Source organism: Lycium barbarum, chromosome 3, assembly GCF_019175385.1.
Source record: "Lycium barbarum isolate Lr01 chromosome 3, ASM1917538v2, whole genome shotgun sequence".
NCBI lineage: Eukaryota > Viridiplantae > Streptophyta > Magnoliopsida > Solanales > Solanaceae > Lycium > Lycium barbarum.
The window spans coordinates 46,053,298-46,125,386 of NC_083339.1; positions in this window are offsets into that span (position 1 = coordinate 46,053,298).

Sequence of the window (72,089 nt, forward strand, 5' to 3'; positions counted from 1 at the left end):
GGAGTCACCTAAAAAGGTTCTACGGACATTCGGCGACGTTTCGAGTAGTTTGAAGCAAAGGTGCCTTATTTCAAGCAAAAGGGCACCAAAGATGTTCAATTCCATTGAAGGAAAAACGGAAAATTTCCTTTGCGGATTCCGAGGGCCACGAGGTCCTTCGAGGCCCGGATCCGACCCTAACTCACTAAAGGCATGCCAAGGGAAGTAATAGGGTTGCTTTACATACCTTTCACGCTCCTAACGCCTTCCAAAAGTCACTTCCCGTTTCGTCGAAAAACTGCAAATGGTCAAGTTTACCATTTGTAAGCCATAATTACCAAAGTCTCAATTTAATGCAAATTTGGCTACCGAAATTTCGGCAGCACTTCCCCTATACATATAGCACCCCGAGAATTCAACCCGGCTATAATTCATCAACAACAACCCAAACAACCACAACAATAGCATTAATGAACATTAAAAGTACAAATATCCTTCAAGTAGCAATTTTCCTCACAAGTTGACATAATTATCAATTCAATCCAAATTTTTGAATTAACATTATAATGTCACACCCATTATCATCTAAGATCATCACCACATAACTTTAGAGGCATATCATACCATTCCTCTTAGGATATACACTTGATATACAAGATATACACTTTTCCGCCAAAAGTATAACTTATGCAAAACATCAAATCTTTGGCATATGATTTCATAACAAGTTTCCAACTTCCAAATACCTCAATGAACATCATAATTCACAACCAAACACTTCATTTCCTTAACGTCGGAAAATCATACAAAAACGACATAAGTTCCTACCTTCCAATTCAATACAAACTTATATCATAATAACTTCATTCACATTACAAACATCACAATACCAACGCTCTAACACATTAAACAAACTTAATCCATTTTATTCTCAAGCCACATACACCACACGGCCAAGTGCTATTGTTAACCATTCAATCAAATTTATTCTACTTTCATTCTCAACATGAATCCCATCACATTCACAACTAGAATACCACATAATTTCAACACATTGGTGGCTATACATCATATGTATACACACGGCTACACACTCACACACACACCCACTTTGCAAACTTCTATTCCTTCATACAATCAACACATTTCCATAAACTACAACACAATCAAAACTTCATAACACAACAACAAGGTAGAAATTCTTACCTTTTCTTCAAGTCTCCTTCACTTGAATATATGATCACCTTGGAGATTCTAGTGCTCCCCACTCCAATCCAACTATACCAAGATGCAAAGGAACCTTGAATTAGTAGGAATTTAACAAGAAATGAATTTTCGAAGCAAGATTTTGGATGGCTAAATTTGGAGGGCAAACCCGAAACCCTCCTCTCTCTCTCTTTTTTTTTTTTTTTTTTTGCTCTTACTTGTTCTTGCTTCTAATGGATTAATATGAAGACTTGGTCTTCTCTTATAATTAGTGGTCACATGTCTTGCACATGACCACATTAATTGGGCTTGGGCCAAGGCCTACTATGGCCGGCCACTTCAATGGATTGGGCTCCAATTCACTTAAATTTTTTTTGAGCCCAATAACTTATGGATCACATTTTGTAATTCCCGAAACTAATTTCCAAAATTCCAAAATTACCCTTAGCCTTGTCCCACACTTTCATGATTCTATTCTTTCATGCATAACTCCTATGTTCAACACAATATCAAATTTGACCTCATATCTCAAAAATCCAATGTTTATCGAATTCTTCCAAACGTGTGAAAACACGGGATATAACATCCTCCCCCCCTTTAGAACATTCGTCCTCGAATGTTAAAATAAATCTTATGGGGTTTGAAAAACACTTTGGGGGAGTTCATGTTCATAAACAATATGTATGATATATGATTGATATTGAAATGAAATTAAGCAGGGGTTCGAGGTTACCTGTGGCCATAGGGAACAGATGAGGGTATTTCTTCTTCATTTCTTCCTCCGACTCCCAGGTCATCTCCTCCCGGTTATCATTCCTCCACAGTACCTTAACGGAAGCCACATCTTTATTTCGGAGCCTCCTTACCTGGCGATCCAAAATAGATACGGGCTGCTCCTCGTACGATAACTGCTCCGTCACCTGGATATCCTCGGCAGGGAATACTCTAGAAGGATCTCCGATGCATTTACGAAGCATAGAGACGTGAAACACCGGATGCACCGCTTCCAAATCAGATGGCAGATCTAACTCATAGGCGACATCCCCAGCTTTCCGAACAATCTGATAAGGCCCAATATAACGCGGACTGAGCTTACCCTTTCTACCGAACCGCATTACGCCTTTCATAGGCGATACCTTCAGAAATACCCAATCGCCTACCTGAAACTCTAACGGTCGACGCCTTCTATCCGCGTATGACTTCTGTCGACTCTGGGCTGCCAACAGTCGCTCTCGAATAAGTTTCACCTTATCCACAGCCTGCTGGACCATATCCGGGCCAATCAACTCTGTCTCGCCAATATCAAACCAGCCAACCGGCGATCTGCACTTCCTGCCATATAAAGCCTCGTACGGAGCCATCTGGATGCTGGAATGGTAACTATTATTATATGCAAACTCGATCAACGGCAAGTGATCATCCCAGCTGCCTCTGAAATCAATAACGCAGGCCCGCAACATATCCTCCAGCGTCTGTATAGTGCGCTCGGCCTGACCGTCGCTCTGAGGATGAAACGCTGTGCTCAAGCTCACTTGAGTCCCTAGACCCTCCTGAAAAGATCTCCAGAAGTGCGCCGTAAACTGGGCGCCTCTGTCAGAGATAATAGATAGAGGAACTCCGTGAAGCTTCACAATCTCCTTAATATAGAGCCTGGCATAATCCTCGGCGGAATAAGTAGTCCTGAGGGGAAGAAAATGGGCTGATTTCGTCAGCCAATCCACGACGACCCAAATGGAGTCATACTTCCGTGGAGTGCGAGGCAAACCCGTAATGAAGTCCATATTAATAGCCTCCCACTTCCATGTCGGAATCTCCATCTCCTGTAGGAGTCCTCCCGGCTTCTGGTGCTCAATCTTGACCTGCTGACAATTAGGACACTGAGCGACGAACTCTGCAATGTCCCGCTTCATACCGTCCCACCAGTAAAAACATCGAAGGTCGTGATACATCTTCGTAGACCCAGGATGGACTGAATAGCGAGCATAATGTGCCTCGCTCATAACCTGCTGTCGAAGGCCTGCAATGTCAGGTACACACAACCTGCCCCTGTATAATAAAGTGCCGTCCGGCGAAAACTCGAACGGGGTCCTCTCCTTATCATAAGCTGTGTCCCTGTACCGAGCTAAGACAGGATCCTCGAACTGATGCCGCCTAATATCGTCTCTGATGGAGGACTCAGAAACCCCTCGAACAGAAATCCGGATGTCTCCAGAATCGGCCAGACGAACCCCAAGACTGGCCAACTGCTGAATATCACGGGCTATCTCTCTCCTGCCCGGCCGTAAGTCTGCCAAACTGCCCATGGACTTCCGACTGAGCGCATCCGCAACAACATTAGCCTTACCCGGATGATACAAAATATCCACGTCATAATCCTTCAGAAGTTCCAACCACCTCCGCTGCCGCAAATTAAGCTCTCTCTGTCTGAAAATATACTAGAGGCTCTTATGATCAGTATAAATATCCACATGAACGCCATATAAATAGTGTCTCCATATCTTCAGAGCATGAATCACCGCTGCGAGCTCCAGGTCGTGAGTCGGATAATTCTTCTCATGCTTCTTGAGCTGCCGGGAAGCATACGCTATAACTCTGCCGTGCTGCATCAATACACAGCCTAACCCAATGCCAGAAGCGTCACAATAGATGACATACCCATCCGGTCCCTCGTGAAGAGTCAGAACTGGGGCTGTAGTCAGCTTCTCCTTCAGCGACTGGAAGCTTCGTTCACAAGCATCAGACCACTGGAACTTAGCTCCCTTCTGAGTCAGCCTTGTCAAAGGCGCTGAAATCGAAGCAAACTTCTCCACGAATCTCCTGTAATAACCTGCTAACCCCAGGAAACTGCGTACCTCTGTAGGCGTCGTGGGTCTGGGCCAATTCTTCACGGCCTCGATCTTCTGTGTGTCTACCCGGACACCATCAGCTGCAATAACATGGCCTAAGAAAGCCACTGAAGATAGCCAGAATTCACACTTAGAAAATTTCGCGTACAGCTTCTGATGTCGGAGTACCCCTAATACCGATCTGAGATGATCCGCGTGCTCCGCCTCAGACCAAGAATAAACCAGGATATCGTCACTAAATACAATCACAAACATGTCCAAAAACGGCCTGAATACCCGGTTCATTAAATCCATAAATACCGCGGGGGCATTAGTAAGCCCAAAAGACATGACCCTGAACTCATATTGCCCGTATCGGGTCCGGAAAGCTGTCTTAGGAATATCAGCCTCGCGAACTCGTACCTGGTGATAACCGGACCGACGATCTACCTTCGAGAAGCACTTAGCACCCTGTAGCTGATCAAACAAATCATCAATCCTGGGGAGGGGGTATTTATTCTTTATAGTTACCTTATTCAGCTGCCGATAGTCAATACACATACGCAGCGACCCGTCTTTCTTACGCACAAATAATACCGGAGCTCCCCAAGGCGAAGTACTGGGCCTGATGAAGCCCTTATCTAGCAAATCCTTCAACTGCTCTTTCAACTCCTTCAGTTCTGCCGGCGCCATTCTATATGGAGGAATAGAGATAAGCTGAGTACCTGGGAGTAAATCAATAGAGAAATCTATCTCCCGCTCTGGCGGAAGACCTGGAAGCTCGTCGGGAAAAACATCTGGAAACTCATTAACCACGGGGACTGACTGAAGTGTCGGCGTCCTTGCTGTCAAGTCTTGTACCCGTACCAGATGATAAATATAGCCTTTTCTGATCATTTTCTTTGCCTTAAGGTATGAAATAAACTTACCTTTCGGCGATGCTGTATTACCAGCCCACACTACAACTGGCTCCCCGGGAAACTGGAAACGGACTACCTTATTCTGGCAGTCCACATGAGCATAACAGGAAGCTAGCCAATCCATACCCATAATAACGTCGAATTCAATCATATCTAGCTCCACCAAATCTGCCTTAGTGTCACGGTCACATACAACTACAGAACAATTTTTATACACCTGATTCGCTACAATATAGTCTCCGATCGGTGTGGCCACCTCGAATGGCTCTATAGGCTCAGACATAATACCAATTTTACCAGCAACAAGGGGCGAAATATATGATAAAGTCGAACCTGGATCAATTAATGCATACACATATCGAGAGAAGACCGATAAAGTACCTGTAACGACATTAGGAGATGCCTCCTGATCCTGACGACTGGCCAAAGCATAGATGCGGTTCGAAGGACCGCCAATACCAGAAGCTGCACCACGGCCTCTGCCGCGACCTGCTGGTGCCGGAGTACCCTGCCCCGTAGGGCGCATAGCCACTGATGAAGATGAAGACCCAGCGGCTGATCCGGTAGGCTGCGCTGCACCACCCGCACTGCCCTTATACGGGCAATCTCTCACCGAATGACCCTGACGGCCACAAGAAAAGCATGCCCCGGTGGCTCTGTAGCACTCGCCCGGGTGATATCTACCACAGAAAGAACACTGAACTCTGGGTGGCCTCATCTGACCAGAACCCCTATCTGTCCGCGAGCCTGATGCCCTGGAGCTCTGGCCTGCTCCTGAATACCCTGGGCCATCAAATCTGCGACCTGTAGGCTGGGGAGGTGCGCTCTGTGCCGGCTGAGATGAAAATCTGCTAGGCTGCTGCGGCTGCTGGGGCTGCCTGCCCCGAAAATCTCCAGAATACCCCGATGATCTGGCCCTCTTGGGCGGTCTCCGGTCCTGGCCCCTATCGGCCTGCTGTCCCCCTCGGCCCCTATCCTCCATGCCCTGGGCGTGCGCCTGAATACGGGCAATATCCATATCGGGCTGAGCCGCCAATACCAAACAACTATCAATAAAATAGCGATCGAGCCCCATAATATATCTGTGTATCCTGTCCGCCATCGTAGCCACCACAGTAGGCGCATATCGGGCCAAGGAATCAAACTCCAAACTGTAGTCCCAGATACTGCGGCCCTTCTGTCTCAATAACAAAAATCTGTCAGCCCTGGCTCGTCGTAACTCTGGGGGCAGAAAATGTCCAAGAAAGGCCTGAGAAAAGTCACTCCAAACTGCTGGGGAAGCGTCGTCCCCTCGGGATAGCTTCCACGACTCATACCAGTTCGCTGCCACGTCATATAACCGGTACGAAGCCAATGCGACTGACTCTGTCTCGGAAGCATTAATCAGCTCTAGAGTGCGCCGCATCTTCCTGATAAACTCCTCGGGATCCTCGTCGGGCTTTGTCCCGTAGAACTCTGGAGGACCACAAGTCAAGAACTCCCGGGCCCTCGAACTGTCACGCCTATACATCCGGTCGCCTCCCAGTCCGTGGCCCTGGGCCTGTCCTGCCACCAATCTGGTCAATAACTGAATCGCCTCCCTCATGGACTGATCCTCAGTGCCTGGCCGTGGAGCTGGAGGCTCAGGTACTGGAACTGCAGGAGCTGGCGGAGGAGCCGTCCCCCGATCTGCAGCTACGGCTGCCCCAATCTCTTCTACTAGCGGCGGTGTAGACGAACCCTCTGTCTGGGGTAAAGTCTCCGGAGCAATATATGTCTGGGCCCTGGTAGTCCTCTGGACCCGGCTCGTCTCTCCTACGGCCACTGACTTGCCCTTTTGGGCCGCTGTTGCCTTTTTCGGAGGCATATCTGCAAATGTAACCATTCGTTAGGGAGGAGTCATCTTTATAACACAGCTCTAACGCACGATCTAAGACAGAAAGAAGGGTAGTATCCTAATGCCCTGTAGCTTCCCGTTTATAGGCGTGGTGCACAACACACCGATAAACAAGACTCTACTAGACACGGTCTGTGGACATTCCGAGGACGAACCGCTCTGATACCACTTTTGTCACGACCCAACCCCGTGGGCCGTGACCGGTGCCCTAGGTGGGCACCTATACGGACCCGATACCCAGATTAGCAATTTAACAGAATAATAATATAATAACATTAGTGAACACTGCAGAATTTAACAGAAAGGTAGGCTTGGCACACATAGGCCGAGAAGGCCGTCATAGAACAAAATACCCCAAACGTATGTACAGAACCCACACAGATATATCCACAGACCTCTACAGAACATAACACAGTCATAAGACGGGACAGGGCCCCATCATACCCAGAATACTGTACACATCCAGATAGTAGTGTCAGATTGTACCAAAATATGGGCTCTGAAGAAGAGAGCGCCCCAAAATAGCAGTAGTAGGATCCTAAACGTGTGGATCGGCAAACCTGTCGTCTGTACCTGCGCGGCATAAAAACGCAGCCCCCGAAGAAAGGGGGTCAGTACGAAATATGTACTGAATATGTAAAGCAGAATTACAGAAGCATAAACCATAACAGATTCAGAAAACTTAGTAGAAAATCCTGAGTGTCATATGCATATTTTCAAAACAAACAGAGTATGTACAAAATCATATGTCATATCATATCCGGCCCCAGCCATGGGGCTCGGCAGACAGAACGTGGTCACCCTCCCGACATCGGTGCCACAACAGATGGGAATCAGAAAAAGGGGGCGTGGCCCCGTATCATAAAATGTCATATTAGAATGGCCATAACAGATCAGATCAGAACGGCGGACATGGCACATCATACTCCACAGACCCATGTACGCGTATACCTGCCCCCTCACCTCGGGGCGCGGCGAACAATGCAGAAGATTACGCTTGACAACATATCCTGGCCCGGGCTCAGTGTGGGAAACGTTGGGACATCCACGAATAGAGTAGTGAGAAACTAATGCAATTTTAAAACGTCATAATTATCTTCAAAGACTCGACGAAGCGTATCGAAGACGAATAAATCAAATGGAATAAAACGGGATCAGAATAACACATTTCGTATGTCAAAATAAATTACGGAAGTATAGCTTTCCCGAAGTCATACCGGGTATCAAAATAATTCATTAGGCTTGATAGAATATTTAAACCACATTCTTTAGATAATTTAAAGGTAGTCAACACATTTTCTTTCAAAAATTTGCTTAAAAAGGAAGCCTTGACTCATAAGGGTAAAATCGTAATTAGCGGGCCCGCCTCGGGACAAACAAGGCGGCGGGCTCAAATAGTGTTCTTTAACCAAATGGAGTCACCTAAAAAGGTTCTACGGACATTCGGCGACGTTTCGAGAAGTTTGAAGCAAAGGTGCCTTATTTCAAGCAAAAGGGCACCAAAGATGTTCAATTCCATTGAAGGAAAAACGGAAAATTTCCTTTGCGGATTCCGAGGGCCACGAGGTCCTTCGAGGCCCGGATCCGACCCTAACTCACTAAAGGCATGCCAAGGGAAGTAATAGGGTTGCTTTACATACCTTTCACGCTCCTAACGCCTTCCAAAAGTCACTTCCCGTTTCGTCGAAAAACTGCAAATGGTCAAGTTTACCATTTGTAAGCCATAATTACCAAAGTCTCAATTTAATGCAAATTTGGCTACCGAAATTTCGGCAGCACTTCCCCTATACATATAGCACCCCGAGAATTCAACCCGGCTATAATTCATCAACAACAACCCAAACAACCACAACAATAGCATTAATGAACATTAAAAGTACAAATATCCTTCAAGTAGCAATTTTCCTCACAAGTTTACATAATTATCAATTCAATCCAAATTTTTGAATTAACATTATAATGTCACACCCATTATCATCTAAGATCATCACCACATAACTTTAGAGGCATATCATACCATTCCTCTTAGGATATACACTTGATATACAAGATATACACTTTTCCGCCAAAAGTATAACTTATGCAAAACATCAAATCTTTGGCATATGATTTCATAACAAGTTTCCAACTTCCAAATACCTCAATGAACATCATAATTCACAACCAAACACTTCATTTCCTTAACGTCGGAAAATCATACAAAAACGACATAAGTTCCTACCTTCCAATTCAATACAAACTTATATCATAATAACTTCATTCACATTACAAACATCACAATACCAACGCTCTAACACATTAAACAAACTTAATCCATTTTATTCTCAAGCCACATACACCACACGGCCAAGTGCTATTGTTAACCATTCAATCAAATTTATTCTACTTTCATTCTCAACATGAATCCCATCACATTCACAACTAGAATACCACATAATTTCAACACATTGGTGGCTATACATCATATGTATACACACGGCTACACACTCACACACACACCCACTTTGCAAACTTCTATTCCTTCATACAATCAACACATTTCCATAAACTACAACACAATCAAAACTTCATAACACAACAACAAGGTAGAAATTCTTACCTTTTCTTCAAGTCTCCTTCACTTGAATATATGATCACCTTGGAGATTCTAGTGCTCCCCACTCCAATCCAACTATACCAAGATGCAAAGGAACCTTGAATTAGTAGGAATTTAACAAGAAATGAATTTTCGAAGCAAGATTTTGGATGGCTAAATTTGGAGGGCAAACCCGAAACCCTCCTCTCTCTCTCTCTTATTTTTTTTTTTTTTTTGCTCTTACTTGTTCTTGCTTCTAATGGATTAATATGAAGACTTGGTCTTCTCTTATAATTAGTGGTCACATGTCTTGCACATGACCACATTAATTGGGCTTGGGCCAAGGCCTACTATGGCCGGCCACTTCAATGGATTGGGCTCCAATTCACTTAAATTTTTTTTGAGCCCAATAACTTATGGATCACATTTTGTAATTCCCGAAACTAATTTCCAAAATTCCAAAATTACCCTTAGCCTTGTCCCACACTTTCATGATTCTATTCTTTCATGCATAACTCCTATGTTCAACACAATATCAAATTTGACCTCATATCTCAAAAATCCAATGTTTATCGAATTCTTCCAAACGTGTGAAAACACGGGATATAACATTTCAATCTCCATGTACCACACGGCCAACACCTATACTTCCAACTTCAACCAAATTCATTCAACTTTCATTTCCAATATAAATTCCACCACAACCACAACTAGAATACAACATAAAATTCAACTCACCATATGTATACAACATATATACACACACGGCTAGCTCCATACATACACCCCCACTTTGCAAACTTTCTTATTTCCATAATTTCTACTCATTTCCATATACTACAACATAAACCAACCTTCATAACATAGTAAGGAGGGATAAATTCTTACCTTTTCTCTTCAACTTCTTCACTTAACCCAAGTGTGAGATTGATGGAACAAGTGCTCTATTCTCCCAAACAATTGCACCAAGTTGTAGAGGACACTTAATTTAGTAGGAATTCAACAAGAAAATAATTTTAGAGTCAAGATTTTTTAGGGTGATTTTTCTATGGCCAACCCGAAATGGCTCTTATGTTTGCTCTTGGTTTTTCTCCTTTCTCTTCTTTCTTTGCTTCTTGAAAATTCTATTAGATAATGACCATTTATAATTAATTAGCACATGGAAATATTTATTAAAGCCACGGGTTGGGCCTCACTTGGCCGGCCACCCCTTAAACATTGGGCCTAAATTTTCATTTTACTTTTTTTTGGGCCAACCCGGTTGGTCCCGAGTTGGGCATAGCCCACTGGCCTTTCGACCTTAAAACGTCCATATCTCCTTGTACCGACGTCACCTAGGAACCCACGACCTATGGTTGGAAAGCTAATTCAATTATCTATAACTTCTATCTCTTGGTATTTTTCCAAATTACAAACTTATAATACCGTTTTTGCCCCTCCAAGTCAGGTCACCCGGAAACGTTTTCTTAAAAATATTCGTTTGGAGGGCTTCCACTTTGATTTGGCCCAAGGGTCCTTCATGAGTTGTGTTTAACTTTACATATGTGATTCATATAGCTTGTCACATGTTCCAAAAAAAAATCTTGATGTGTGGGCCCCACCTCAGCTTACAAATAATCCGACGTTCAAAAATACGGGATATAACATTCTCCCCCCCTTTAGAACATTCATCCTCGAATGTTAGATTAGTCTTATAGGGTTTGTAAGTACTTCGGGGGAGTTTCGTTTTATGGTCGGCTCATATGATACACATTCATTATTGAATATAACCAAGTAAGGATATTTCTTCTTCATTTCCTCTTCAGTTTCCCAGGTCATCTCTTCCCTGTTATCGTTCTGCCACAGCACCTTAACGGAAGCTACATCTTTATTCTGCAATCTCCTTACCTGGCAATCCAGAATGGCTACAGGCTGCTCTTCGTACGATAGTTCCTCTGTCATCCGAGTATTATTTGCTGGAAATATTCTAGGAGGACCACTGACACATTCGCGGAGCATAGATACATGAAATGCCGGACGTACCGCTTCCAAATCAGATGGTAAATCTAACTCGTAGGCGACATTCCCAATCTTTCAAATAATCTGATAGGGTCTGATATATCGCGGACTGAGCTTACTCTTTTTGCCGAATCGCATTACGCCTCTCATAGGCGATACTTTCAAAAATACCCAATCGCCGACCTGGAACTCTAAGGGTCGATGCCGTTTGTCAGCATACGATCTCTGTCGACTCTGGGCTGCTAATTGTCTTTCTCGGATGAGTTTCACCTTATCAACGGCCTGCTGGATCATATCGGGACCAATTAACTCTGTTTCGCCAATATCGAACCAGCCGATCGGTGACCTGCATTTTCTGCCATACAAAGCCTCGTATTAAGCTAGAATCGTAGCTGTCATTATAAGCAGACTCGATCAACGGCAGATGATCGTCCCGGCTACCTCTGAATTCAATAATACAGGCCCGCAACATATCTTCTAGCGTCTGTATAGTGTGCTCGGCCTGTCCGTCGCTCTGAAGATGGAATACTGTGCTCAGACTTACCTGAGCACGTAATCCTTCCTGAAAAACAAATCTCCAGAAATTAGTCGTAAATTGAGCACCTCTGTCAGTGATGATAGATATAGGAACTCTGTGATATCTCATTTCATGCCATCCGACCAATATAGACATCTGAGGTCATGGTACATTTTAGTGGATTCAGGATAAACAGAATACCGAACATTATGCGCTTCGCCCATAATTGGTCGTCGCAGCCCTGCAACGTTAGGCACACATAATCTGCCTCTGTATACAAATACCCTACCAGGTGAGACCTCAAAATGGGTCCTTTCCTTATCAAAGGTTGTATCTCTGTACCATACCGGAATAGAATCCTCGAACTGGCGCTGTTTTACCTCTTCCATAATCGATGATTCAGCAACTTCTCGGACAAAAATTTCAATATCTTCTAAATCGACCAAACGGACTCCAAGGCTAGCTGACTGATGAGTTTTACAAACCAATTCTTTGTTTTTGAGTGTACGCCGGTCAAGCCGTCCATAGATTGATGACTAAGTGCGTCTGCCACAACGTTAGCTTTTCTAGGGTGGTACAAAATAAGAACATCATAATCTTTCAATAATTCGAACCATCTTCTCTGCCGCGAATTCAGCTCCTTTTTCTTAAAATATATATACTGGAGGCTCTTAGGGTCCATATAAATATCAACGCGGACCCCATGTAAGTAATGCCGCCATATCTTTTCTTTCTAACCTACAACTTGATTTTCTCCGTACGAGACCTTAACAAAATCATAATTATATAGTACACAACCTTATTCGATAGCTGGCACTCAAGTAATATAATTAATGTAGTTGTTTATCTCTTAGTAATCACCTTCTTCCTTCATACCCATTCTTTATCTGTCGTTCTATTTTCTCGATAATCGAATTATTCGATATTCACATGATTTATCATTTCATTTTGCCCTGCGCTATTTCATTTTATTTCTCTTTCGCAATTAACTTCGTGCTTTGCCCGTCGACTCTTTTAGAGGCTCCGCTTAGTTACGTTTCTTACGGTTCACTTTTTTTTTTTTGACATTTTGATCTCCTTACCTCCCTCTCAATTATTCTCTTTTCTTTCCAAACATCGTTGTATTAGAATCTTCCAACCTCAACCAGTAGCAAAATGAATATCAGTCTACTTCGTAACATCTGTACCATACCTTTCCCCTTTTCTCGTAAATTCTGTCCAGTTACTGCTTTCCATATATTACAACACCGGCTATTAGGGTTCACCAATCGATCGACATAGTCATAAATGGGGGGCCCTACCTATATATATATATATATATATATATATATATATATATATATATATATATATATATATATCACTGCCATTTCTTTTACAATACATCTTCAATCACTTGTTCAAATTTACTCTAATTTCAGAGCTGTGCTGCTTTTTCTTCCTTTTTAGCAATCTAATCCGTCTCAGCTCGTGTGACCCCTATAAAGTTTCTTACCTTTCCACATACCCTAATTCCCTTTTAGGTTACCCCGAATTTCCTATTCGTCTCTTATATCTATGTTTGCGAAAATTTTTGTACATTCCCCAGGGGGTCACCCATCCCAGAATTGCTCTGGCCCTGGCACGCTTAACCTTACAACTTTAATGCATTTAAGCACGTTAAGGCCGGTATAATTACACCAATTGCCCCGCACGTCCTTTGTCACGTAATTTAAGACAAGTCGGGGTTTTGACAGCTTTTCAGAACGTTCTCGTAGCGGGTCCCACCCCGACCTAGCGAGAATTCTTTTATTTTTCTGACTATATAGTTACCGTGTTGCCCCCCTGTACGTCTTCAATATTTACCTCCATGTATATATATTATATATATATATGAGTCGTGAGCGAACCACTCAATTCCGGACTGCTTGTCATACACTTTGTATTCTTTCAATTAGAGAACTCTAAACTTGATCGTTGGACATTTTTGTCCTTCCACATATTTTGCCCTTCACATGGGCTGTGCTAAAGCAAAATGGGGTTGGAACATATTTCTAGTCCATTTAAATAAATTGCGAATTTGCTACTCATATATGGTTTTTCGAGATAAAAATTTTCCAAACAAGGATAATGCTTCTTACGAATGACATGGAGGGTATCTCTTAAACTTTAATCCAACATAGTAGATTTACCCTATCAGTATCGACCTTCAAGACATGTTAAGAATTTATATCTCATTTTCCTCTTCATATTCCTAGAAAAATTTGGGCAGAGGTTCCTCTGTATTTCTTACTATCCCAAAACCTGTACACAGGAAATACCAACCATGTATCACAGGGCCAACACATATACGTATATACGTATCATATCATATCGCGTCATAGCCACACGGGGCTAACAATTTCAAATAAAGTTATAAAGATGCCGAGGCTTACCTCACATGCCCAACTCAAACTACACCTGCTACACTTTCCTGTTTCTTTTTCTTTCCAATCTTCAACTTTCATGTTTCAATCGTATTTCAAACACCTTACCCAACATACATCTTTCATACCATTACCTACCTGTGTACTGTGTTGCTTCCAATATCATCAGTCGCTGTCTTACGTCGATACCGTTCTCCAGCTGAAATTAGAGGTTAGTAAGAAGGAATTCATTTCCTACAGCTGGCTCTATCGCACGATCTAAGATTCCAAGAAAAGTAACACCCTAAATGTCCTGTAGCCTCCTGTTTATAGATGTGGTGCACAACACACCGATAAACAAGACTCTACTCGACACGGTCTGTAGACACTCCGAGGACGAACCGCTCTGATACCACTTTTGTCACGACCGAACTCCGTAGGCCCCGACTAGTGTCCGTGCTGGACACCCCAAACGTACCCAATAACCCAAACCAGTATATTAGCAGAATATATTTAAATGCAAAAGTCAATTGTCGATATTAAGTATCATAGATGCACAGTACAGGGAAGCCAATGAGGCTGTCACAGATCATATCATCCCCAAAACATATACAGAACCCACACAAGTATGTGTACAGACCTCTACAGAACATAACAGAATCATAAGACGGGACAGGGCCCCGTCATACCCCTGAACAGCATACTTAAGTACAATAGCAGCAGACTGTACCAACATATAGGCTCTGGACAAAAGAGCACTCCCAAAATAGCAGAATAGATGTCCTAGGCAGGCGGGTCAGCAAATCTGTCGTCTGTACCTGCGCGGCATGAAAACGCAGCCCCCGAAGAAAGGGGGTCAGTACAAAATATGTACTGAGTATGTAAAGCACGAAACGTAGTAAACAAAGTCATAATCGAAGCAGAAGGTACAGAAGATGAACGGAATATCCAGAATAGCAAAATGCGGATCATAAAACATAAATTGTATTTGCAGAAAATGTATGTCATACCTGGTCCCGTTACAGAACAAAATCATAACCGGAACAGAACGTACAGAAAAGTGAGTGTGATGTCCAGAATATCAAATACATATTTTCAAAACATAAAGAGTGTGTACCGAAATATATGCCATATCATACCCGGCCCCTGCCAAGGGACTCGGCAGACAGAACGTGGTCACCCCCCGACACTGGTGCCACAACACATAAGGATCAGAAAAGGGGAATAACCCCGCAACATAGCATAACATATCAGATGGCCATATCAGATCATATCATATCATATCAGAATAGTGTACATGGCACATCATACTCCACAACCCATGTACATGTATACCTGCCCCCTCACATCGAGGCACGGCGAACAATGCAGTGGAAGACGCTTGAGAACATATCCTGGCCCGGGCTCAGTGTGGGAAACATTAAGGCATCCATGAATGGAGTAGTGAGAAACTAAATGCAATAAAAATACCATATATTTCCAGAGACTCAATGAGGCATATCGAATGACAAATCAAACCAATGAAATCGGACAGAATCATAGTAAGTGTATGTCGTATGTCATAATGAGTTACGGAAGAATAATCCTTCTGGGATCATTTTCATATTCCAAAATAGTTTACCAGACTCGAGGGAATCATTAAAAAAATCTTCCTTAGTAGTTAAAAGGATAGTTAAAACGTTTCATTTTATATTGTTCGAAAATAAGGCAATAGTACACTAAAAGGCAAAGCGGGAATAGTGGGAGACTAAATGAGACACAAAATATCATACCTTTACAGAGATTCAATAAAGTATTTAGAATAAGTATCATTGGTAGTTAGAAGAGTAGTTAAGGCGTTTCCTTTAGAACCGCTTGAAATTAAGTTATAAACACAAAAAGGGTAAAGTCGGAAATAGTGGGCCCACCTCGGGACAACCGAAGCGGTGGGCTCAAATTACGTATATTAAGCTTACATATGTGATTCATATAGCTTGTCACATGTTCCAAAAAAAAAAACTTGATGTGTGGGCCCCACCTCAGCTTATAAATAATCCGACGTTCAAAAATACGGGATATAACAATTTTCTTCTTCTTTCATCAAACCAAGTTAGAGACTAGTTTCCAAGTACTCTTCTAAGGCTTTTTGATTTTCATTACCCTCACCTAGCAGGCACTCCATCATGCGTTTGAACTCACCAATTTGGCCATGCTCACAATAAAAATCATTACTAAACAAGTTTTCATGGAAAGATGCCATTTTTTATAATTTTTTTTTATATATAAAATAAGATAAAACACAGAAAACAACTACACAAATATTTACGGGTTCGGTTCAAAGCAAGTTAGCTTATTTCTTAGATTAGCCAAAATACGCCAATTGTTCCCCGGCAACGGTGCCAAAATTTGATACGCTCAAATTACACCTATTAATGGTATAACGCGGACGTTGTCAAATATAGTAACCCAACAAGGTTGGGGTCGAATCCCACAGAGAACAATATGTAGGTGATTTAAGCAGATTAGGAATTATCACTAACAATAGCTATGCCCGAACGCATCAATGGTGGTTTTTGATAAGGTTTTGATAAAATATGAAAATATAAATTCTAATCTAGAAAGCAAGTAAATTGATCAATGGCAACAAGAATGGAATAAAGGAAACTACTTCTCAAGTAACGATACAATCTATTTCACGAATTATAAATAATAGCAAGTTTATGTTATTTAGCCTCGGATAATGACTCTAAATTAACTTCTTCCGAAGATTAACTAGACTACCCAATTGAAGATCCCTCAAGCAATTAGGAGTATTAAGAACACCCGAATATGGCTACAAGTGGTATTGCCTATTCCTAGGTCAATTTCCATTAGATGAGGGTTAACGCCCCAAATTCATGTTAATTATTCTATCCCAACTCCGTTCTTCCTCTTCCGAGTTTCAAACAAAGTAAATGGGCGAGTTCAAGGGTTAGCTAATCCATTGAAAACATTCAAGAACAAGAATAATTAAAATAGCAAAAACTTACTTGATTAAGAATAATGCAAATGAATAAATAAGCACAACAAGAGTGTCAATCATAATTGTCACCAAGAGATTTCCATCAACAAGGATTAAATAGAAGAGAGAACATTTATGTAGGAACCCTAGCCTCCAACTTGTGAAAGCTGCCAAAGATCTGTTTAGAAAACCCTAGTTGGATTTTTATAGGAACTGGAATAGCAAAAATCATAAAAATCCGAGTTCTGTTTGGTCTGGCCCGAAATTCCTTCAACGCGATCGCGCCATGTGTCTGCGCGATCGCATGGATGACGTCGGCTCCACTCGCCTTACTTCAGCGCAAACGTGTGAGAATATGACGCGAACGCGTATAGTTATAAGTGCGCGTGGGCGCGAACGCGTGTGTTCACTGCGCGATCGCGCAGAACAATGTTTTCCCAGAATCTCGATTTACTTCCAGTGATCAACTTTTTCTACTCTTTTTCGCTTGTTTTCCTCAATTAGGCTCTAGGGACCTCGTATTACCTGAAACATGATAAAAACTACGTAAAATCACACAGACTCGCTTAAAAACAAGTAAAACTTACAGCCGAAAAGCATCAATTGTGGCGTAAAATCACGCCACATCACATGTACAAATATAAACATAAGGGCCATTTTGGCCGCCATAACAGACGGACCGTATTAAGACACAGATCGTAATCAAAACAGACACATATAGGACCCTCGACACACATATATGACTACAGGCCTCTACAAATGCAAAACGAAAACATATGACGGGACAGGGCCCCGCCGTACCCCAAATAGTCAAATATACAGATGCATATACATCACAAAAGACATATACCGACACATGGGCTCCGAATCAAAAGGAGCACTCCGTAATAGCAGGACGTGGAGCCTATAGTGGTGGATCACCGGCGTCTGTACCTGCGGGCATGAAACGCAGCACCCGAAGAAAGGGGGTCAGTACAAAAGATGTACTGAGTATGTAAAGCATAGAGTGCAGAAGTGTAAACCATAACTGGAAACAAACAGGATACAAAAAGGAGAATACTGACCAGTATATCAAAATCTGTGCCAAAAACGTATGTACATAATGCAGATAAAGAAATCATGCAAAGCTCAGGAACGTGGTCACCACTCCGACGCTAGTGCCACACACAGCATAACACCAGAAGGTTCAAATCTCCATACATCCCCGAACACACACATATCATCATAACATATCACCAGCCATATCACAATATAACTCCAACGGATCCCGGCCCTATGGCGAGGTCTCGGGAACCATAACACAGCATACGGCCGAATTTATCATAGTGCACACAAACCATAACCGGCCCGGGAACCGGTGGACGAAATCATAATAAGGGCACGAGCGGAGTCGTGAGCAAACAATGCAATTTATATATATCAAAATACTTTTGCAAACTTGATAAAATCATATGTTGACTCATTAGTCAAAATAGTTCGAACAATTAATCAAAACGGGGTTCATTTCACAAAAGTATTTCCAAAATGGTAAGTATGGCTCAAAATATAATATAGGATATCGTGGCAATCAAAGTATTATTTTTCGATAACTAAATTCACAAACGAAAATCCTTTGCCGACATTATACAGAAATGAGACTAATAGAGCAAACAAAAGAGTCTCGGAGTTAGCGGGCCCATCTCGGGCCAAGTTGAGGTGGCGGACCTGAACCGCGGACATTTGGGGTCTATGGAATCATACATGGAGGTTTCAAAGCAAATCGATTACGTTTACAACCGTTTTGAACATATGGTCACTTTCCAACAAAATATGAGTTTTATAGTTCAATTCAATTGAATGAATAGTACTCGATTTCCATTTCGGATTTCAAGGAACAAAATTGGCCCCGGGGCTCCAATATCGACCTAGTATACCTAGGACTTGCCAAAAGAAGGAATGGGGTAGCCTTACATACCTTTCTCATTTCTTACGCTTGTTCAGACTCGATTCCCGTTTCGTCCAAAATCTACAAATGGTCAAAGTTACCAATTAGGAATTTCAAGACTTAAGAATTCACTTAACTTCATATTTGTCTACTGAAATTTCGGCAGCACTTCCCCTATACATATAACACCCCCGAGACTTAGCTCGGCTCAATATATACCAACAACACAACCCACAATACCAAAGTTATCACGAATCACATCAAAATGGTTCTAACGTCAATATTCTTCTTTTCTACATAAAGCAATACTTCCATTTCAAATTCCGAATTTCCAAACAAATCTCAAGGATTTTCACATTCATCATTAACCAAGATCATCACAATATAATTTAGAAACATTCCATGTCATTTGTACAAAATATTCATACGATATACAAAGTATACAACTTTCCACCAAAGTCATAATTCATCCGAAACTTCTAATCTTTAACATACTTACTCATAACATGTTTCCATATCCCAAATTCATCAACAACCATCATAATTTGCACCTTAACAACTCCATTTCCATAATGTCATAAAATCACACTAAAACGGCATAAACTTCTACTTTCCATTTAATTGCAAACTTACATCATTTTATCTTTATTTACATTGCAAGCATCACAACAACACAACAAACATGTTAAACCAAATTAAATCATTCTCCTTCCAACTTCAAATACCACACGGCCACACTCCATTTTCTCAACTTCCATCAAATTCATTCAACTTTCATTCTCAATATACATTCCATCTTACACACAACTAGAATGCAACATAAAATTCAACACATCACATACATACAATGTAGTATACACACGGCCACATGCACACATGCACACCCACTTTACAAACTTCCATGGTTTCATGAATTCTACTCATTTCCATATACTACAACACAAATAAGCCTTCATAACATAATAATATGGAATGAATTCTTACCTTTTTCTCCAATCTTCTTCACTCAAGTATGTTGTCACATTGAAGAAACTAGTGCCCTTTCTTCCCAAACAATTGCACCATGTTGTAGAGGGCACTCAATTTAGTAGGAAAATCACAAGATACAAATTTTTGGAGGAAGATTTTTGGGAGGTGAAAGTGGGAGCAAGAGGGCCGAATGCCCTCTATTTTTTTTTTGCTCTTCTTGCTTGTCCTCTCTTTCTTGTTTCATGAAAGTTCTAAGAGATAATGATCCTTTATAAGTTATTTCTAGCACATGGTAAATATTTATTAAAATGGTGGGCTTGGGCCAAGTGATGGCTGGCCACCCCTTGGTGCTGGGCTCAAATTTTCATCCAATTTTTCTTGAGCCCAAATGGTTGAAATTTTCGTTTTGTAATTCCCGAAACTAATTTCCAAAATTCCAATTTTTCCCTTGGCCTTCCTCCGTGTTTCCACATCAATATTTTTCATGAACAACACATACATCTATTAATTCAAATCACATATGACCTTATTCCTTACAAATAAAAATTATTTTGAATTTTTCCGAATACACGAAAATACGGGATATAACATCCTCCCCCCCCCCCCCCCCCTTTAGAACATTCATCCTCGAATGTTAGATTAGTCTTATAGGGTCTGTAAGTACTTCAGGGGAGCTTTCTTTTATGGTCAGCACAATTGACACACATTCGTCTTGAATATATTTAAGTAAGGAATTTAGATTAATTGTCGGCATAAGAAATAAGTGGGGACACTTCCTTTCATTCCATCCTTTACTTCCAAGGTCATTTCTTCTCTATTAGTGTTTTGCCATAAGACCTTAATAGGGGGTATATCTTTAGGGCGTAATCTCTGCACCTGGCGATCCAGAATAATTACCGATTGTTCTTCGTCAGACAATTCTTCCATCACTTGAATCTCTTCTACTGGGAATATTTTGGGAGGGCCACCAATGCATTCGCGAAGCATAGATACATGAAATGCTGGATGTACCGCTTCCAGATCAGATGGTAAATCTAGCCCGCGAGCGACGTTCTCAATTCTTCGAACAATCTGATAAAGCCCGATATGTCGCGGACTGAGCTTATTCTTTTTGATGAATCACACTACGCCTTTCATAGTCGATACTTAAAAAAACACCCAATCACTAAGCGGAAATTCCAAGGGTCGACGTCGTTTATCTGCGTATGATTTCTGACGACTTTGGGCTGCTAATTGTCTTTCTCGGATGAGTTTTACCTTTTCGACGGCCCACTGGACCATATTTGGACCGATTAATTCTATTTCGCTAGTATCGAACCAGCTGATCAGTGACCTGGATTTTCCTATCATACAAAGCCTCATAGGGGCCGTCTGGATGCTAGGATAGTAGCTGTTATTATAAGCAAACTTGATCAATGGCAGGTGATCATCCCAGCTGCCTACGAAGTCAATAATGCAGGCCCGCAGCATATCTTCTAGCGTCTGTGAAATGTGCTCGGCCTGTCTGTCGCTCTGAGGGTGGAATACTGTGCTCAGACTTACCTGAGCCTTTAATCCTTCTTGGGAACAATATTTAGAACTTAGTCAGAAACTGAGTACCTCTATCAGTGACAATAGATATAGGAACTCCGTGGAGTCTCACTATTTCTTTAATACCTATAGTCTGGCATAATCCTCAGCTGAATAAGTGGTTCCGACGGAAAGAAAATGGATTGATTTTGTCAGCCTATTAACCATACCCCATATGGAAATCATACTTTCGCGGGGTGCGAGGCAAACCCGCAATGATATCCATATCAATTATCTCCCATTTCCAAATCAGAATTTCCCTTTCCTGAAACAGTCCACCCGGCTTCTGATGCTCAATTTTGACTTGCTAACCATTCGGGCACTGAGCAACGGGCCTTGCGACGTCCCGTTTCATACTATTCCGCCAGTATAGGCATTTGAAGTCATGGTACATTTTTGGTGGATTTAGGATAAACGGGGTACCGAATATGATGTGCTTCGCCCATAACTGGTCGTTGCAGCCCTGCAAGGTCGGGCACACCTAGTCCGCCTCCGCATGACAATACCCATCAGGTGAAACTTCAAACTGAGTCCTTTCCTTGTCGAAGGTCGTATCTCTGTACCATGCAAAAATAGAATCCTCAAATCGACGCTGTTTTACCTCTTCTATAATCGATGATTCTGCAACTTCTCAGACGAAAATTTCAATACCCTCAGAACCAACCAAATGGACTCCAAGGCTAGCCGACCGATAAGTTTTTCAAACCAATTCTTTGTTTCTGAATGTACACTGATTAATGTCGTCCATAGATTCACGACTAAGTGCGTCTGCCACAATGGTACCCCTTCTAGGGTGGCATAAAATATTAACGTCATAATCTTTTCAATAATTCGAATCATCTTTTCTGCCGCAAATTCGGCTTCTTTTGGCTTAGAATATACTAGAGGCTCTTAGGGCCCGTATAAATGTCAACGCGGACCCCATATAAGTAGTGCCTCCATCTCTTTAAAGCATGAATCGCCATAGCTAACTCCAGATCATGAGCAAAATAATTTCTCCTCGTGCGGTCTGAGCTGCCGGGGAACATAAGCTATAATCGGACCATTCTCGGAGAACTACATATTTCAGTCAATGTTGAAGGCCTAGGCCAGTCCCTTATCGCTTCAATTTTCTGTATGTCAGTTGTTCTCATGTATACCTACTTTGCTTACTCCCCTTTGTTCCCCCCCTCTTTGGGGTTATACTTACACCACATTTGTATCTGTTCTTCCTAACCTACATCTTGATTATTTTCGTACGAAACCTTAATGGAATCATAATTACATAGTACACAATCTTATCCAATAGCTGACACTCAAATAACGTAATTAGTATAGCAACGTATCTCTTAATAATTATATTCCTCCTCATTGGATGATTTGGCCAAGTTATCCCTTCTTTCATACCCGTTCCTTATCCGTCGTTCTGTTTTTCTCACTATTCAAATTACTTGATATGCACATGATTCATCATTCCATACCATAGGTTTCCTTTGTCCTGCACTACTACATTTTAGTCCGTTTTCACAAATAATTCCCGTGCTATACCCATTAACTCTTTTAGAGGTTCCGCTTAATTACGTTTCTTACGGTTCACTTTTCTGACATTTTGTTTACCTTCCATTCAATCATTCTCTTTTCTTTCCAAACATCGTCGTATTAGAATCTTCCAATCTCAACTGGTAGAAAAATGAATATCAGTTTATTTCGTAACATCTGTACCATACCTTCCACTTTGTCTCATAAATTCTGTCCGGTGAATGTTTTCCGTATATTACAACAATGGCTATCAGGGTCTGCCAACTCAATCGACACAATCATAAATGGGGGCCCTACACATACATATATATATCACTACCCTTGCTTTTACAATACATCTTCAATCAGTTATTCATACGTACTCTAGTTTCAGAGCTGCACTGCTTTTCTTCCCTTTTTAGCAATCTAATCCGTCTCAGATCATGTGGCCCCTATAAAGTTTCTAGCCATATCACAAATCCTAATTCCCTTTTGGTCACCCAGAATTTCCTACTCGTCTCTCATATCTAAGTTTGCGAAAATTTTTGTACATTTCCCAGGGGGTCACCCATCCCAGGATTGCTCTGGCCCTGGCACGCTTAACCTTACAACTTTAATGAATTTAGGCACGTTAAGGCCGGTACAATCACGCCGATTGGCCCGCACCGCCCTTGTCACATAATTTAAGACCAATCGGGGTCTTAACAACTTTCCAAAACGTTCTCGTAGCGGGTCGCATCCCGGCCTAACGAGAATTCTATTACTTTTCTGACTTTATGATTTCCGCGTCGCCCCCTGTAAACCCTCAATATTTACCTTCGTATATAAATATTTCTAGACAGCCCACGAGTTTAAGTTTTTATCCCACAAATTCCGTCTCCAATTAGTCGATACCGCAAGGCATCTTCCGGCCACTAGCGAAAGAAAACTAGAGTCCGACGAACTTCGCGAAATCTTTTAGTACTTGATTCACATAATTACCTCCACGTTTATATATATATATATATCCATATATTGGAGTCGAGAGCGAACCGCTCAGTTCTCAACTGCTTGTCATACGTTTTGTATTCTTTCAATTAGAGGGAACTTAATTGTTGGACATTTTTGCCCTTCCACATGTCTTTGCCCTTCACATGGGCTATGCTAAAACAAAATGGGGTTAGAACATATTTCTGGTCCCTTCAAATAAATTGCGAATTCGCTACTCGTATATGCTTTCTCGAGATAAAATTTTTCCAGATAAGGGTAATGCTTCTTACAAATGACATGGAGAGTATCTCTTAAACTTTAATCCAACATAGTAGATCTACCCTGTCGGTATCGACCTTCATGACAGGTTAAGAATTTATATCTCATTTCCCTTTTCGTATTTCTAGAAAAATTTGGGCAGAGGTTCCTCTGTATTTCTTACTATCCCAAAACCTGTACGCAGGAAATACCAACCATGCCTCACAGGGCCAACACATATACATATATAAATATCATATCATGTCGCATCATAGCCACACAGGGCTAACAATTACAGATAGAAGCATACAGATGTCGAGGCTTACCTCACATGCCCAACTCAACTGCACCTGCTACACTTTTCATGTTTTATTTCTCCCTTCAATGTTCAACTTTATGTTTTCAATCGTACTTCAGAATACCTTACCCAGCATACGTCTTTCATACCATTGCTTACCTGAGTACTGTGTAGCTTCCAATATCAGCAGTCGCAGTCTTACGTCGATACCGTTCTCCAACTGCAATCAAGGGTTTGAAAAAGAAATTCATTTCCTACAGCTGGCTCTATCGCACGATCTAAGATCCAAAGAAAGGGAACACCCTAAATGCCCTGTAGCCTCCTGTTTATAGATGTGGTGCACAACACACCGATAAACAAGACTCTACGAGACACGGCCTGCAAACATTCCGAGGACAAACCGCTCTGATACCACTTTTGTCACGACCCAGCCCCGTGGGCCGCGACTGGTGCCCTTTATGGACACCCGAACAGACATACATATCCAGTCATCATAGCCAAACTTAATTCAGATTTCGTAATAGTTATTTCAAACGTAATCTAAATCAAAACTTGTCTTAAGTGGTCGTGCATATCAAAATATCATATCGGAACAGATAGAAGCGGCGGAGTGCACATCGCCGATCACATGTACAAATATAAACATAAGGGCCATTTTGGCCGCCATAACAGACGGACCGCATTAAGACACAAATCGTAATCAAAACAGACACATATAGGACCCTCGACCCACATATATGACTACAGGCCTCTACAAATGCTAAACGAAAACATATGACGGGACAGGGCCCCGCCGTACCACAAATAGTCAAATATACAGATGCATATACATCACAAAAGATATATACCGACACATGGGCTCCGAATCAAAAGGAGCACTCCGTAATAGCAGGACGTGGAGCCTACAGTGGTGGATCACCGGCGTCTGTACCTGCGGGCATGAAACGCAGCCCCCGAAGAAAGGGGGTCAGTACAAAAGATGTACTGAGTATGTAAAGCATAGAGTGCAGAAGTGTAAACCATAACTGGAAACAAACAGGATACAAAAAGGAGAATACTGACCAGTATATCAAAATCTGTGCCAAAAACGTATGTACATAATGCAGATAAAGAAATCATGCAAAGCTCAGGAACGTGGTCACCACTCCGACGCTAGTGTCACACACAGCATAACACCAGAAGGTTCAAATCTCCATACATCCCCAAACACACACATATCATCATAACATATCACCAGCCATATCACAATATAACTCCAACGAAACCCGGCCCTATGGCGAGGTCTCGAGAACCATAACACAGCATACGGCCGAATTTATCATAGTGCACACAAACCATAACCGGCCCGGGAACCGGTGGTCGAAATCATAATAAGGGCACGAGCGGAGTCGTGAGCAAACAATGCAATTTATATATATCAAAATACTTTTGCAAACTTGATAAAATCATATGTTGACTCATTAGTCAAAATAGTTCGAACAATTAATCAAAACGGGGTTCATTTCACAAAAGTATTTCCAAAATGGTAATTATGGCTCAAAATATAATTTAGGATATCGTGGCAATCAAAGTATTATTTTTCGATAGCCAAATTCACAAACGAAAATCCTTTGCCGACATTATATAGAAATGAGACTAATAGAGCAAACAAAAGAGTCTCGGAGTTAGCGGGCCCACCTCGGGCCAAGCCAAGGTGGCGGACCTGAACCGCGGACATTTGGGGTCTATGGAATCATACATGGAGGTTTCAAAGCAAATCGATTACGTTTACAACCGTTTTGAACATATGGTCACTTTCCAACAAAATATGAGTTTTATAGTTCAATTCAATTGAATGAATAGTACTCGATTTCCATTTCGGATTTCAAGGAACAAATTTGCCCCCGGGGCTCCAATATCGACCTAGTAACATACTTACTCATAACATGTTTCCATATCCCAAATTAATCAACAACCATCATAATTTGCACCTTAACAACTCCATTTCCATAATGTCATAAAATCACACTAAAACGGCATAAACTTCTACTTTCCATTTAATTGCAAACTTACGTCATTTTATCTTTATTTACATTGCAAGCATCACAACAACACAACAAACATGTTAAACCAAATTAATTCATTCTCCTTCCAACTTCAAATACCACACGGCCACACTCCATTTTCCCAACTTCCATCAAATTCATTCAACTTTCATTCTCAATATACATTCCATCCTACACACAACTAGAATGCAACATAAAATTCACCACATCACATGCATACAATGTAGTATACACACGGCCACATGCACACATGCACACCCACTTTACAAACTTCCATGTTTTCATGAATTCTACTCATTTCCATATACTACAACACAAATAAGCCTTCATAACATAATAATATGGAATGAATTCTTACCTTTTTCTCCAATCTTCTTCACTCAAGTATGTTGTCACATTGATGAAACTAGTGCCCTTTCTTCCCAAAAAATTGCACCATGTTGTAGAGGGCACTCAATTTAGTAGGAAAATCACAAGATACAAATTTTTGGAGGAAGATTTTTGGGAGGTGAAAGTGGGAGCAAGAGGGCCGAATGCCCTCTATTTTTTTTTTTGCTCTTCTTGCTTGTCCTCTCTTTCTTGTTTCATGAAAGTTCTAAGAGATAATGATCCTTTATAAGTTATTTCTAGCACATGGTAAATATTTATAAAATGGGGGGCTTGGGCCAAGTGATGGCCGGCCACCCCTTGGTGTTGGGCTCAAATTTTCATCCAATTTTTCTTGAGCCCAAATGGTTGAAATTTTCGTTTTGTAATTCCCGAAACTAATTTCCAAAATTCCAATTTTGCCCTTGGCCTTCCTCCGTGTTTCCACATCAATATTTTTCATGAACAACACATACATATATTAATTCAAATCACATATGACCTTATTCCTTACAAATCAAAATTATTTCGAATTTTTCCGAATACACGAAAATACGGGATATAACAAGATATACTGGAGACTCTTATGACCTGTATAAATATCAACATGCACGCCATATAGATAATGTCTCCATATCTTCAAGGCATGTATCACCGCCGCCAACTCCAGGTCATGGGTAGGATAATTTTTTTCGTGCTTCCTGAGTTGCCGGGAGGCATAGGCTATAACTCTGCCATGCTGCATTAATACACAACCTAGCCCAACACCTGAAGCGTCACAATAAACAACATAGCCATCTGGCCCCTCAGGAAGAGTTAGAACTGGAGCTGTGGTTATCTTTTCCTTCAACAACTGGAAGCTCCGTTCACAAGCATCGGTCCATTGGAATTTAGCTGCTTTCTGTGTTAACCTTGTTAAAGGCGCTGAAATCGAAGCAAACTTTTCTACAAAGCTCCTGTAATATCCTGCTAGCCCCAGAAAGCTACGTACCTCAGTAGGCGTCGTAGGTCTAGGCCAAGTCTTGATGGCCTCAATTTTCTGCGAGTCTACCCGAATACCGTCTGCTCTAACAATATGCCCCAGAAATGCTACTAAAGTCAACCAGAACTCACATTTAGAGAACTTATCATATAATTTCTGATTCTGGAGGACCTTAAGTACAGTCCTCAAGTGATCTGCATGCTCTTCTTCCGATCGTGAATAGACCCGAATATCATCAATAAATACAATCACGAACAAGTCAAGGAATGGCTTAAACACCCTATTCATCAAGTCCATAAACACTGCTGGAGCATTGGTCAGCCCAAAAGACATCACTTTAAACTCGTAATGCCCGTATCGGGTCCTGAACGCAGTCTTCGGAATGTCTGCTTCGTTTACCCGCACCTGGTGATAACCTGACCACAAGTCTATCTTTGAAAAACATTTAGCACCCTGCAACTGGTCAAATAAATCATCAATCCTGGGGAGGGAATATCTGTTCTTTATTGTTACTTTGTTCAGCTGCCTATAATCAATACACATCCGCAGCAACCCATCCTTCTTTCTTACAAATAATACCGGTGCGCCCCAAGGTGATGTACTAGGCCTAATGAAGCCCTTATCTAATAGTTCTCTCAGTTGCTCCTTTAACTCTTTCAATTCTGTAGGTGCCATTCTGTACGGAGGAATAGATATGGGCTTAGTATCTGGCAATACATCTATAGTGAACTCTATCTCACGTTCAAGAGGAAGGCCTGGAAGTTCATCTGGGAATACATCTGGAAATTCATTAACCACTCAGACTGACTGAAGAGTCGGTACTTCTGCTTTCAAGTCATGCACACGAACCAGATGATAAATATAGCCCTTCCTAACCATTTTCCTTGCCTTGAGGTATGAAATAAACTTACCTCTCGGCGATGCTGTATTCCCCCTCCATTCTATAATTGGTTCCCCTGGGAACTGAAATCGCACTACTTTGCCTCTGCAGTCAACATTAGCATAACAAGAAGCCAACCAGTCCATCCCCATAATAACATCGAACTCAGTCATGTCTAGTTCTATCAAATCTGCCTTGGTGCAGCGATTACATATGACCACCGAACAGTCTTTATACACTAGTCTTGCTAAAACAAAATCCCCTACTGGTATAGCTACCTCGAATGGTTTTATAGATTCAGATTTTATCCCAATTTTACTAGCAACAAAAGGGGAAATATATGATAATGTGGAGCCTGGGTCTATCAATGCATATACGTCTCGCGAGAAAATCCATAGTATACCTGTGACCACATTTTGCGACGCATCCTGATCCTATCTACTGGCTAAAGCATATATGCGGTTTGAAGGACCGCCAGAACTGGAAGCCCCTCCACGGCCTCTACCACGGCCAACTGGTGTCGGAATACCTTGCCCCATAGGGCGCATAGCCACCGAAGAGGAAGAACCAGCAACTGATCCCGTAGGCTGAGCTGCGCCACCTGCACCACCCCCAAATCGACACTCCCTCATAGTATGGCCCTGACGGCCGCAAGAGAAACAAGCACCAGTAATGAAATTGCATTCCCCTGGATGGCGTCTGCCACATCGAGGACACGGAGGTATAGGTGGTCTCATCTAGCCTGTATTCCTGTGCATCTTGGAACCTGAAGTCATGGAGCTTTGACCAGCTCCCGAATACCCCGTGCTATCAAACCTCCTACCAGTAAATTGTTGAGGTGCACTCCGTGCCGGCTGGGAAGGATATCTACTATACTGCTGTTGGGGCTGCCTGCCCCGAAAGTCACCAGAAAAGTACCCAGCTAATCTAACTCTCTTACGCTGACCCCTGTCCTGCTCCCTATCAAATCGACGCCCTCTCTGTCGTTCCTCAACCCCCTGTGCATATGCCTGCACTCGAGCGACATCCATACCGAGTTGAGAAGCCATTGCCATACAACTATCAATCAAGTAATTATCCATCCCCATTACGGAACGATGCACCCTATCTGCATACATGTTATCACATCCCATATGTTATGTTCCGTGTTTTCGTATAATTGGAAATCGAGAAATAATTAAGACTTGTATGTTACAAGGAAATATTTTGATTCTAGTTAATATGACTATGTTGGTTATGAAACCATTGGTGTAAATACATTGGGGAAGGCCGAGGGCAAATTTGGAATTTTGGAAATTAGTTGCGGGAATTATAAAAAAAAAACGAGATTTTAACGAATTGGGCCAAAAAAAAAAATTGGAAGAAAAAATTGAGCCCAAGAGCTAAGGGTGGCCGGCCAAAGGCTTGGCCTAAGCCCTTTATTAAGTGGTCATGTGACTTTCACATGACCCTTAGTTAGGATATATATCCATATCTCTTAGAATTATCAAGAAAATTACACAAACTTATCCTTGAGCTCAATAATGCTCTCTCGGCCGAACCCCCCTTTGAGAGAAAGAAAATTTTTTCTAGCCTTTGTTTGCGATCCAAAAATCTTGTTCTTTCCATATTTGTAGTGTACTCAAGAAGCTCTTCAACGTGATATAATTTATTTGGCGGAAGAATCACGTTTGCGACAAGTCGGATTTTCAAGAAAAGGTAAGAATTTTTCCACTTTGATGTTATGGAATTTGTATGAATATGATAAGGATTAAGAATAGACGAGAACTTCGTAGTTTTGGTGTGTGTATGAAATCGTGGGTGTGTGCGTGTGTGGTGTTGTGGCCGTGAGCTACAAGGAGTAGAAGGCAAGGTGAATTTGATTTGTTTAGTTGATTAGTTGTGTCGTTGTGACATTTATGACGTAAATGATCGTTTAATAAATTGAATTGGTGTTGGAAAATGATTTCGGAACATTATGGGAAAGTGTATACCTTTGGTATATTTGTGTATATCATTGTATATTTATGATGCTAAAGACTTTAAATGGGATTTATGGTTGATGTTAATGAATTTAAAGTGAAACGATGCAAGTTAGAATGTTCGTCGTGACTTTTGACGTTTGGGATGCAATATGGAAAGTAGCGAATTGTTTGAACTTATGTATACTGCTTGGAATATTATCGGGACGTGTTTGAATAATCTTGAATGAGTAAATGAATACAATAATGTGGACATAGATTTAGAATTGTGAAGTTTGAATGAAAAGTTGCCAACTTATATAGTAAGGAAGAACATTGAAGTTAGAATGGTTTGATTATGGTTTATGTTGTTTGATGATGTTTGGGTTGTTGTTGTTGATATATTTTGAGCCGAGCTAAGTCTCGGGGGTGTTAGATATATAGGGGAAATGCTGCCAAAATTTCGGTAGACAAAAATCAAGTTAATGGAAATTTTAAGCCTAAGAATCTCTAATTCGGCTACTTATTCGGCTGAGGACTATGCCAAATTGACCGAGGTGCCCAGTTTACGGCAAATTTCTGGAGGTCATTTCAGGAGGGATTAGGGACTCAGGTGAGCCTCAGTACGGCTTTTCATCCTCAGTCCGACGGGCAGGCCGAGCGTACTATTCAGACACTAGAAGATATGTTGCGGGCCTGCGTTATCGATTTCAGGGGCAGCTGGGATGATCATTTGCCGCTTATTGAGTTTGCCTATAATAATAGTTATCACTCCAGCATTCAAATGGCACCGTATGAAGCCCTTTTATGGCAGAAAATGCAGATCTCCTATTGGTTGGTTTGACGTGGGCGAGACTAAGCTGATTGGGCCAGATGTGATCCAGGAAGCTGTAGATAAGGTAAAGCTTATACGAGAACGATTATTGGCTGCTCAGAGTCGACATAAAGCTTATGCAGATAGACGACGTCGACCGTTAGAGTTCCAGATTGGCGACTGGGTGTTCCTGAAGGTGTCGCCCATGAAGGGTGTCATGAGATTCGGTAGAAAGGGTAAGTTGAGCCCCCGGTACATTGGGCCGTATCAGATCGTTCGAAAGATAGGCGAGGTCGCCTATGAGCTAGACTTACCATCCGACTTGGAGGCCGTACACCCGGTGTTTCATGTGTCTATGTTGCGGAAATGTATTGGTGATCCTTCCAGGATATTCCCAGTCGATGACATTCAGGTGACAGAGCAGTTATCTTATGACGAGCAGCCTGTATCTATTCTGGATCGACAGGTGCGGAGACTACGCACTAAAGAAGTGCCCTCCGTCAAAGTCCTGTGGCGCAACAATAATCGGGAGGAGATGACTTGGGAAGCGGAGGACGAGATGAAAAGGAAATACCCTCACTTGTTCCCGATGTCCACAGGTAATCTAAACCTTTCAGTTTGTTATGTTGGTTGATAAAAATAATTTTGTATGCCACTAATAATAAAGAACTCCCCCGCCTTGGTCATAAGACTTTATAAGGTTAATTTAACATTCGGGGGCGAATGTTCTTAAGGGGGGGAGAATGTTATGTTTCGTGTTTTCGTATAATTGGAAATCGAGAAATAATTAAGACTTGTATGTTACAAGGAAATATTTTGATTCTAGTTAATATGACTATGTTGGTTATGAAACCATTGGTGTAAATACATTGGGGAAGGCCGAGGGCAAATTTGGAATTTTGGAAATTAGTTTCGGGAATTATAAAAAAAATGAGATTTTAACGAATTGGGCCAAAAAAAAAATTGGAAGAAAAAATTGAGCCCAAGAGCTAAGGGTGGCCGGCCAAAGGCTTGGCCCAAGCCCTTTATTAAGTGGTCATGTGACTTTCACATGACCCTTAGTTAGGATATATATCCATATCTCTTAGAATTATCAAGAAAATTACACAAACTTATTCTTGAGCTCAATAATACTCTCTCGGCCGAACCCCCCTTTGAGAGAAAGAAAAAATTTTCTAGCCTTTGTTTGTGATCCAAAAATCTTGTTCTTTCCATATTTGTAGTGTACTCAAGAAGCTCTTCAACGTGACATAATTTATTTGGCGGAAGAATCACATTTGCGACAAGTCGGATTTTCAAGAAAAGGTAAGAATTTTTCCACTTTGATGTTATGGAATTTGTATGAATATGATAAGGATTAAGAATAGACGAGAACTTCGTAGTTTTGGTGTGTGTATGAAATCGTGGGTGTGTGCGTGTGTGGTGTTGTGGCCGTGAGCTACAAGGAGTAGAAGGCAAGGTGAATTTGATTTGTTTAGTTGATTAGTTGTGTCGTTGTGACATTTATGACGTAAATGATCGTTTAATAAATTGAATTGGTGTTGGAAAATGATTTCGGAACATTATGGGAAAGTGTATACCTTTGGTATATTTGTGTATATCATTGTATATTTATGATGCTAAAGACTTTAAATGGGATTTATGGTTGATGTTAATGAATTTGAAGTGAAACGATGCAAGTTAGAATGTTCGTCGTGACTTTTGACGTTTGGGATGCCATATGGAAAGTAGCGAATTGTTTGAACTTATGTATACTGCTTGGAATATTATCGGGACGTGTTTGAATAATCTTGAATGAGTAAATGAATACAATAATGTGGACATAGATTTAGAATTGTGAAGTTTGAATGAAAAGTTGCCAACTTATATAGTAAGGAAGAACATTGAAGTTAGAATGGTTTGATTATGGTTTATGTTGTTTGATTATGTTTGGGTTGTTGTTGTTGATATATTTTGAGCCGAGCTAAGTCTCGGTGGTGTTAGATATATAGGGAAAATGCTGCCGAAATTTCGGTAGACAAAAATCAAGTTAATGGAAATTTTAAGCCTAAGAATCTCTAATTGGTAACTTTGACCATTTGCAGATTCTGTGTGTGGCGCCAGCGTCGGAGTGGCGACCACGTTCTTGAGCGTTTGCATGATTTCGTTTGCATTATGTATATGTATATGATTTGATACGGATTTTGACATACTGATTTGTACTCCCTTTGATATCCGGTTTGCTTTCAGTTTTGACTCATATTTCTGTACTCCGTGCTTTACATACTCAGTACATATTTCGTACTGACCCCCTTTCTTCGGGGGCTGCGTTTCATGCCCGCAGGTACAGACATTGGTGATCCTCTACTGTAGGCTTCCCTCTCTGCTATTTCAGAGTACTCCTTCTTGACTCGGAGTCTACTTTTGGTACAGACTTCCTTTGCTATGTATATATTCTGTACATTTGACTATTTGGGTACGGCGGGGCCCTGTCTCGCCATATGTCTTTGTTTTGAATTCGTAGAGGCCTGTAGTCATATATGTGGGGCGAGGGTCCTATATATGTTTGTTCGATTTTGTTTTTCTGGTCTTAACGCGGTCCGTTTGTTATGATGGCCCTAAATGGCCCTTATGCTTATATTTGCACTTGTGACCGGCGATGTCTATTCCGCCGCTCCTTTCGGATTCGATATGATATTTTGATATGTGCGACCGCTTAAGACATATTTTGATATAAATTATGTTTGATATGACTTTTATGAAATTTTGAAATAAGTTTGGATTCGGTAAATGAATGTGCGATTTGGTCTGGGTACCCAGGTAGGGTGCCAGTCGCGGCCCACGGGGCAGGGTCGTGACACCATACATCATCACATACATCATCATATACGTCATATGCATCATCAAATACATCCTCACATTGTGATCCGCATCGTTACCCGCGTCCGGGTAACCCTCATATGCCGCTCACATGTGGTGATCATGCCCGGCACTCTAGGCTCGGTGTAAACATAGCAGCCCGCATTAGCGGTGACATGCCTGGCCATATAGGCGCGGTGGAATCGTACGCAGCCCGCATTAGCGGTGACATGCCCGGCCATATAGGCGCGGTGGAATCATATCATCACAAAATTAATCATAACATATCACTATTCCACATCTCATGCCATAGCATCAGGTTATCATTTTTTTTTTTGGTATTCCATGCATCCCATAGTCGTATTACAAGTTAGCATTATTCATCATCTTATTGTCATAGCATACATTAGGCTTTAAGGCAACCACACTATGTCGGGGTGACGTAAGGTCGTGAACCCCCTATTGTATTATGGACATTTATGAGTATCATGCCTCGCCTTGAAGGAAATAAAGCATAAGGCGAGTGTTAACAATAATAACATCATTAGCAGTGTAGGAAAATCGTGCACACAATTTCTTGGGTCTCTATACTATAGCTCATTGTCATTATTATCATGCTTATAGGTGTTTCGATATATAGAAGGACTCATAAGCTTCATCTTATAAAAGGATTATGGAAAACTTGAGGGATTCATGCCTTGTGAAAGAAGAGTTAAGCCTCACATACCTTTCTCGTTTAAGCAATCTAGCGTTCGCTTATTCTCCTTCAATGTCACGTCTCTACTTTCAAAAGAGGATTCATACTAACGTTAGTTAATCAACTATAAGAATGCACTACTATTTCTAGAGACAATTGGGCAGCACTTCCTTTGTTTATACTACTTTTCCCATATTCCATATCAACTCACAACACTCACAACAACAATTACAATATAGCAATCAACAATCATCATTCATATACAATGACCATGATCCACCATTTCTCTTCATTTTTCCCATATTTATGGTTTTGGGTTCGCTATCGTATTTTCTCATGTATCACACTTATCTCATGGTCTAGATGTCATTTATAACGTATTCATACTCACAACACACTAGCATTCATGATTCAATTCAACTACCATTCACTCATGGCACTATTCACTCATTTATGATCCATTTGCTATGCTTTTCTACAATTCGGGTATCTTAACCTTCCAATACCTTAAAAAACATGAAATGGTCATAAAACTTACCTTGGATAATGGTTGAACAAGTCTTGAGTGGAGTTTCTCCTCTAGCACCAAAACCCTATCTCCTTTCTTTTGGTTTTCTTTGAGGAAGATGAACTTTACTTGAGTTTCATACACTTTGATTCATGAATTATGTGTTGTTGATCTTAGTTTCCATTTGATTTCTCTTGTAATTGAAGAGTAGGGAGGGTTCTAGATGTTTCTTGAAGTGTAGAGTGAAAGTGGAATAAAAATGAAATGAAAGAGGCCCCTTATACTTAAACTTAAAATCTGCCCGACCCTCTTTATACAGACCAACATACGGTCCGTACTATTTATACGGACCGTATGTATGGTCGTACATTTGGTCCAGTGGCTGGTGGCCTTCTTGGCCAATTATACGGTCCAAAATACGGCTGGTACAATTTATACGGTCGTAGGTTGGGCCGTATAATGCCCAGTGATTTCGTTTTCGTTCTCGTCGACTCGTTTGATCTCCGATCCTTATGGAACCTTCTTGGAACTTGTTTAACATCTCAACATCAACCTTAGGGACATTATTACACTTCTCTAAGACATCATTATGCCATCATGGACTTGTTGCTCGAAATTCTTATCCGATACACGACGTATGATTCGCTTTCCTTAACAACTTTTTTTCCTTGCATTGTATGCCTTTAAAATCTCGTTAAGGGTCATCTAATACTCTTTCTTACTCGTCAAAACATCGCATATGCTATGTCCTCTGTTAGCCTGTTCACTGTACATGTATGGGGGATTTTCCAAGGTGTAACAGTCGGGGTGACGTAAGGTCGAGAGCCCCCGATCATATTATGGAGCATTCATAGGTATTCAGCCTCACCTAGAAGGAATTAATATATAAGGTGAGTGTATACATCAAGCATTACCAATATATCGTAGTTAATGTCTTTAGCTTATTTTAAACATTATACCATGAACTCTAGAATCTTTAGCCTTAAGCTTATCATCTCCGTTATCGTGCTCATAACATGTCTCTTATCCTTATCTCACGTGGCTATCCATGAACATAGGCTCTTGGTCCCCGAATATAAGGAAGCCATGGAAATGTGGGAAATAATATCATATCATAGGATTCATGCCTTAGAAAGAAAGGACTAGTCTTAAATACCTTTTCCTTTAGCTATTCTACCGCTTGATCGTTCCTCTTCAATATTCGCGTCTTTACCTTCAAGAGAATTCACATCAATGTCAGTAAATCGACTATAAGAACGCGTGACTATTTTCTAGGGAAAATTGGGCAGCATTTCCTTTGTTTCTACTACTTTTCCCATGTTTCATTTCAACTACCAAACATTCACAACAACACTCACAATATCGTATCAACAATCGTCATTTATCTACATTTACCACATTCCACCATTTTTCTCCAATTTCTCCACATTTACGGGTTTTAGCTCATCATCACATTTTCTCATACACCACACCTATTTTATGGTCTACACGTCATTTATAACATCTTTATACTCCCAACTCATCAACATTCATAATTCAATCCAACTATCATTCAACTACGCACTATTCACATTTTGTGACCCATTTACTACACTCTTCTATAATCCAAGTGTTTCAACGTATAAATACTTCAATCATCATGAGAAAGTCATAAAACTTACCTTAGATGTGGTAGGAATGAGCCTTGAGTAGCAATACTCTTCTATGCCAAAAACCCTACTTCACTTCCTTTGCAATTTCTTGGTGTAGATGAACTTTGATGAGTTTCACACTCTTGATTTCATGGTTTTAGTGTTGTTGATCATGATTTTCCTTTGCTTCTCTTGTGGGTGAATATTAGAGAGTATTCTACATGTTTCTTGAAGTGTGGAGTGAAAATGAAATGAATGGAATGAAAAAGGGTCCCTTATACTTAACTTAAAATCTGATTTTTATGAACAGTAGTCGAAGTGCACAGTGGCCGTAAACCCAGTTTACGGGCCGTATTCTGGTTTACGGTCCTTCCTTCATGACCGTATTTAAGCATAACAGAACCAGAAAGGTATATTGGAGTTATGGTGGTTTACGGTTGCAGTTTACGGGCCGTATTCCAATTTACGGTCCGTATTCTGAGTCGTATTTAACCATTTAGACATTTGGCAGAAAGTTGAAATTTTGGAAGTTTGAAGGACGATGGCAGTTTACGGTCCGTAAACCACTTTACGGGCCGTATTCTATTTTACGACCAACTGGGCCAAAGTGAAAATCTGCAACTTCCACATTTTCAAAGCCTATAAATAGTCATTCCCTTCTTAGTAAAACATCATACACTCATACTCTTCGTTGGTCTATTCATTGTACGTTCACGGAGAAATTTCCGAGGTGTAACACTTTTCTCTTAACATAGCCAAGCAAGAGGAAATTTGAGAAAAGGCAACAAATTGAGTTCGATAAAACCCATCTCCTATAGATTGCTCCCTGCTTAGTACCTTGGTGAAGATGTCTGCTGCTAGGTCTGATGTCTTGTAGACTCAGCTTTCAGCAAATAGAGTGATAGAGGGATAAGGTTCTTCTTTTTCACATTTTCAGTTCATGGGAGGGTGTCTTAGAAATATTTTGCCACAGCCAAGAATGTGACTTTTCTTGCCATCAAAAGATACACTCCCTCTTTGATAGGCCTTGAGTGAGAGGAAATCATCCACTCTTTCAATTACATGCCTTGAGCAGTCACTATCCAAGTAAACATTATTCAGTTAATGTTTTACTGCCTTCTCTCACTCAAGCCTTCTTTTCTGAAAACTGGGTCGGTTAACTCTTGGCTTATTCTCAATCTTTTGAGCAGTCCCAAATCTAGCCCCACAAATTTTCATAGGAACATAAGGTCCATTACAAGTGATGTCCCATACCTTAGATCCTCATCCATGAAAAGTTATGCCTTCTCCCCTTCCACCATCCATGATATTCTCTGTTGGATCTTGGTGGTCTTGTGATAGATACTCTTTTCTCCAGATTGGGTGAAATAGCCGTGATAGAGATCCTTCCTAGGTGTTAACCTTTTAGAAAGAACCTTCTCTAATACAAATTGTTAAAGATTGTACGTCCACCAAATAGTGTATTGAGATACCTAGTTAAGTACATGTTCCCTTATGTTGTACAGTACGAGAATCAATATAAGATTTTTACATGGAAAACTACTTGCTCAAGGGATTAAAAACCATGACCTACCCCTGTAGGATTTTAACTCCACTAACCGAGGAAACTCAAGTTACAACTCTATTGCAAGCTAGAAGTTAACTCTTATAACCCCTCGCCCTTACAATAACGTTTATGCAACCCTCACATTTGACTACCCCTAGCTAAGCACACTAATACACCTAGACTAACTCTAGCCTAGTGTACCACTTAAAGTCATTGTGAAGACACTCTTCCAATAAGCAACCTTTGAGAATTCAACTAATACGCCTAGACTAACTCTAGCCTAACGTAGCACTCCAAGAAACCCTTTGAGAATTCACCACAGTGACTAACACTAGCCACCCACACACTAATACAACTAAGCTACCTCTAGCCTAGCGTGCCACTCAAACTTTTAAGGAAACACACTTCCAACAAGCAACCTTTGAGACTTCAAAACACCAACAATCAACTTCTTTTTATGGAACCGTAGTTTATAATTTAAGCATAAAAAACCAAAGACTCAACAACCTAATGACCGAAAACATCTTCAGCTCTGGACATGGTCCTTCAGGTTGCTAAGGCTCTGTTCTTGAGGAACACCTTGAAAGGTGGAGAGTTGCACTTCGTATGGAGAAATATTCGGATTGTGCAAAAATGAGTCTTCTCTTGGAAGATGATGTCTTTATATTCCCGGAGAGAGAGAGAGTAGAGATGAGCACTCATGAAATCTGGACCATTAATCAATCGGCCTTGCTGAGTTACTATTGTACAACTGCATTGTACTTTTCAGCAGCACGCTTTACAGCTATGGATTTGGATTTTCAGCTTCAGTGACCAGGACTTTTGTATGGAGGAACCTGGTTCCTCGTATGTTATTCGAGCAGGTTGAAAGTACTGGATACAATGTCAATAGCTTTACAGCTGCATTGTTGGCTGAGTAGGCTGGCGACCTGATCCCATCTGGTCCTTCTGAATCAACATAACTAGTCTCTCATATATAAGCAAATCCTGCACGCATCTGATCTTTCAAGGAGCATGTTAGAATAGCAGCATATGAGATATCATAAGGTTAGCCAAGTTCAGACAAGTGAACCTAATTGTATCTGATTCCTTAGGGTTTGTCATGTCATCAAAACATATCATTTCTTATCAGTTGGTTTAATACATGTTCTCATCTATAAGTATTAATTTTCTACAAGTTTGAAATTTAAGAAAGAAAGAATTCAAATGTCCAAATGGAAAAGAATAAAAGATGAAAGGATATGACATTAATTTCGGCTAAAACAAAGTTGCAATTACCGCTACTTGATCATGGTTTAATTTAAGTTTTCTCTATGTATATGATTCATAACTCTTATTACATGAGATAGATTTAGAGTTTTGAGTTTATGGATTCTGCATTCTGAAAAGGATTACTCACTAGATTTTGGATAAGCTATTTATACATATTAAGTAGATTATTTAATACAAATACAATTTTTTTGCCAAAACAATTGTCTAATGCCGGAATCATAGGTCAAACTCTAGATCCCCGTCCATGATTGTAGTACTCACTGATTACCATAAATGAAGTTGTTAACTTTTACCATAACACAAATTGTGTTGAACATCTTCAATATTAGTTCTAATGTTCCAAAAACACCACCAAACCCTCAAGTTTCAACCTAGATCACATCTTCAACATGTCCCTAACAGTTATACAAACTTATTTATATGTTGAAACTGTTAGAACACAAATACTAAAAATGAAAGGTCAAATTGTTACAAGCTAGTCCAAATTATACAAGATAATAATGAGACTTGACATGGAAAATGTTATATCCCGTATTTTCATACGTCTTGTTCGCAAGAGAATCGACTCAAGTTAAAGACGGGATCATTTCGGACACGAAATAGAAATCTTTAATTTTCAATTTTAAATTAAAACATAAATTGTTTATAATTTTAATTAGTGTAAAAATATTATTGGAGATTAGGGATTAATTATTTGTGATTAGATTATTAAGCAAGAATTAGTGATTAATTAAATTAATTAAGATTAATTACCAAAGTGGGCCCCACCCGATTTTTAATTAAAAAAAAGGAAAATAGATGACACATAAGGGGGGGCACGTGTAGGGCCTAGGAAGCTCATATATGTATATCACCAAATGAGGTAATGAGTCATCTCTTCACATTGCAATTGAACACAAAACAAGAACAACAATTAAATTGCAGAAAGAAAAAAAAAAAAGCTTTCGGCCATGGCTGCTTTGGCCGAGCATTGAGAGGATGATGGAGAAAAATTAAAGTGTTTTGGTGTTGTGAACATTCAAGGGATTAACAATATTAAGGAGCCAAGCTTATCAAGGTAAGAGCTAATCTTTTTTTTTACACGTTTTGGAGACAATTTAAACTTGTATAAATTGGTAAATGTGTGATGAATGTAAGAAGTTGTATATATTGATGTTGAAATGTAAATTGAGTCGTGTAGGGGGCTGATTTAATTAGGCATGGTGAATTGATTTTTAAGTGACAACATGGTTGATGTTATCATGAATTATATGGTAAAGGAATGAAGGGATTAGATATAAGGTTAAAGTTGTGTTGATATGAACATGTTGTTATTCTTATTGAATTGAAAGAATTGAAGATATGATTATATCCATGTGTTGTTGTTGGTGTTTCTGTGTTAACAGGAGGGTAATTGGAAATTCAGGTTAGGTGAATATATAGGGGAAATGCTGCCCGATTTTCGTGAAGTCCTTGAATAATGAAAAACCCTAAACGAGAAATATAAGTTAAAGAATAAGTTCTATAAGCGACGGCCTATGGATTTACGAACTAGAAAATATAGTTACTAACGATAACGTTACTGTTATATTAAATAGGCTAAAAGAGCGACGAGGCAAACGGATTTACGAATAGTCGCTAACAGGTATGTAAAGCTGTCCCTTCTTTCTTTTGGCATATCTTAGATCTAAGCGATGAATGATATGAACTTTGGGGTAATTCTATTCATAAGGTTTGAGTGTGATTTATGATTCTTATTCACTTCTTGATGTTAGAACTCTTAAGTGATTGAGCTTCCCTCTTCAGTTTTCTGTACGTTGGATAATAGTCGATGTATATCAGTTCCGATTCTTAGGAACTTTATGATAACTAATGTCCAGACTTCTATGAGATGTTCATACTATATTGACATATGACTATTATTCCATTGAGTCTTTGATATACCCTGATACGTATATATATGATTCCAGAAGTTCTATTCTGATATAATCCACAGTGACATCCGAAAGGTATTTGATATGACTATTGTCCTGATTTTCAAATGACAGTTCGTTTTGATTGTTCCATTGAGTCTTTGAAAATGTTTTAATTTGCATATGGTTGCTCACTACTCCACTCGTGCATGTCTCAATATGTCTTTCACTGAGTCCCGGGCCAGGATATGTTATCGTGCACAGTCTCACTGCGTTGTTCCCCGAGTCCCTCACTAGAGGGCCGAAATATGATATACATATATATATGATGGGGTTATGCTATGTTTATGGAGTTATGCTGTGTTATGGGGTTATGTTGTGTTTATGGAGTTATGCTGTGTTATGGGGTTATGCTGTGTTTATGGAGTTATGCCGTGCTATGGTGTTATGCTGTGTTATGGCGCCAAAGACGGGGTGGCGACCATGTTTACCGGGTCCCATAAGGGGCCTGATATGATATATGATACTGACATGCATGATTTATGTTTCAAAGGGCAAGTATTTGGTATTCTGGACATTGTACTTGTTTTCTGCACACCTTATTTCAGTTATGGTCCTTTTTACTATATTTCATGCTTTATATACTCAGTACATATTCCGTACTGACCCCCTTTCTTCGGGGGGCTGCGTTTCAAGCCCGCAGGTGCAGATACTCGCTTTGGTGATCCGCCAGCTTAGGATTCCCTTTCTGCTGTCTTGGAGAGCTCTGTTGTTCCGGAGCCTAGATTTTGGTACAAATCTTCTGTTGTATATATGTATATGTTTGTCTAGGGGTACGACGGGGCCCTGTCCCGTCATATTTCACTGCTGACACTATTAGAGGTCTGTAGACATGTATGTGGGTCGTATTCAGACTTGATCAGTTGTGTCTATATGGTTATTATGGATGTTCTATCGTTGTAGCAGCCTTGCCGACTTGCATATATTATCGTTTCGTAGTGGCAGCCTTGTCGGCTTGCGTAGTATATTGGTATGTAGTGGCAGCCTTGTCGGCTTGCGTAATATTCTGGTTTGTACTGGCAGCCTCGTCGGCTTGCGTATGTTATTACGATGTGACTAATTGAGGACCTATGGTATCAGTCCGATAATGTTTGACAGGTATATATGGGTGTCCAGCTCGGGCACTAGTCATGGCCTACGGGGCTGGGTCGTGACAGAAAAGGAGTAGGAAAATCTTCTAAACTTTGAGGATCTAGTCGTTTATGATTCTCCTTGATTAGTTTTATTTTCATCTAAGAAATGAAATCATCACCCCATAAGAAGTGACCAAGAAGAGTTTCTACTGTTACAATCGTGAAGTTCTTTCAGATTCTAAGTATTTTACAAATGCACTATATTAGCTGGACAAGTTATTTCTCTCATCTCCCTATATCTTTAAAATCTAAGTCCTTAAATTGATAGATGTCATGACCCAAATTACGGAGCCATGAAGGCACAAACTCCCCCGAGTCAATAAGATATCCACAATCCAAATAAAAGAAAATTAAGTAAGGAACAATGTGGAATAAACATACAAGTCCACTTTTTAACTCATTAAATCTTAATAGATATAAAATATGAAATAACTAAATACATCCCCCAAGACTAGTGTCACTAGTCCAAGAACTTGCTAAGATAATAAGACCAAGTTTAGATGTGCTATCCGCATACTATCTAGAAATGAAAAAGACAGAAATAAAGTAGAAGGGGAATCCGATACTATAGATCATCTTGTAGCTCCCCAAATCCTCAATCAGCTCCTCAACGGGCTGAATAGTCATGAGGCCCGCACGAACTGGGGACGGAACCTGCACATAAAAAGGTCCAACAAGTGCAGAGTGAGTACGGGAAACAATGTGTACTCAGCAACATCGTTGATCCACCTTATCTTAAACCGGAAACGAGGGGTGGACTTCTCAATACTACTTCCACACCTAACTGCAATTAGTTCACCATAACAATAATAATAATAATGATAATCACAAAAGTCCTAATAATCACAAGTTACAAGCCTAGGTAACAGCGTCTATGTCCTCAAGTCTGATTAAGCATCAAGTAATCAAATCAATAGAGTTCAATCGATAATTTCAAACAACATCCAAATAAGGAATACAAGAGAAAATATGATATGCAAATGCTATGCAATGCAGGGCCTACTCATCTCCGGTACATACATGTTCGAATATTAACGAATCGTGACCCATAGGGGACTCGCGAGGTCCATATACTAACTTGAAATTCTTAGATCTCCCATATCACATCGGGTCTTAACCATTATAGGCTTCCAATCACAACACATAGCCCCGTAGGCTCCAAATCACAATACTCATCCCTTAGGCTCACATTACCTGTCATCTAAAAAATCTGGCTCAAAATACCATCATCACTGCGTCCGGAATAATTTCCCCTCGGACTTTTCACAAGTATCCTCAAATTCACATAAGATACTATAATAAGCGTGAATATGACATGAAAGACAATAACCAATCAAACAAAGCAGTAAAGACTCAATCTTTAGCTCTTATCCACTATTGAAAGAGTATTTTAGGAGTGATGAGAATATATAATCACAAACAACACAGGTAAAAAGCATAGAAGAAATAAGTAAGGGACCTCATATCCCAACCACAAACACAAATCAATCTATGTTGTCAGCTAATACCCAAAGCATGGCATTCAGAGAAGACTATACAATTGAAATTACGCAAATACCCATATCATGGCACGGGTACCCGATACAAGTACTCTTCACCACAAAAGTATCGGGATCCCTTTTATTTATCCCATTATTCCCTCATATTAGTCCAATTTAAACAAATCATGACGCTTAAGTTAAGGTTCATAGTCTCAACATGCCTGATTTGATGTCCGAAGCTCAAGCAATCACCACACGGCCTTGCCCTTCTTCAAAGCCTCCAAACAATCCCAAACTGTTCAAATACGAAATCTACGTAAATACACGAGTCTGTAGACACCCATATTGCTAAGATAAAAATTCGGCTCTAAAAAGTCACCCAAAAAGCCAATCCCGAGCCCTGAAGTTCAAAACTATAATTTCATTACAAAATCCGGTTCAATAAAGTCAAAATAATATTCTACGAGGTTAAATGAGTCCAATGATACTAATATTGTTATACTTTTATTCGGAACCTGAAAATGAACCCAAAAAGGTAACCTCGAGCCCACAAGGGCAAAACTAGAATTTTATTGTAAATTGGTTTACTCATAGCTTAATTAGTCTAAATCCAGAAAATTCAAAAAGCCTTCATCTTGATCCTCAAACCCATGGTTTACCACTTTTCAACTTTTGGGTTCAAAACCCCAATTTTCCCAACCAAACACGGATAAAAATGATAACCAACGAAAATAATCTTTAGGAAACAAAATAAAGGTTATATATTTACCCCCTCATAGATACGAGAACAACACGGCGAAAATCACCGCAAACGGAGCACTAGAACTCAAAATATGCTCAAACTACTAAATATTTCGGACTACTCGATTTTATACACTGTCCAGACATTTCCTTCATCATGATCGCGATGCCACGTGTCGCGGTCGCGAAGCCATGTATTTTTTTGTTTATGAACACCTGAAAATCAGCAACAACTAAATTTAGAAAAAAGGTCATAGCTCACTCATACGATGACGAAATGTGACGATTCTTATTGCTACATTTCCGAAATTATGATATGGATCTAACGGTTCAATCGAAACACAAAACAAAGGTCATTTCCTCAATATGGTACCCTCTTTGCTCAAAATGTTGTTGAAACAAAAAACAAACACCATACAACCAAACAAATCACTAATCGGAATCTAACCAATTTGTGGACAAGTCCAAAATCATCAAACGAACCTGCTCGAACTCTCAAATTATACAAACGGGATCGTCTTGACCCGATCTTGGCGGTGGTCAACTCCAAATCATCACTAAAGCTAGTTTCTCAACCAACCACCTAAATCACACCCACCAAACCTCTCGGGAACCGAACCAACTACTCGACTATGTCATAAATCACATTTTGGACCTAATGGAATCGACAAAACTTTGGAAATACTGATATACCCACAATGTTGACTTTGGTCAAACTTCTTCTTTTCTTAACTTAAGGATTTCGAAAATGCCATTTTTCTTAACCAAAACTCACTCGAAAGCTTCGGGAATCGAGTCGTCCATTGCCGCAATACATCAATACGAAGCTAATAGAACCAACAAATTTCAAATTCGGGTATTATTTCCACCCGTGACCATCTTTTCACCATAAACAGGCATATTTAATGCTAAAACCAATTTAATTGTCAAAAACCAACCAAATGAACTCTAAAATTAGCTCCTTCAATTTCTACAGGTCATAAATAATATTTTGAATCTAACAGAATCTTCAGATCGCCAATCAGAGCAGGTTTTCCGAAAACTAACAATTATCCATATAATTGAATAACGAAATTTCTAAAGTGAAACCTTCTCCCAAAGTGAACCAAATGACATCCGTTTGACTTAAAATTTTGAAAGCGAGTCAAAATAATTATTACGGAGCTTCTGGAATAAACGACACATAAAATAGTGCATTGGTTCTCAAAATGATCGACCGGGTCGTTACATTATCCACCACTTATACACACGTTCATCCTCTAACGTAAAGAGAAAGAAGGTATCTGAACTATAGAATGCTAAGCATATCCACTCCGCATGTCCGACTCGATCTCTCAATTATCCTCCTTGACCTAACGATGCCTCTATAGAACCTTCAGTTAAACAATCTCTTCGGATCTCAACTTCCGAATTTCCCTATCCAAAATAGCTACCGGCTACTCCTCAAAATTCAAATTAAGATCAAGCAACACTGAAACCCATGGAATCACATGAGCACCATCCGAATGGTACTTCTTGAGCATCCAAATATGAAATATGGGCTTAACGTCTAACAAACCAGGTGGCAGAGCTAAATCATAGGCCACCTTACCAATATACCGAACAATCTCAAAGGGACCAGTATACCTTAGGCTCAACTTGCCCTTCTTTCCAAAATTCATCACGCCCTTCATGGGTAAAACCTTCATCAAAAATTCATTCGCCTACCATGAAATCCAAGTCAAGGACCTTCCAATCCGCATAACGCTTTTGCCTACTCTGAATTGTGAGAAGTCTTTCCTGCATCAATTTGACCTTGTCCAAAGTATCTCTCAATAAGTCTGTACTCCAAGGACTATCTGTTATATCCCACATTTTATACAATCGGATAATTCAAGACAATCGCGGGAAGACAACAAGCAAGGCCACATTTTATTTTGTTTGGCACATGAGTTGTTTATGAAAAATCTAGAAGTGAAGATAATGAGAAAGGTCAAGAGCATAAAAGGAAGTTGCAATATGACTCTTGGGAATATGGAAGAAGACGAAGGGTAAATTTGGAATTCGGAAAAATTGTTTTCATGAATTACAAGAACTAGCCCAAAATATAATTGGGCTTGAAATTTTTTTAAAAAAAAATAGAGGCCCAACCGGCCATGGCATGGGCTAGGCCCATGTGGGAATTTAATTTTCAAGCATAAAAGATGACAAAGTCATCTTTATCACATAATATTCAAGAAGCTTCAAGAAATTGAAAGAACAAGAAAGAGAAGGAGAAAAGTTGAAGGCCATTTCGGCCAAGGGTAAACCAACAAGAAAAGTTGACAACAATTCCTTCAAAAATCAATTTCTACTAATTAGAGGGTCCTTAACAAGGTGGAGTTGTTGTTGAAGCAAGAAAAATTCATAATCATACAAGTTGCCAAGTTGTAGTCAAGTGAGAAGTTGAAGAAGAAAGGTGAGTTTTAATCTTGTTTTATGTGTTATGAATGGTTTATACGTGTTGTAGTATGCTAAAATGGATGAAATTCATGAAGGAAAGGAATATAGTATGTGGCCGTGCATGTGCATATATGTGTAAGAAACATGTTTTAATTATTTTGTCTAGTGTTTGGTTGTATTGTTGTGAATGTTATGTGAAAAATGGAAGTTGAATGATTTTGGAGAGATTGTAGTTGTGAAGGCATGATGAAGCCGTGTGTGTGCATGGTGTATGTGACCGTGTATATTGGTGAATTATGCACGGATAGTGAGTAAGTTTTATTTAGCATGTTGGTCGTTGTGTTGTGGAGATTATATTACAAATGGAAGCCTAATGAGCTTAGTGGAATAGTAGTAATTGGAGGCTTGTTTTGGAAGGTTATGTGAATTGAATGCTATGTTCTTCCATGTATGAAATGTAATGATATTAGAATGGTGTTGTTGGAATATGTTATAAGATTGTTATTGTGTTCATTGGAGTCCGAAGGTTTTGAAGAAAGTAGTAAATCGATATCATGTATCTTGAATCAAATATGTGAATCGCTAGTGTGGTTGTTGAATTTATTTTGATAGTTTGGCCGGGTTTGAATTCCCGGATTGTGATTGATGAGGATTTGGCTATGTTGAATGTCGAGGATGGTGTATTTACAGAGGAAATGCTGCCGAAATTTCGGTAGCCAAGTGTTTCCTTAAGATTCTAACTCTAAGTATCCTAATAAGAGTTTTGGTAAACATGACCAAATTGCAGATTTTGACGAGATTGCAACGTGAATTTGGAGTAGCAAAAGGAGCGGAAAAAGGTATGTAAGGCTTCACCCTTCTTTCTATGGCATGTCTTAGATGTAATAAGTCAGGTACGAGCCTCGGGGACAACCCTAGTCCCCGGAATCCGCACCTAAAGTTTTCCACTTTTTGTTCAATAGAATTGAACTAGAAAGTGTGCAAATGATGGAAAGACCTCTTAAACCCTTAGAACTTGCATAAGTGGGACCCGATTACCCTAGAACCCTCACAAGTAATGACATGACACGTAACATATGTAAATCATATACGCCACCCCATCCGGCCCGAGGTGGGCCCGTTACTCTCAGATTTTCCTTACAGTCTTGCTTGACTTACTTGAAGTGAATCCAAAGGGAACCTTTGATCCCGATTTCGTTACCCAATGATAAGTACTATGACTCCTCTAACGAGGGCACTTCCATGACGATAATGATAACAATGATGTTAGATAAGAGGATATGCTTATGATACGTACTACCGGAACGACTCTTTGACTAAGATGACTAAGCTAAGTATCTTATGTAAACATGAAGATGATAAACTAATTTTTGAATCCATTTATATTTCCTAGCTATGACTTTATTTTCTAAAGATTTCAAAGTCTATGAACTGTCATCTATGATGCCCACGATTTCATTCTATGTTTCCTTTAATATTATTCTCCGTTGATAGTCTCACCTTAAAATACTCGTTCCTTCAAGGTGAGACAAAGCGATCACGAGTATTCTATAATGTAATCGGAGGTTACCGACTTTATGTCACTCCGATAGACGTAACTTTCTTTGGACTCCCGTGCATGCTGGTTATATGTTACAGGGATATGTGTATGGACATGTATATGTATATAGGACAAGTATTTGTATATAAGACATGTATATGTATAATAGATAAGTAAATGTACTCGTATATGTATATGGGGAAAGGGGAAGGGCCACTGTTATATCACTACCTGATTCAGCTGGATTTCATCCTGGATGCGGGATGCCCGGACGCGGGATATGGGAGAGTCGTACGCGGCGTCTATATATATATGATGTATGATATATATGATATGATGTGTTGGGACACCGTTGGGGAGGGGGGTTGGGAGAGCTGATGTATTCGGCGTCTTTAAATGTGAGTAAAAGATACCGTTTACTGAATTGTACTATTTTCTGTATACGAGAATAAGGGACACCGTGTTCTGAAAAAGGGGCAATGCTATGACATGATACGCTATGCCAAGATAAACTATGATATGAGATGCTACGACCTGACGTGATACGACACGCTATGATAGAGCAGCACATAATATGATAAAATATGACACGATATAAATCCTATTTTCTGTGTCTACGAGAAAGAAATGTCTCAAAGAGAAAAGGACAAGCCTACATGATAGCCGGCCTGAAACGGAGGCCTTCCCACGTACAGGTTACTTTCGTGCCCCGTTATATGTCCTATGACTCCATGATATTGTAAATCGTACTCTATGTTACTGTTTATATTATATTTTATGTCTTACATACTCGGTACACTATTCAAACTGACGTCCCTTCTTGTGGACGTTGCGTTTCATGCCGCGCAGGTCAGCAAACAGGTGGACGTGATCCTTAGAAGCTCTACCAGCCACACTTGACAGCGCTCCAGTTGTTTCGGAGCCTCACTCCAGCGGTACTATTTTGTGTATGTACATTCGGGCACGACAGTACTCGGCCCTTTCTATGTATAAGTGTACTATGTCTAGAGGCTCGTAGACAGATATGCGCAGTCAGCTATGTACAGTTAGATGTGTTGTATTTTGAAGTGTTCGCGTCCCGGTATAACGCGATAGCTGAAAGCTTACTACTTATGTTTATGGTGACGCTGCTAATGTTAATGTTCAGAAAGGAAAAAAAATTATGGCTCTGTTTACACGGCTTGCCATGAGGTAAAGGTAATATGATAGATAAGGGGTGTTCGGTAAAAGTATCGGGTACTCGTCACGGCCCCTAGTCGGGTCGTGACAGAAGTGGTATCAGAGCAGTTCGTTCCTAGGGGTTTGTCTACGAGCCGTGTCCAGTAGAGTCTTGTTTATGGGTGTGTAGCGCGCCACACTTATAAACAGGAGGCTACAGGGCATTTAGGAAATATGACCTTCTTTGTGTCCTAAGATCGTGCGATAGAGCTATGCTATCAGGCTTCCACATTCCTTTCCTAATCCTATGCTATGGTTTCAGTAATGCCGCCGAAGAGAAAGGCTACGACGGCCGAGAAAGCCAAGAGGGTGGCGGGCAGCAGAGTCGAGCGGGAGCTAGAAGAAGGAGAATCTCATAATGGAGCTCCCCCTCAGACTTTTCCTGCTCCCCCTGCACCAACAGAGAAGGAAAGAGTTCCAGCTCCAGCCCCCGCACCTCCAGTCCCACCGCCAGCAGCTCCGGGCCAGCAGATGGCAAAGGCCATCCAGTTATTGACCCAGTTAGTTGCCACACAGGCTCAGCGGCAAGATGTAGACTTGGGAGACAGGGCGGTAAGTGCAAGAGCTCGTGACTTTATTACCTTGAAGCCGCCAGAGTTTTATGGGTCAAAACCAGAGGAGGACCCGCAGAGATTTATAGATGAGATGCTGAGGACTCTGAGGATTATACATGCTTCAGATACGTAGTCCGTAGAGTTGGCTTCATACAGGCTGCGGGATGTGGCAGTTCTGTGGTACAGTAGTTGGATATCATCGAGGGGAGCAAATGCACCCCCTCCGGTTTGGCAGGTGTTCACTGAGGCATTCCTGTGACATTTCCTACCGCCAGAGGTTCGACGGGCTCGAGCCGATATGTTCTTGAACCTGAGACAGGGAAATATGAGCGTTCGAGAATACAACCTCCGTTTTAACTCATTAGCCAGGTTTGCCCCAGCCATGATAGCTGATAGGAGAGATCATGTGCACCGATTTGTGAGTGGGCTAGGGCCACATTTGGTTAAGGAATGTTTGACGGCTTCACTCCAGGACGGGATGACTATTACACGCATCCAGGCCCACGCCCAAAATCTGGAAGAACAGTACCAGTCACGGAGAGAGGACCGTTATTCAGATAGGGGTCCCAGAAAAAGGGGGAGATCTTCTGGGCCTAGAAGCGAGTATAGAGGGGGCAGGCACAAGAGCAGTCTAGGTATTTAGGCCGATCAGTGGCCAGTGCACCACCTCGATTTGCAGATAGAAGATTTGACCGCTCCGCCTATTCGGGACCAGATCAGGGTACTAGAGCTTCAAGATCCCAGTACAGAGCTGATTTTAGCAGGACGGGGCTGCCCCCACCACGATGTGCTCGGTGTGGCAGGCCCCACTTTGGGCAGTGCTACCTAGACACCGGTGGTTGTTTTGCCTGTGGTAGAACTGACCATTTTGTACGTAACTGCCCACTAAAGGATGAAGGAGGCCGAACTCAGCCAGCCGGATCAACAATCGGTTCATCGTCGACCGTGCGCCCTCGTAGACAGACTTCCCAGGCTCCAGCGGGCCGCGGCCGAGGTAGAAGAGGGGCACCTAGTTCATCCGGTCCTCCGCACCGCTTATATGCACTGACAGGACGACAGGACCCTGAACCTTCCGCCGACGCGGCCACAGGTACACTTCCGGCATCTTTTCTATAATATATGGATGTTAAATTGAACTGGATTTTGCTTTACCTTGCACCATCCCTTGTATTACGGGACATATAAAGAATTCGGGAAATTTTGGACAAAAGTAGCCATACATACGGGTAAAAAGTGAATATTAGAGATCACGGAGGCTGAAATAGTAATTAAAAAGGAAAGATGCGTTACGAGGGCATTTTGAACATTGTCAAGACCCCAACTTGCCCCATATTATGTGATATAGGCAGTGCGGGGAAGCGGAGGTAAAAATACTAACACTGAGACACTAAAATGCATTAAAGTTTCAAGGTTAAGCGTGCTCAGGTGAGAGCAATTTCATGATGGGTGACCCCTTGGGAAGTATGCAAAGAATCCATAAATTTAGACATGACAGGTAGATGAGTAATTAGAGTAACTTAGGGGAAACTATAGTATCTGGTACGGTTAGAGACTATGAGAAGTCGCGCAAGATGAAGCAGACTAGATTGGTGGAGAGGCAGAAAGTTCATTACAACTCGGGAACTAGGATAGGCTTGAATAGTGCCTGGAGGTCTCTGGTGGGATAGTTCATAATAAATATATATGTGTATATGAACGCGTATGACGCCCACATACGATGGTATCAGTGGCGTGGATGCCCCGGCAACCGAAGCTGCGGTATAAAAGGTAACTTAAGCTCCTAAGATGGATATAACGACATGTGAGGTATCTATGGAGGAGACCTCCCCGAAGTATTATACCATGCTATGAGGCCAGTTTAACATTCGAGGACGAATGTTCTAAAGGGGGCGAGAATGTTATATCCCACATTTTATACAATCGGATAATTCAAGACAATCGCGGGAAGACAACAAGCAAGGCCACATTTTATTTTGTTTGGCACATGAGTTGTTTATGAAAAATCTAGAAGTGAAGATAACGAGAAAGGTCAAGAGCATAAAGGGAAGTTGCAATATGACTCTTGGGAATATGAAAGAAGATGAAGGGTAAATTTGGAATTCGGAAAAATTGTTTTCATGAATTACAAGAACTAGCCCAAAATATAATTGGGCTTGAATTTTTTTTTAAAAAAAATAGAGGCCCAACCGGCCATGGCATGGGATAGGCCCATGTGGGAATTTAATTTTCAAGAATAAAAGATGACAAGGTCATCTTTATCACATAATATTCAAGAAGCTTCAAGAAATTGAAAGAACAAGAAAGAGAAGGAGAAAAGTTGAAGGCCATTTCGGCCAAGGGTAAACCAACAAGAAAAGTTGACAAATATTCCTTCAAAAATCAATTTCTACTAATTAGAGGGTCCTTAACAAGGTGGAGTTGTTGTTGAAGCAAGAAAAATTCATAATCATACAAGTTGCCAAGTTGTAGTCAAGTGAGAAGTTGAAGAAGAAAGGTGAGTTTTAATCTTGTTTTATGTGTTATGAATGGTTTATACGTGTTGTAGTATACTAAAATGGATGAAATTCATGAAGGAAAGGAATATAGTATGTGGCCGTGCATGTGCATATATGTGTAAGAAACATGTTTTAATTATTTTGTCTAGTGTTTGGTTGTATTGTTGTGAATGTTATGTGAAAAATGGAAGTTGAATGATTTTGGAGAGATTGTAGTTGTGAAGGCATGATGAAGCCGTGTGTGTGCATGGTGTATGTGACCGTGTATATTGGTAAATTATGAACGGATAGTGAGTAAGTTTTATTTAGCATGTTGGTCGTTGTGTTGTGGAGATTATATTACAAATGGAAGCCTAATGAGCTTAGTGGAATAATAGTAATTGGAAGCTTGTTTTGGAAGGTTATGTGAATTGAATGCTATGTTCTTGCATGTATGAAATGTAATGATATTAGAATGGTGTTTTTGGAATATGTTATAAGATTGTTATTGTGTTCATTGGAGTCCGAAGGTTTTGAAGAAAGTAGTAAATCGATATCATGTATCTTGAATCAAATATGTGAATCGCTAGTGTGGTTGTTGAATTTATATTGATAGTTTGGCCGGGTTTGAATTCCCGGATTGTGATTGATGAGGATTTGGCTATGTTGAATGTCGAGAATGGTGTATTTACAGAGGAAATGCTGCCGAAATTTCGGTAGCCAAGTGTTTCCTTAAGATTCTAACTCTAAGTATCCTAATAAGAGTTTTGGTAAACATGACCAAATTGCAGATTTTGACGAGATTGCAATGTGAATTTGGAGTAGCAAAAGAGCGGAAAGAGGTATGTAAGGCTTCACCCTTCTTTCTATGGCATGTCTTAGATGTAATAAGTCGGGTACGAGCCTCGGGGACAACCCTAGTCCCCGAAATCCGCACCTAAAGTTTTCCACTTTTTGTTCAATAGAATTGAACTAGAAAGTGTGCAAATGATGGAAAGACCTCTTAAACCCTTAGAACTTGCATAAGTGGGACCCGATTACCCTAGAACCCTCACAAGTAATGACATGACACGTAACATATGTAAATCATATACGCCACCCCATCCGGCCCGAGGTGGGCCCGTTACTCTCAGATTTTCCTTACAGTCTTGCTTGACTTACTTGAAGTGAATCCAAAGGGAACCTTTGATCCCGATTTCGTTACCCAATGATAAGTACTATGACTCCTCTAACGAGGGCACTTCCATGACGATAATGATAACAATGATGTTAGATAAGAGGATATGCCTATGATACGTACTACCGGAACGACTCTATGACTAAGATGACTAAGCTAAGTATCTTATGTAAACATGAAGATGATAAACTAATTTTTGAATCCATTTATATTTCCTAGCTATGACTTTATTTTCTAAAGATTTCAATGTCTATGAACTGTCATCTATGATGCCCACGATTTCATTCTACGTTTACTTTAATATTATTCTCCGTTGATAGTCTCACCTTAAAATACTCGTTCCTTCAAGGTGAGACAAAGCGATCACGAGTATTCTATAATGTAATCGGAGGTTACCGACTTTATGTCACTCCGATAGACGTAACTTTCTTTGAACTCCCGTGCATGCTGGTTATATGATATAGGGATATGTGTATGGACATGTATATGTATATAGGACAAGTATTTGTATATAAGACATGTATATGTATAATAGAGAAGTAAATGTACACGTATATGTATATGGGGAAAGGGGAAGGGCCACTGTTATATCACCACCTGATTCAGCTGGATTTCATCCTGGACGCGGGATGCCCGGCCGCGGGATGCCCGGAAGCGGGATGCCCGGACGCGGGATATGGGAGAGTCGTACGCCGCGTTTGTATATATATGATGTATGATATATATGATATGATGTGTTGGGACACCGTTGGGGAGGGGGGTTGGGAGAGCCGATGTATTCGGCGTCTGTAAATGTGAGTAAAAGATACCATTTACTGAATTGTACTATTTTCTGTATACGAGAATAAGGGACACCGTGTTCTGAAAAAGGGGCAATGCTATGACATGATACGCTATGCCAAGATATACTATGATATGAGATGCTACGACATGACGTGATACGACACGCTATGATAGAGCATCACATAATATGATAAAATATGACACGATATAAATCCTATTTTCTGTGTCTACGAGAAAGAAATGTCTCAAAGAGAAAAGGACAAGCCTACATGATAGCCGGCCTGAAACGGAGGCCTTTCCACGTACAAGATACTTTCCTGCTCCATTATATATCCTATGACTCCATGATATTGTTAATCGTACTCTATGTTACTGTTTATATTATCTTTTATGCCTTACATACTCGGTACACTATTCGTACTGACGTCCCTTCTTGTGGACGCTGCGTTTCATGCCACGCAGGTCAGCAGACAGGTGGACGTGATCCTTAGAAGCTCTACCAGCCACACTTGACAGCGCTCCAGTTGTTTCGGAGCCTCACTCTAGCGGTACTATTTTGTGTATGTACATTCGGGCACGACAGTACTCGACCCTTGCTATGTATAAGTGTACTATTTCTAGAGGTTAGTAGACAGATATGCGCAGTCAGCTAAGTACAGTTAGATGTGTTGTATTTTGAAGTGTTCGCGTCCCGGTATAACGCGATAGCGGAAAGCTTACTACTTATGTTTAAGGTGACGCTGCTAATGTTAATGTTCAGAAAGGAAAAAAAATATGGCTCTGTTTACACGGCTTGCCATGAGGTAAAGGTAATATGATAGATAAGGGGTGCTCGGTACAAGTATCGGGTACTCGTCACGGCCCCTAGTCGGGTCGTGACACTAACCTTAAACTCATCGAACCAACAATTGGAGAACGGCGCCATCTCCAACCACGTAATGTCTAAAATGGTGCCATCTCAATGCTCCAATGGGAACTATAATTTTAAGAAAACTAGCCAAAGGCAAGAGCTGATCCCCAATTGTCACGCCCTAAATCTGGAGGGCCGCGATTGGCACCTGGTGCCTACCTGGACCGGGCGAACCAACCTTTAAACTTACATTTAGCTAAGAACGTGGATAAGCCTAAAGTGGCCACCTGCACTCAGAAAAATCCCAACACAGATATATACATATAATTCTCTGCGGTCTGGCCGCCTCCTCAAGAAACAAAACGTAACTGTATGCGGTCCGGCCGCCTCATGGAATATATGCGAAACTACTCAAACCACTATATGAGCCAAAACGGCTCTCATAAGTAACTATGCATCAAAGGATGGGCCACGGGGCCACAGACTGACTGACTGTACTGTACATGTGTCTACAAGACTCTAAAGAAGCATAACTGAGTCATGGGCAGGACAGGGCTCCGACTCACCCGTCGTCTATAAACACAAAAGAAAGACTCCACAGAGACCTAGAAACTCCGAACAAAAGGGAGCTCACCACCAGCGGATGTTAAGTACTATCTACTGAGGAGTTCTATCAATCTGTCGATCTGTACCTGCAGGCATGAATGCAGTGTCCCAAGCAAAAGGGACGTCAGTACGAATAATGTATCGAGTATGTAAGGCAAGATAACAACTGAAATGAAATAACACGTTGTGCTCCGAATATCTCAAGAAAGCATCTGGAGGTACTCTACCTGGGTTGCCTCTCATCTGAGGCAAGATAACGTAATCTATAGATATAACTCCGTGACTCAAAGGTCAAGCATAGATGACTCCATGACTCATAGGCCAGGTACAATCAACTCCATGACCCGTAGGTCGGGTATAATCAACTCCATGACCCGTAGGTCAGGTATAATAAACTCCATAACCCTTAGGTTAGGTATGCACATCTCCGTGACCCGTCGGTCAGGAAACAACTCCATGACCCGTAGGCCAGTCGATAACTCCATGACTCGTAGGCTAGGCGTATACATATAATGAAAACTCGAAGGCAACATAAAAGCCTATAAACAACATATACACTGGATATACCTTCTATCATTCTATCATCTTATATAACTTGACTATTCTTATACCCGTCCTTAACTTAAGAGTGTTATCGCAATAGGGTTATGGTAACCCAAGTATAATCTTCATGAATAGCACATCTTGGTGCGAATAGTCAAAGGTGGCTCGATAGTAGAAATCATGCCAATGAAAAGAAGGGATAGCCTTAACATACTTGGAATCTTGCTTCTAGACTTTCCCACTTACTTCTTGTCTTGCAGGATAAATAAGATCTTTCACAGTCTCGTAATCTACATATAAACCCATTCATACTGTTGTTAGGCTTATCGTCATATGCTTGTCCTAAGCCTTATAATGAAATCCCTTTAGAATCTGCCGAAATTCAGGCAGCATCTCCCCTGTTCATATGCCTAGCCCGAAATTACAATTCAGTAACCAACAACAACAACAACAACAAGACCAACATCAACCCTGTTATTCTCAATACCAAATACTCCATAAAATCTCCCATATATATATTTATCTACCTCGCCACCAATAGAATTATTATATAGCTATTTAACGATTCTATCTCCGTAAATAAACCAAAATTAACATTAATAATAGGAGATTCATACCTTAATCCTGATAATATCGCTATATCTTCACGTTTTTCACCTTAAAATCAAACCACACGCGTCGCCATACGATTCTACACTCGTAACTATACATTGCCTGGACCGGACTTCAAGAATTATAGTTGATTTAGGCTTGAAATTTGAGTTTAGGAGTTGGAGAACTTTCTACAGGATTTTAGAGTAGTGTGGAAGAGGTGTTGGCTGAAAAACAAAGGGTCAAGTCCCTTTTATATTGGTTCAAATTCGGGTCGGGTCACTGAGCAGTGCTGTAGCAGGTCGGGTACTGTAGCAGTTACTGTAGCACGTGTTTCTGTTCTATTAGCCGACTTGTAATATCCATAATTCTCTACTCTGATGTCCTATCGACGAGCGGTTTGTTGCATTAGAAACTAGACTCGACGAACTTCTTTTTAGGCTTGTGTTTCACCTCAAAACTCCTCGTAATCTATAAGATATTCCTTCCCCAATTTGGACCAGAATTATCGTACGAAACCTTGCCCATCTTTTCTCCAAAGTCATGCTACTCAACTTCTTCTACTCATTTCCTTATACGATCTTCCGGTATTCCTTATATACATCCTTTAATCATAAAATATACTTAATAATGCTTCGCTTCATATATTCCAAAGTTATTTTACTTAGCCACAGCTCGACATACTTACGCTTAAATTAAAAAGGGTTTCTTTAGCAGTACGGGGTGTAACACCAATAACTACCAAGGTCAATCATACAAGCCCACAACATATACTCATGTCACGACAGATTTCGTGAGTCATGAGGGCACTACCACTATCCCCCCCGGTGGGCGAACCCTTCCCCAAATAACATTCACTTAGAAGAAAGAAATGCGGAAGTAAAGCCAAATTATACTTATATATATATATATATATATATATATATATATATATATATATACGTGCGGAAGTACTAAAATGACAACAACCCCAAAACTAGGTCTGAACTCGTACAAGAGCTTCTACTGCTAATACATCTGAATTACTGGGATACAAGTTTAAACATATATAAATAGAAACTGTCTGTGGAATCAAGAATAGACAGATAATCAAAGGAAGGGATCTAGGGCTGCAGATTCGGCAAGTGGCTCACCCTATGATCTCCTGATAGAAGGCCTCCGATCAATCTAGAGGTCATAAACTGGATCCTAGATAAAACTCTGCACTCAACAAAAAGTGCAGCAAGAGTATTATGAGTACAACACTAGTACTTGAAGGTATCATAGGCCGACAACAATTAGATAACGCATATAATAGGAAGAAATCGACAAGTAGAGCAGACAAGGCAATCAAGTACAGTCACGAATGCATATTTAAGTATAAGTTTAGATTTAGTATATAAAATGCCAAGTAAGTAGTCATGATAAATGAATGAATTTCATGCAATGCAATGTAGTGCCATCAACTCTCCACTGTCGTACACACATGCTATGGGCTATGGCTGGAATTCATGACCCATGGGGGACCCGGGAAGTCCATGTACCAATTTGCCACATAGGCTACCATTGTTACTAATTGTCGCACAAGCTATCGTTCTTTCAATTTGCCACATAGACTATCATTTTTATCAATTGTCACATAGGCTATCATTTGTTTAGTTGCCACACAGGCTATCATTCTTATCAATTGCCACAAAAGTTAACATCACTTTCTCACCATCGAAACCAATCATGTGTGTAAATGGATTGTATGTCAATGCATAGGATCAAATACAAACAACATTAAAAATCATAGAACCAATAGATGTTTGTCATGAATACTAAACACAACTTAAGTTGTTAATATTATCCTTCCCTTTTCATGTGATAACTCAGATATCAAGCAACAAGGTAAATCAATCAACAATCACAACATATTAGCAAACATGGCGATAAGCCCACATAACAACATCCATACCAAGCCAGTGGATTCATCAGCACAACCATGCCCGAAGGCCTATCATGCTTTCCCCGTAAATATCTATCATCGACATACGATTCTCTAATCCGAGTCTAACAAAGGTAAGTCGTAACCTACCTCGAAGGCCGAGTGAGAGTCACGAACAATCAAGCCAATGCCTTCCCTTTGCAGAGAGTCTCTGAATGATCTAACTCTATCAAAATCGACCTCAAAAAGTGACCCCAGGCCCATAAGGGAAATATTGGAATTTTAATAGAAAAATAGTTTACCCAAAGCCTTACTAGTCTAAATCCTGTAGACCCATTTAAAAAGCCATCAAATTGATATTTAATTTAAAGAAAATCCCTCTTAGGATTTAGGGCTAGAACCCCCAATTTCACAACCCAACATAATTACAAGGTTAAATAAAGGATTAGACTAGTGGAAAATATAAATTTAAAGCTTAGAATCTTACCCCCCCCCCCTCCCCCAAGGAGAATTGAAGCCTAATAACTTGAAATCGCCTCCACAAGAACTCTCAACCCAAGATATGAAATTATGAAATCTAGGTTCATTTTTCGAAATAAAATGGTTTTCTGCTCTTTGCTAATTCCGCTTCTGCGGACCTTTCCTCGCAGGTGCAGGCTCGCACCTGCGGAGAAAAGGCTGCAGATGCGGTCGTCACTTAACGGCCAAATGAACAGGTGCGGGAAAGAGTCCACAAATGAGGCTCTCCCCAAACCCAGCATTTCTCAGACCTGTGGACCAAACCCCCAAAAGGAGGGCCTGTAGGTGTGGTCCGTTACTCGTAGGTATAGTTACATAAGCACCCAAAAATTTTGGTTTTCGCTAAGTTCGTTCCAACACTCGAAACTCATTCGGAACCCCACGAACACAAACCAAACATGCTAACTCATCAGAAATTACACTACGAACTAGCTCACGCACTCAGATTTCCTAAAAGCGGTCACCTTGACTCGGTGTCGACCCAAGTCAACTCCAACCAACCAAAATCAACCTTTCCAACCAATGACCCAAAACCTAAATTAACACCTCGGGACTTGAACCAAAGGCTCAACTAAGTCAAAAATCATCTTCCCGACTCAACAAAACTATCAGAATTTGATTCTGAACGCAATTTCCTAAAAGCCAACTATTGGTCAACTCGCTTTTACTTATTCAACTTAGAAAACACTAGAATCCTCAAAACCAACAAAAATTCATCCGATAGATTTGGGCACATCTACTATGCATATCCGCCCCGGTCTCCCATTTAGCCTCCTCAACTTGACAGTGCTTCCGTTGCACCTTTACTAAAGCTATCTCCTTTGACCTCAACTTCCTAACTTGCCTATCCAAAATTGCTACCAGCTCTTCTTCAAAAGATATATTCTGATAAAATAGCACTGAGCCTGTTATAGCCCGCATTTTGTACGTTCGGATAATTCAAGGTAATTGTGAGAAGTTAAGGGCAAGACCATTTTCAAAAAAAAATATTTTGTTGCCCCAAGTTGTTATGAATAATATTTATGAATATTATTAATATGGAAATATTGAGAAAGACTAAGGGTAAAAAGGGAAATTCGCAAAATGGTTTATGGTAATATTGTGGAAAGGCTAGGGGCAAAATAGGAATTTCACAAAAATTGTCTTGAAGATTCTAGACCAAGCCAAGGCTTGGCCGTGTGATGTGTGTGTGTATGTGTGTATGTGTGAGTCCCACTCTTTTATGGTCATGTGATTATATATATATGGGTCAAAGCTTGCATACCAAGACTTAATTATTCATCATATTTTAAGAAGTTTCAAGAAAAAGGGAGAAGACCCATGTGTCAATAATTTTTATTTGAGGGACTTAAAAATAAATAAGGATAAATGGTGGAAAAAGAAGGATAAATAAGACATATTTCTCATCTTCCACCCCTTAGAAAATTCAAGAACTTTGGAGAGGAGACAAGAGAGGCCATTCGGCCATGGCCTTGGCCGAGCACCTCCATGGAGAAATTAACCAAGAAAAATTATTTTCTTTTAGCTTTTCTACTAATTGGAAGGTCCTTAACAACATGGAATTGTTGTTGGAGAAAGCCAAGAATCCATTTGGGTGATTTGCAAACCTTAGTCAAGTGAGAAGACAAGTGGAGAAAGGTAAGATTTAATCTCCTTTCCTATGTGTTAGAGATGATTTGTGAATGTTGTGGTATGTAGAAATGGATGAAATTCATGAAATATGTGTGTGTAGGGAGGTGGTCGTGTGAGTGGTCATTTGTGTAGAAATGATGAATTAATTTTACTTAGTATATTGTTTGTTATAGTTGTGGATTCCATGATGTAAAATGAGAATTTAACGGCTTGAAATGAAGTTGTAATCGTTTGTGGATTATGGAAGAAATTAATGTGATATTAGTATGGTTCCTTATGATTATAAGAGTGAATGATATTGCTAAAGTATAGATTGTTGATGTAGTCTATGAATTTGGAAGAAAGGAAATGTGTTGTAATTGTTCTTATTGAATTTGGAGGAATTCGGGTAGTGTATGTGTTGGTTGAGCCGTTTGAAATGTTGTGCGGGTTGTTGAAGTGCTCTTGCATATTGTTGAATGGTTTCGGATTAGTGTTTGAATATGTGAACAAGTATGAATTAAATGTAAAGAAAATGTTATTAAATTATGTAGAGGAGCTACTAATGTTGGAGTGTGTTTTGAATTAATTGTTGAAGTTGGAAGATATGATTGTTGGTATTGTTATTGATAATTTGGCCGAGTTGTATTCTCGGGTTTGTTGTTGTTAAATTGGCTGAGTCAGAATCTCGGGGATGTTGTATTTACAGGGGAAATGCTGCCGAAATTTCGGTAGAATATAAATGAATTCATTTGAAAGACTAAGACGAGTATATGTCGATGAATCTAATGATTATGTCAATTCCCTTGAATGTAGATTAGCAAGTTTGGGCGAATAAGCGTAGCTAATAAGGTGTGGCACAGGTATGTAAGGCTTACCCTTTCTTTCTGTGGCATGTCCTAGAGCCAAGTAAGGTATGATGTTGATATGCACATTGGGGTTACTCTATTCTGTGATTCCGAGCTCGTTTATGATTCATATGCACTTTTGATATGTTCTTAAAAAAGTTCTGTATGAATTAATGTGTTCGACTTTTGAAAACAGTCTGCTATGTTTTGATACGTATGTATGGTTCCAAAAGACCTATTTGATTTGATCCATAATGAGATTCGAAAAGCTACTGATATGACTATTGTTTTGATTCTCCAAAGAAAGCTTCTGAAGCGTTCAAAGAGTTTTTGTTCCTAAAAGAATTCCGTAAGTATCAATGTTCCTAACTTTGGTATATGGTCTTGGATCGGTTTGATATATGACTATGATCCCTATGGCTCTTGATGTGCTTATGATGTTTGATATGTTTCTGAGTGGCATTCGAATGATATTTGGTATTGCAAAAGTCCTGATTTTCAAATAATAGTTCGTTTGATTATTCCATCGAGTTTTTGATATAATTTGATATGTATACAAGGTCCCAAAAGCTCCCTTTGATTTGATCCATAACGATATCCGAAAGGTACTTGACATGATCATGGCTTTGATTTTCCAAAAATGGCTTCTGAAACGTTCGTAGAACGTTCTGTACTTTAAACGCTCATAACTTTTGCATACTAAGTCGGATTGACCCGAAACTCGTTTCTGAGCCTTCAGATGTCAGTGAGTGTACGTATCTATCCAGCCTAGATATGTGTGCATATGGTTTCTCACTGCTCTGTTCGTGCAAGCCTCAGTATGTTCTTCACTGGGCCCCGGGCCAGGTTCTGTTATCGTGCATCTTCCTCTGCATTGTTCACTGCGTCCCTCTCCCTTGCGGGCCAGGTTCTGTTATATGTATGTCTGTATATGATGATATGGGGATGGCGGCCAGAATGGCATATGATGAATCTGTTCACCGCGTTCCGCAATAGAGGGCCGGGATCTGTTATCTGCATATATGGTATATGATTCTGACATGCATTGATAATTCTGTTCACCGCGTCCCTCACTAAAGGGCCATGTTCTGTTACATGCATATATGATACATGATTTTGGCATATGATGACTTTATCCACCGCGTCCCCTAGAGGGCCGGGTTCTGTTATATGCAAACTTGATATATGATCCGATCCACCGCGTCCCCTAAAGGGCCGGGATCTGTTATATGATTTTGTTCACCGCGTCCCTCACTAAAGGGCTGAGATCTGTCTTACGCATATACGATATATGATATCTGACATGTATGATCTGTGTCTGGAAGCCAAACATTTTTTCTGACATATGACATATGCATACACGATTTATGATTGGAAAATAAGCGCTTTGGTAATCTGAATAATGTACTCACTTTTGTACTGTCTGTTTCGATTACGGTTCTGATTTCTGTATTTCATGCTTTACATACTCAGTACATAATCCGTACTGACCCCCTTTCTTCGGGGGCTGCGTTTCATGCCGCGCAGGTACACCCAGATGAGCTAAAGCTATTATAGAAGATGTTCCAACGGAGTTGGCAAACTCCATTTGCTCCTGGAGTGTTGCCGTGTCAGAGTTCGTATGATATGCTTTCTGGATTCATGTTAGAGGTAAACGCAAATTTCACAAAAATGACTATTGACATACAAGGAGCCCCCTTTAAAGGGGGGGGGGGGGGGGAGACCATATTATATTAGACTTAGAAAGGAATCACTACATCTTCAAGTGTCAAGAAAGGAAATCTATTAGCTCGAGGCCGGAGCTTAAATATATCAGCATACCAAGAGAATGTATGAAAAGAATAGAAACGAATTGACAATGAGTATACCGTGAGGCCGACATGAGGGGAAAGAATGAAAGACACCTTAAGAAAATGCTTTATGCCGACATGAACTATGATATGGTTGGACCATAATTTGAATCCCCCGTATCTAGCAAATATTGCGTAGTATCCAAGTACGCAGCGACATGCGGTAAAAAGTAATAAGAAGATGCTTAAAAGCTAAGTTTACAAAGAATGATGGAGAGAATGATAAGACTTAAAGGATATTTCGGATGACAACGACTATTGTAATAAAGGTACGCACGATTGGTGGTTGGGAAACTTTGAAAGAAAGAAAGAATGGAATGAAAGAGCTAAAAGCGTTCATTAGATACTAGGAAATAGTTCATGGACCATTAATGATACTTAGCATAAGAATATGCGCTATGAATTTATATGAATTATTGCTGTGAAGCGATGCTCGATCATATTTGTAAGGAATCCCCACTGGAGAACCAACAAGAAATAACGAAGGATGAAATGAGCGCCAATACAAAGAGATCAAAAACAAGTATACTTGTGTCGAGAAATACGAGAGAAGGAATAAAGAAAACGTTGTAGTAAGAACTCAAGATGTTGCAAGCTAAGAAGTTAGGTGAATTCGAATCATAAGTCACCATAAGCACGACTGGATTGCGAAGGATATTAATTGGCAAAGAAACGTTACGTACATATGTTTTGGGTAAATATTCGGAATGAAAGATTAAAAAGGGATAGTGACAAAGACATAAAGGAACAAGGGGCGAAGAAAAGGGAACACCAAAAGCCGATGGGTATTTAAAGCGTAATAAGCGAAATTGCAATACTGTAGATTGGATACAAACAAGGAACAGCCTGTGGCCATATCGGATCGTCAAGTGAAGATTTCGTACCAAAGATGTGACTTTTGATTAAGGAATGATAACGAAACAATAACAGGAGAGATGACCCGGGAAGGACAAGAATAATAAGTCTGCACAGTGGATTAGGAAACCCATAACACGGAATGAAGACTAATGTAAATACCGGGGAGTTCGATTATAAAGAAAGTAAAGTAAAAGATAAAAAATGGGCATGAAGAAAAGAATGACTATGAGAGGGACCCTCCCGAAGTATCACCCCATAAGGTCAGCTGAACATTCGAGGACGAATGTTCTAAAGGGGGGGAGGATGTTATAGCCCGTATTTTGTATGTTCGGATAATTCAAGGTAATTGTGAGAAGTTAAGGGCAAGACCATTTTCAAAAAAAATTATTTTGTTGCCCCAAGCTGTTATGAATATTATTTATGAATAGTATTAATATGGAAATATTGAGAAAGACTAAGGGTAAAAAGGGAAATTCGCAAAATGTTTTATGGAAATTCGCAAAATGTTTAATATGGCCGTGTGATGTGTGTGTGTATGTGTGTATGTGTGGGTCCCACTCTTTTATGGCCATGTGATTATATATATATGGGTCAAAGCTTGCATAGCAAGACTTAATTATTCATCATATTTTAAGAAGTTTCAAGAAAAAGGGAGAAGACACATGTGTCCATAACTTTTATTTGAGGGACTTAAAAATAAATAAGGATAAATGGTGGAAAAAGAAGGATAAATAAGACATATTTCTCATCTTCCATCCTTTAGAAAATTCAAGAACTTTGGAGAGGAGACAAGAGAGGCCATTCGGCCATGGCCTTGGCCGAGCACCTCCATGGAGAAATTAACCAAGAAAAAATATTTTCTTTTAGCTTTTCTACTAATTGGAAGGTCCTTAACAACATGGAATTGTTGTTGGATAAAGCCAAGCATCCATTTGGGTGATTTGCAAACCTTAGTCAAGTGAGAAGACAAGTGGAGGAAGGTAAGATTTAATCTCCTTTCCTATGTGTTAGATATGATTTGTGAATGTTGTGGTATGTAGAAATGGATGAAATTCATGAAATATGTGTGTGTAGGGAGGTGGCCGTGTGAGTGGTCATTTGTGTAGAAATGATGAATTAATTTTACTTAGTATATTGTTTGTTATAGTTGTGGATTCCATGATGTAAAATGAGAATTTAACGGCTTGAAATGAAGTTGTAATCGTTTGTGGATTATGGAAGAAATTAATGTGATATTAGTATGGTTCCTTATGATTATAAGAGTGAATGATATTGCTAAAGTATAGATTGTTGATGTAGTCTATGAATTTGGAAGAAAGGAAATGTGTTGTAATTGTTCTTATTGAATTTGGAGGAATTCGGGTAGTGTATGTGTTGGTTGAGCCGTTTGAAATGTTGTGCGGGTTGTTGAAGTGCTCTTGCATATTGTTGAATGGTTTCGGATTAGTGTTTGAATATGTGAACAAGTATGAATTAAATGTAAAGAAAATGTTATTGAATTATGTAGAGGAGCTACTAATGTTGGAGTGTATGTTGAATTAATTGTTGAAGTTGGAAGATATGATTGTTGGTATTGTTATTGATAATTTGGCCGAGTTGTATTCTCGGGTTTGTTGTTGTTAAATTGGCCGTGTCGGAATCTCGGGGATGTTGTATTTACAGGGGAAATGCTGCCGAAATTTCGGTAGAATATAAATGAATTCATTTGAAAGACTAAGACGAGTATATGTCGATGAATCTAATGATTATGTCAATTCCCTTGAATGTAGATTAGGAAGTTTGGGCGAATAAGCGTAGCTAATAAGGTGTGGCATAGGTATGTAAGGCTTACCCTTTCTTTCTGTGGCATGTCCTAGAGCCAAGTGAGGTATGATGTTGATATGCACATTGGGGTTACTCTATTCTGTGATTCCGAGCTCGTTTATGATTCGTATGCACTTTTGATATGTTCTTAAAAGAGTTCTGTAAGAATTAATGTGTTCGACTTTTGAAAACAGTCTGCTATGTTTTGATACGTATGTATGGTTCCAAAAGACCTATCTGATTTGATCCATAATGAAATTCGAAAAGCTACTGATATGACTATTGTTTTGATTCTCCAAAGAAAGCTTCTGAAGCGTTTAAAGAGTTTCTGTTCCTAAAAGAATTCCGTAAGTATCAATGTTCCTAACTTTGGTATATGGTGTCGGATCGGTTTGATATATGACTATGATCCCTATGGCTCTTGATGTGCTTATGATGTTTGATATGTTTCTGAGTGGCATTCAAATGATATTTGGTATGACAAAAGTCCTGATTTTCAAATAATTGTTCGTTCGATTATTCCATCGAGTCTTTGATATAATTTGATATGTATACATGGTCCCAAAAGCTCCCTTTGATTTGATCCATAACAATATCCGAAAGGTACTTGACATGATCATGGCTTTGATTTTCCAAAAATGGCTTCTGAAACGTTCGTAGAACGTTCTGTACTTTAAACGCTCATAACTTTCGCATACTAAATCGCATTGACCCGAATGTCATTTCTGAGCCTTCAGCTGTCAATAAGTGCACATATCTATCGTGTCTGGATATGTGTGCATATGGTTTCTCACTGCTCTGTTCGTCCAAGCCTCAGTATGTTCTTCACTGCACCCCGGGCCAGGTTCTGTTATCGTGCATCTTCCTCTGCATTGTTCACCGCGTCGCTCTCCCTTGCGGTCCGGGTTCTGTTATATGTATGTCTGTATATGATGATATGGGGATGGCGGCCAGGATGACATATGATGAATCTTGTTATATCCCGAATTTTGTACGTTAGGATTTCAAGGTGGCCGTGGTAAGTTAAGGGATTGACCATCTACCAAAATTATTTTAATGTACAAGTTGGTCATGAACATTATTTATGAACATTAGTGGTATGGAAATATTGAGAAAGACTAAGGGCAAAAAGGGAAATTCGCAAAATAGTACATGGTAATATTCTGGAAGCCTAGGGGCAAAATGGTAATTTCACAAAATAGTAAAGAAGATTCTTGAAAGAGGCCATGTTGGCCGTGTGATATATAGGTATATGTCCACATTTTAATGTGGATATGGACCAAAGTGGATATAATAAGATAAGTGGTCATATTTGGTTATTATAAGAAAATTTGTCTTCTTTGAGTAATTAAGAAAATTCTAGAAAAAGGGAGAAGAGCCATGTGTTATATTTTTTTTAGTAGAAGCCATGTAAAAATATACATGTATGAATATGGAAGTAATGACAAAATAAGAAATTAGTCATCTTGGTTTTAATTCAAGAAAGTTCAAGAAGGGGACATGTGTCCACCCCCTCATAGGTTATGTATATATATATATATAAGAGCTTATAAAGCAAGGCAAGTCATTTTATCTTCCACAAATTAAGAAATCTCAAGAAAAGAAGCAAGGAGCCTTCGGCCAAGGGTTGGCCGAACCACACACTTGAACACTTGATCCAAAAAAAATTATTTTCTTCTTGCATTTCGAGTAATTGGGACGTCCTCTATAACATGGGAGAGTTATTGGAGCAAGAAAATTATTCATTCTTGCAAAAACTACCTTGGCCGAAAGTTGAAGGATAAGTGGAAAAGGTAAGACTTAATTTCTTTCTCTTATGTGTTATGGATAGTTAGTGTATGTCGTAGTACGGAGAAATGAATGAAAAACATGAAATCATGTATGTTGAAATTGTGGCCGTGTGTTTGTATAGTTAGTCGTGGGTGTGTTGTGTTATGTGGAAAGATTGAATTAATTTTATGTAGTATGTTGGTTGTTGGAATGTATGGAAAAGGATGAAAATTCATAGAAACATGTGTCTAGTTGTTGTGGCCGAATGATGGGTAGTTTGGCAAGTTATGGCGAATTGATTCTATGCGATATTCTAGTTGTTGTTGTTGTGGATTCCATGAGGAAAAGTGAAGGTTTGGTAGCTTTGAATGAATTTGAAATCGTTTGTTCATAATTGAAGAAGTTAATGTGACGTTAGTGTGGTTTCCTATATTTGAAAAAAAAAAATTGGACAATGTATGGGTTGTAAATATGGTTTATGAAATTGGAAATGAGACATGTGTTGGAAGATTGCAAGTTAGGTCATTGTGAATATTGTTGAAGTTGCTAGTATGATTGTTGATATTTTGGCCGAGTTAAATTCTCGGATTGATTGATTGATGATTTGGGTCGAGTTAGATTCTCGGGGATGGTGTATTTACAGGGAAGATGCTGCCGAAATTTCAGCAGATTATGAATGAATTCATTTGAAAGATTAAGACAAGTATATGGTGATGAAACTAATGATTGCGTCAATCTTCTTGAATGTAGAATAGCGGTAGCGAGCTTGGACAATTTAGCGTAACTAATAGGACGCGAAACAGGTATGTTAAGGCTCGTCCCTTTCTTTCAAAGGCATGATCTCGATGTTATGATTTCATAAGTGTTTCCATATTTTCCTTGTTTTCAAAAGTTAGATGTTTATGACTCTAAGGTAAGATTCTCTTCCCGATAAACCGTAAATGTTTTTCCAAAGTGTCTATACTTTTCCAAAACAAAGGTTTAATGATTTTGGTAAGCTTTTATGACTATAACGACGGCCATGTTTTTGGTAATGAAAACGATGTTGTCAAAGATGAGAATATGTCTAAGATGATCATGATGAGAATGGTTCCATGTTTGAAAGTCTCAAGATATGGATTCAATATGAATATGAGAATATTGGGCTAGTTCTTGATCCTAAATTTTATTCCTTGATTATGACTCTACTTTCTAAAGACTTTAAGTATATGAATTTACGCCTTATGAGGGTTATGATCTTATTATATGTTTTCTCTTAATGCTATTCTTTATTGATAGTCTCGCCTTATAATACTAGTCCCTTCAAGGTGAGACAAAGCGATCATGGTTATTCCATAATGCAATCGGAGGTTACCGACCTTACGTCACTCCGATAGATACATGACTTTCTTTGGGCTCTCATGCATGCTGTTATATGTATATGTATATGGGGAATATGGGGAAAACGGGACATATGTATATGTATATGGGGGGGGGGGGGGGGAGGGAGATATGTTGCGCTATAAGACGCATTGCCACCTGGTCAGCTGGCGTATTCATCCCGGACGCGGGACATATATGGGCGAGCCGACGTATTCGGCGCTATGTGGGCTAGCCGGCGTTATTCGGCGCTATGACATGTTCTATTTTCTATATATATGAAAAGAAATGTTTTCAAAAGAAGTAAAATATGATATGTACGGATCGGGCTGCACGTTCCGCAGCACTAAGCATGCATGGTACCGCCAAAAGGCATTCATACGTACAGGTTACTCCTCCATCTCATCATATGCTCTATATTTCCTTTGTGTCATTATCCGTGCTATATGTTCCTCATATGTTATTAGTCATGCCTTACATACTCAGTACATTGCTCATACTGACCCCTCTTCTTCGGGGGCTGCATTTCATGCCGTGCAGGTACACCCAGATGAGCTGAAGCTAGTATAGAAGACGTTCCAGCGGAGATGGTAAACTCCACTTGTCCTGGAGTGCTGCCGAGTCATAGTATATGTGCTATGATGTTTGTTCGAAGTTAGAGACTTTGCAGACAGAGTCGTGGGTATAGTATGTCAGTTCTGTAAATGGATCCAACGGCCGATGTGTCAGTTTGTATTATGATATGAATTCTATATAATTACAGATTTTGTTGGATTTGATAAACAAAGAAAAAGCAAAGATTTCTGAAAAACCTTAATATGTGTTTCATGCTTATTTGATTTAAAAGTCTGGAAAGATCATGTATGAAATAAGAGTCTGTAGGTTCGCTCGGCTCCGGGTATGGGGTCGGGTGCCCGTCACACACTAGTAAGGTCGGGGTGTGACAAAGTGGTATCAGAGCAGGTCGGCCTAAGGGTTGTCTGCAAAGTCGTGTCCTGTAGAGTCCTGTTTATTGGTGTGAAGCCGGCCACATTTATAAACAGGAGGCTGCGGGGCATCTGGGGATTGTTGACCTTCTTTCTATCATAGATCGTGCGATAGAGCTAAGTCATAAGAGATAAGATTTCCTTATATAAGCCTCACGTACGACGGAAGAAGGCGAGTGATGCTATGAAAGGTTATAGAGGAAAGTCCTGACGTATTTGTTCTGCTATCCGGAATCGGAAGTTCTGGGTAGC